Source organism: Oncorhynchus tshawytscha, unplaced genomic scaffold (genome assembly GCF_018296145.1).
Source record: "Oncorhynchus tshawytscha isolate Ot180627B unplaced genomic scaffold, Otsh_v2.0 Un_contig_6150_pilon_pilon, whole genome shotgun sequence".
Taxonomy (NCBI): domain Eukaryota; kingdom Metazoa; phylum Chordata; class Actinopteri; order Salmoniformes; family Salmonidae; genus Oncorhynchus; species Oncorhynchus tshawytscha.
Genome location: NW_024608637.1, coordinates 9,015 through 71,624, shown reverse-complemented (window position 1 = coordinate 71,624; position 62,610 = coordinate 9,015). Strand labels below are relative to the sequence as shown.

The following is a 62,610-nucleotide window of genomic DNA, read 5'->3' as shown; positions in this document are numbered from 1 at the left end:
GAGACTCCTCCTTCAGATGTCAAGACAGAAAGGGTTGATTTGCAAAAACTCCTCTGTTCATTTCAATGGAAACTGTTGTAACAAATAAAATGTGACTCACCTACTGTAGTTTCTAACACATATGGACCCAGAACTTAATCACACAAGATTATAGTTCTGGGTTAATGTGAGATTAGACTGCTCTAAATAGTGACTGCATCCACACTTTGGTTCTGGTAGAAAAACATTTTAGGATAAAAACATGACTTTACTCAGCATAGAGTCTGTCAGAAGATACACATCACACTATTACAACAGTGGGACTGTTCTGGAATTACGGTTTCTGAGTTCACATTCAGTAATATCCCACAAGGCTTAGCGCCTCTAACACAACAACTCAAAGAAGTAAACTTGCATTTCCCTTGACCAGCAAGTCAACATATCTAGTATGATGTCTCAAAGGCCTCACATTCAATCGTGGCCAAAAGATCTGCTGCCTCAGTTTGTATGATGGCAATTTGCATATACTCCAGAATGTTATGAAGAGTGATCAGATGAATTGCAATTAATGGCAAAGTACCTCTTTGCCATGCAAATGAACTGAATCCCCAAAAACATTTACACTGCATTTCAGCCCTGCCACAAAAGGACCAGCTGACATCATGTCAGTGATTCTCTCATTAACACAGGTGTGAGTGTTGACGAGGACAAGGCTGGAGATCACTTTGTCATGCTGATTGAGTTAGAATAACAGACTGGAAACTTCAAAGGAGGGTGGTGCTTGGAATCATTGTTCTTCCTCTGTCAACCATGGTTACCTGCAAGGAAACACGTGCCGTCATCAGTGCATCTGCACGCACAGTGGGGCAAAGACTTTTGGAGGAAGGTCTGGTGTCAAGAAGGGCAGCAAAGAAGCCACTTCTCTCCAGGATAAACATCATTGACAGACTGATATTCTGCAAAAGCTACAGGGATTGGACTGCTGAGGACTGGGTTAAGGTCATTTTCTCTGATGAATCCCGTTTCCGATTGTTTGGGGCATCCGGAAAAAAGCTTGTCTGGAGAAGACAAGGTGAGTGCTACCATCAGTCCTGTGTCATGTCAACAGTAAAGCATCCTGAGACCATTCATGTGCGGGGTTGCTTCTCAGCCAAGGGAGTGGGCTCACTCACAATTTTGCCTAAGAACACATTCATGAATAAAGAATGGTACCAACACATCCTCCGAGAGCAACTTCTACCAACCATCCAGGAAAAGTTTGGTGATGAACAATGCCTTTTCCAGCATGATGGAGCACCTTGCCATAAGGCAAAAGTGAGAACTAAGTGACTTGGGGAATAAAACATCAATATTTTGGGTCCATGGCCAGGAAACTCCCCAGACATTAATCCCATTGAGAACTTGTGGTCAATCCTCAAGAGGCGGATGGACAAACAAAACCCCACAAATTCTGACAAACTCCAAGCATTGATTATGCAAGAATGGGCTGCCATCAGTCAGGATGTGGCCCAGAAGTTAATTGACAGCATGCCAGGGCGGATTGCAGAGGTCTTGAAAAAGAAGGGTCAACACTGCAAATATTGTCTCTTTGCTTCAACTTCATGTAATTGTCAATAAAAGCCTTTGACACTTGTGAAATGCTTGTAATTATACTTCAGTATTCCATAGTAACATCTGACAAAAATATCTAAAGACACTGAAGCAGCAAACTTTGTGGAAATTAATATTTGTGTCATTCTCAAAACCTTTGGCCACGACTCTACATTACAAATCCAATCAAATTGTATTGGTCATATACACATGTTTAGCAGATGTTATTGCGAGTGTAGAGAAATGCTTGTGCTTCTAGTTCTGACAGTGCAGTAATATCTAACAGGTAATATATATTATATCAATTCCACAACAAATACCTACTACACACACATCTAGTAAAGGAATGGAATAAGAATATATAAATATGGATGAGCAGTGTCACAGCAGCTAAGATGCAATATATAGTATAGAATAGATAGTGTAGAATACAGTATATATATATATATATATATATATGGAGGAGCAGTGTCACAGCAGCTAAGATGCAATATATAGTATAGAATAGATAGTGTAGAATACAGTATATATATATATATATATATATATATATATATGGAGGAGCAGTGTCACAGCAGCAAAGATGCAATATATAGTATAGAATAGATAGTGTAGAATACAGTATATATATATATATATATATATATATATGGAGGAGCAGTGTCACAGCAGCAAAGATGCAATATATAGTCTAGAATAGATAGTGTAGAATACAGTATATATATATATATATATATATATGGAGGAGAGTGTTGAGCTGAGTCAGGACAGACTGATTTAAATAGTTATTAGAGACCAGTTGGTAGACTGGAGACTGTTGAGCTGAATCAAGACAGACTGCTTTAAATAGGTTTTCAGAGACTCCTCCTTCAGGTGTCAAAACAGACAGGGTTGATTTGCATAAACTCCTCTGTACGTTTCCATGGAAAATGCTTTAACTAATGAAATGTGACTCCCCTCCTGTAGGTCTATTCCATGGGACTGTATGGTGATCAGACCCCTGGGCCTTTTCACAAGAACCACCACAGACATTTTCATTGACTTCATCTGAATTAAACATTTGCCCTAAATCTGCCATTGAGAAGGTCATGTCTTGACTTTTCCTAGATAAGTGTTTTAAAGAAATGAGGAGACTTGGGTATTTGTTTTTGGATCGAAGCTGTAGAGATCATTCAGGAATTGATCTTCTCTCTAATTCATCATTAAATGACCGGTTATGATGGTGCATTCATCAGCTGTACAGTTGCAAGCTGTTATTTTTGCGTTTTGGACCAAAGTGAACTTTCAACACATTGACTTTGTTTGAACATGATTTCATAAACAAAAGGATGACAAGTCATGTTGAATGTTTTTAACCTCCTGCCCTTCCTTCTACTGACGGTTGTCTGGCCAACTGATTATCAAATTCCCCAGGTGAACCTTGACTTGTCAGTTTAATGCAGAATGAATGTACACTCTCTGTTCTCCTCGATGCTGAACCCGGATGTAGTGACTGTCTACACTGAGAGTTTTTCTTCCTCTCTCATGATCTATCAATGCCTCAGGATGTCACTGAGTAAACATTATCTAACTGGATGAGGAACTCTTCTGTCATGATTTCTGGGAGAAGGTGTGTCTGAAGTAAACAGAGCACCCGGCCTGCAAGCAGTCAACTTCTTTTTCATTTTGTTTATTACATTGACCAGATCAACATGTACTTGTTAAATGAGTCCTGTCTGGCATAATCATCTGACGCCATCTTAGTTGCCTAGTGGGTAGAGTGTCCACCCTGATAGGGGATTGGGGTTTGATCCCTGGTTGAGTCATACCAAAGACTGTAAAAAATGGGACCAGATGTGTCTCTGCTTGGCACTCAGCATTAAGGAGATGATGGAGTACAAGGCCTTCTAACAGACTATCTTCCTGTCCAGTACTGGTACATCACGCTGCTCCTTGCTACAGAAACAAGAGGCTCTTGTCCTTTGGGTCGTTCTGGTTTCAGACAAGACTTACTTAACTAGTCAGTTGACAATTAAAATGACATTTCACTCATGTTGTTTCCAAAGCAACAGGTGAAGGTTGATCTTGTGAATTGGATGAATGAATTGGATGAATGAACTGAAATTAAATTGTAATAAATTAAGTTAAATGGTGAATTGAGGATTGTCTTTCGGAAGAAAGAAAAACAGACACAAAATACAAAAATACAATTCAGGTTGAAAATGTTGTGAAATGTTATCTACTCTTTCCATGGAATAGCAGCACCGAGGTTACGGTTGCTGAGTTCACATTCATTAATATGTTAATGTTATCTGCTCTTTCCATGGAATAGCAGCACCGAGGTTACGGTTGCTGAGTTCACATTCATTAATATGTTAATGTTATCTACTCTTTCCATGGAATAGCAGCACCGAGGTTACGGTTGCTGAGTTCACATTCATTAATATGTTAATGTTATCTACTCTTTCCATGGAATAGCAGCTACGAGGTTACGGTTGCTGAGTTCACATTCATTAATATGTTAATGTTATCTACTCTTTCCATGGAATAGCAGCACCGAGGTTACGGTTGCTGAGTTCACATTCATTAATATGTTAATGTTATCTACTCTTTCCATGGAATAGCAGCACCGAGGTTACGGTTGCTGAGTTCACATTCATTAATATGTTAATGTTATCTACTCTTTCCATGGAATAGCAGCACCGAGGTTACGGTTGCTGAGTTCACATTCATTAATATGTTAATGTTATCTACTCTTTCCATGGAATAGCAGCACCGAGGTTACGGTTGCTGAGTTCACATTCATTAATATGTTAATGTTATCTACTCTTTCCATGGAATAGCAGCTACGAGGTTACGGTTGCTGAGTTCACATTCATTAATATGTTAATGTTATCTACTCTTTCCATGGAATAGCAGCACCGAGGTTACGGTTGCTGAGTTCACATTCATTAATATGTTAATGTTATCTACTCTTTCCATGGAATAGCAGCACCGAGGTTACGGTTGCTGAGTTCACATTCATTAATATTCCACAAGGCCTCTGACACAAAAACTCAAAGAAGTCCAAATGTTTAGTATAATGTCTCATAAAGGCCTTACCTACATTACAGATATGTTTATATCTGAATGAAATGGAGGAAGATATGGAGGAAGATGTGTCCAACTGAATCATATGGAGGAAGATGTGTCCAACTGAATGAAATGGAGGAAGATGTGTGTTACTGAATGAAATGGACGAAGATGTGTCCAACTGAATGAAATGGAGGAAGATGTGTCCTACTGAATGAAAGGGAGCAAGATGTGTGTTACTGAATGAAATGGACGAAGATGTGTCCAACTGAATGAAATGGAGGAAGATGTGTCCTACTGAATGAAATGGAGGAAGATGTGTCCTACTGAATGATATGGAGGAAGATGTGTCCAACTGAATGAAATGGAGGAAGATGTGTCCTACTGAATGAAATGGAGGAAGATGTGTCCTACTGAATGAAATGGAGGAAGATGTGTCCAACTGAATGAAATGGAGGAAGATGTGTCCTACTGAATGAAATGGAGGAAGATGTGTCCTACTGAATGAAATGGAGGAAGATGTGTCCTACTGAATGAAATGGAGGAAGATGTGTCCAACTGAATGATATGGAGGAAGATGTGTCCAACTGAATGAAATGGAGGAAGATGTGTCCAACTGAATGAAATGGAGGAAGATGTGTCCAACTGAATGAAATGGAGGAAGATGTGTCCAACTGAATGAAATGGAGGAAGATGTGTCCAACTGAATGAAATGGAGGAAGATGTGTCCAACTGAATGAAATGGAGGAAGATGTGTCCAACTGAATGAAATGGAGGAAGATGTGTCCAACTGAATGAAATGGAGGAAGATGTGTCCAACTGAATGAAATGGAGGAAGATGTGTCCAACTGAATGAAATGGAGGAAGATGTGTCCAACTGAATGAAATGGAGGAAGATGTGTCCAACTGAATGAAATGGAGGAAGATGTGTCCTACTGAATGAAATGGAGGAAGATGTGTCCTACTGAATGAAATGGAGGAAGATGTGTCCTACTGAATGAAATGGAGGAAGATGTGTCCTACTGAATGAAATGGAGGAAGATGTGTCCTACTGAATGAAATGGAGGAAGATGTGTCCTACTGAATGAAATGGAGGAAGATGTGTCCTACTGAATGAAATGGAGGAAGATGTGTCCAACTGAATGAAATGGAGGAAGATGTGTCCAACTGAATGAAATGGAGGAAGATGTGTCCTACTGAATGAAACGGAGGAAGATGTGTCCTACTGAATGAAATGGAGGAAGGTGTGTCCAACTGAATGAAATGGAGGAAGATGTGTCCAACTGAATGAAATGGAGGAAGATGTGTCCTACTGAATGAAACAGAGAAGATGTGTCCAACTGAATGAAACGGAGGAAGATGTGTCCAACTTGATGTATTGTGCTCTGACCAATGGTGAGTTTATTTCCAGTAACTGAAGTAGGTCACAGTGAGAGCGGACACAAGGCTGTGTATGTAGAGTTAGAAAATGTGTTTCCTAACAACACTGTGGTCAGAGCAGCACTGGGCTGTTTAACACCTCAGACTCAGCAGCTGTAGATTCTTCAGATGAGGCCTTTTCTCAGTGAGAGTAGAGGAGACTGGGGAACAGACTAACACTGGGCTGGTTAACACCTCAGACTCAGCAGCTGTAGATTCTTCAGTTGAGGCCTTTTCTCAGTAAGAGTAGAGGAGACTGGGGAACAGACTAACACTGGGCTGGTTAACACCTCAGACTCAGCAGCTGTAGATTCTTCAGTTGAGGCCTTTTCTCAGTGAGAGTAGAGGAGACTGGGGAACAGACTAACACTTTTAGACTTTAGTTTATTAATAAAATGACTGCTTTGCTTTAGTAAAACATTTAACTTCTTCACCTACATACAAATGTTAAACAGCTGAAGCAGGTCACACAGTTCTACTTCCTGTAAAAATGCCTTTGTAGTTGTGATTTAAAGGTAAACAAGGAAGTAAACAGTTTTACTTCCTCTAAAGGTGTGGAAGTTTATTTGCTAATCGTTTAGATCAAATCGTGCCTTGAATGTTGGCTTGTATGATGTATGATAAACTATGAATCAGTTTCATATTTCATTAAACTACACAAATCCTTTGTTTCAGGAAAACATTATGTTTGTTTAATCGTGCGTGTGGGGGGAGTTCCCCTTTCTGTCCAATGAGGTCATTTCTGGACAATATTTCAGCAAGTAAAATGATGGTTCTACTTTAGAATGTGGAACACACAGCCAATAGGGAGGTTTGATTGTTACACATGATAAATAGTCACACCTGTTCCACATACAGAGGAGTTTATCCAACCCTCCTTGTCCAGTCTTGACCACTAATTATTATACAGACAGGACTCATCTTCATAGAGAGGAGTTTATCCAACCCTCCTTGTCCAGTCTTGACCACTAATTATACCAGACAGGACTCATCTTCATAGAGAGGAGTTTATCCAACCCTCCTTGTCCAGTCTTGACCACTAATTATACCAGACAGGACTCATCTTCATAGAGAGGAGTTTATCCAACACTCCTTGTCCAGTCTTGACCACTAATTATACCGGACAGGACTCATCTTCATAGAGAGGAGTTTATTCAACCCTCCTTGTCCAGTCTTGACCACTAATTATACCGGACAGGACTCATCTTCATAGAGAGGAGTTTATCCAACCCTCCTTGTCCAGTCTTGACCACTAATTATACCAGACAGGACTCATCTTCATAGAGAGGAGTTTATCCAACCCTCCTTGTCCAGTCTTGACCACTAATTATACCAGACAGGACTCATCTTCATAGAGAGGAGTTTATCCAACCCTGCTTGTCCAGTCTTGACCACTAATTATACCAGACAGGACTCATCTTCATATAGAGGAGTTTATCCAACCCTCCTTGTCCAGTCTTGACCTCTAATTATACCAGACAGGACTCATCTTCATATAGAGGAGTTGATCCAACCCTCCTTGTCCAGTCTTGACCACTAATTATACCAGACAGGACTAACTCTAGGCCAGTTCCTCTGTTGACCTCAGACACACCTTCTTCCACATGTCATCACAGAAAGGTTCATCATTCAGTTAAATAATGTTTACCCAGTGGCATCCTGAGACATTGATACATCATGAGAGAAGAAAATATTAAATTGCCATTTCTAAGCTGCTCATCTATTATGTAAAAACTCACCCCATCACATTCAGAGGCAGAACTTGGAGACAGGAAGGACATCACCCTCTTCTGGTCTTCAACCCACAACCCACTGGGGCAAGTTCAGAAGACTAGGGTGGATACAAGAGGGCCTGGGGTAGATCACAGGGACAGGGGCCAAACATGAGGCAGGAGGTACCTGTTTGTCCAAGGGTTCATACCTAATACATATAGAGAATACATAAGTGACAGCTACAGTAGTAAGCATTCTCAGCACCATGAGAGCAGACCTACAGCATGACAGGTAAGTGACAGCTACAGTACTAAGCATTCTCAACACCATGAGAGCAGACCTACAGCATGACAGGTAAGTGACAGCTACAGTAGTAAGTATTCTCAGCACCATGAGAGCAGACCTACAGCATGACAGGTAAGTGACAGCTACAGTACTAAGCATTCTCAACACCATGAGAGCAGACCTACAGCATGACAGGTAAGTGACAGCTACAGTACTAAGCATTCTCAGCACCATGAGAGCAGACCTACAGCATGACAGGTAAGTGACAGCTACAGTAGTAAGCATTCTCAACACCATGACAGCAGACCTACAGCATGACAGGTAAGTGACAGGTACAGTACTAAGCATTCTCAGCACCATGAGAGCAGACCTACAGCATGACAGGTAAGTGACAGCTACAGTATTAAGCATTCTCAACACCATGAGAGCAGACCTACAGCATGACAGGTAAGTGACAGCTACAGTACTAAGTATTCTCAGCACCATGAGAGCAGACCTACAGCATGACAGGTAAGTGACAGCTACAGTAGTAAGCACTCGCAACACCATGACAGCAGACCTACAGCATGACAGGTAAGTGACAGCTACAGTACTAAGCATTCTCAACACCATGAGAGCAGATCTACAGCATGACAGGTAAGTGACAGCTACAGTAGTAAGCATTCTCAGCACCATGAGAGCAGACCTACAGCATGACAGGTAAGTGACAGATACAGTACTAAGCATTCTCAACACCATGAGAGCAGATCTACAGCATGACAGGTAAGTGACAGATACAGTACTAAGCATTCTCAGCACCATGAGAGCAGACCTACAGCATGACAGGTAAGTGACAGATACTAGATTTAGTTGTGTAACTAAAGGACAAAGAATGCATAGGCCTTTATGACAGATACAGGAAGGGAGTGTCATAATGGAAGGGGTTTCATCTGTAAAAAGTCCACACTGCATTTATGGAAAGTTGTGTATCATTCAATACATGGACAAATAGTATGATTAACACAATGCACATCTTCCATTAGTGTAAAGTATTCATGCTTGCAGAATGTCGAGGGAACAGAATAGCCGACCTAACATTGCAGAACCATATTCATGTGTAGATTGAAATGCAAGGCAGATATCGCGATTATCACACCATTAAACTAGATCACATAATACATGTATTAGCTAATCCATGACTGATACATGTTGAATAAAACTGTGTTAAACACTGGAACCGAAAATAAACTACTGTCCAGTAGCATGTTAAAGTTACTGAACTGTAGCCTGCATCACCTTCACACGATTTCACAACTTCACAGACGTCTTACAACATACAACAACGCACGAATATAAGAGATAGTATGCATTAAAATAGACACGATTGTAAAAATAGAATTGAAAATGCAGACAAGTGGCCGCTGATTGTCCCGGTAGTTACCGATACCAAACCAATACTACGGGCATCACAGGTAGATGACTGCAGAGATACCGAACCAATACTACGGGCATCACAGGTAGATGACTGCAGAGATAGAACTGTATAATGTTTTCAATTCACTTTTCCATTCTTCTTATAACTCCACAGATATATCAATAAGATATACAATCCATTTCATTCAACCTTATAAAAGATACTTCCTCTGTAAACTCTCCGTTTGATGTAAACAACGATCCGATGAAGGGAAAGTGTCTTCTTCTTCTGTGGGTTTTATGGCGGACTACACACAAAAAGGTGCTTTGCTGCCACCAACTGGACGTTTGATACACAAAAAAAAAATCAATAAAAATATATACAGTGGGGCAAAAAAGTATTTAGAAAGAAAATCACATTGTAGGATTTTTTAATGAATTTATTTGCTAATTAAATAACTACTTTTTGCCCCACTGTAACTCCAAACATAAATGTGATACTAAAGTGATACTAAAGTGATACTAAATTAATCCATCCACCCTAATAAAATAGTACATCATCAAAACAAACAAAACTCACACTTCTTCCTTCTTTTAGTTCTCTACATGTCCCTTCTCGGGTTCTAGGACCTGAGAGGGTGGTACGGTTCTAGGACCTGAGAGGGTGGTACGGTTCTAGGACCTGAGAGGGTGGTATGGTTCTAGGACCTGAGAGGGTGGTACGGTTCTAGGACCTGAGAGGGTGGTACGGTTCTAGGACCTGAGAGGGTGGTACAGCTCTAGGACCTGAGAGGGTGGTACGGTTCTAGGATCTGAGAGGGTGGTACAGCTCTAGGACCTGAGAGGGTGGTACGGCTCTAGGACCTGAGAGGGTGGTACGGTTCTAGGATCTGAGAGGGTGGTACGGTTCTAGGATCTGAGAGGGTGGTACAGCTCTAGGACCTGAGAGGGTGGTACGGCTCTAGGACCTGAGAGGGTGGTACGGTTCTAGGATCTGAGAGGGTGGTACAGCTCTAGGACCTGAGAGGGTGGTACGGTTCTAGGATCTGAGAGGGTGGTACAGCTCTAGGACCTGAGAGGGTGGTACGGTTCTAGGATCTGAGAGGGTGGTACAGCTCTAGGACCTGAGAGGGTGGTACGGTTCTAGGACCTGAGAGGGTGGTACGGTTCTAGGACCTGAGAGGGTGGTACGGTTCTAGGATCTGAGAGGGTGGTACAGCTCTAGGACCTGAGAGGGTGGTACGGTTCTAGGACCTGAGAGGGTGGTACAGCTCTAGGACCTGAGAGGGTGGTACGGTTCTAGGATCTGAGAGGGTGGTACAGCTCTAGGACCTGAGAGGGTGGTACGGTTCTAGGATCTGAGAGGGTGGTACAGCTCTAGGACCTGAGAGGGTGGTACGGTTCTAGGACCTGAGAGGGTGGTACGGTTCTAGGACCTGAGAGGATGGTACGGTTCTAGGATCTGAGAGGGTGGTACAGCTCTAGGACCTGAGAGGATGGTACGGTTCTAGGATCTGAGAGGGTGGTACAGCTCTAGGACCTGAGAGGATGGTACGGTTCTAGGATCTGAGAGGATGGTACGGTTCTAGGATCTGAGAGGGTGGTACAGCTCTAGGACCTGAGAGGATGGTACGGTTCTAGGATCTGAGAGGGTGGTACAGCTCTAGGACCTGAGAGGATGGTACGGTTCTAGGATCTGAGAGGATGGTACGGTTCTAGGATCTGAGAGGATGGTACGGTTCTAGGATCTGAGAGGGTGGTACGGTTCTAGGATCTGAGAGGGTGGTACAGCTCTAGGACCTGAGAGGATGGTACGGTTCTAGGATCTGAGAGGGTGGTACAGCTCTAGGACCTGAGAGGATGGTACGGTTCTAGGATCTGAGAGGATGGTACGGTTCTAGGATCTGAGAGGGTGGTACAGCTCTAGGACCTGAGAGGATGGTACGGTTCTAGGATCTGAGAGGGTGGTACAGCTCTAGGACCTGAGAGGATGGTACGGTTCTAGGATCTGAGAGGATGGTACGGTTCTAGGATCTGAGAGGGTGGTACAGCTCTAGGACCTGAGAGGATGGTACGGTTCTAGGATCTGAGAGGGTGGTACAGCTCTAGGACCTGAGAGGATGGTACGGTTCTAGGATCTGAGAGGGTGGTACAGCTCTAGGACCTGAGAGGATGGTACGGTTCTAGGATCTGAGAGGGTGGTACAGCTCTAGGACCTGAGAGGATGGTACGGTTCTAGGATCTGAGAGGGTGGTACGGTTCTAGGACCTGAGAGGATGGTACGGTTCTAGGATCTGAGAGGGTGGTACGGCTCTAGGACCTGAGAGGATGGTACGGTTCTAGGATCTGAGAGGGTGGTACAGCTCTAGGACCTGAGAGGATGGTACGGTTCTAGGATCTGAGAGGGTGGTACAGCTCTAGGACCTGAGAGGGTGGTACGGCTCTAGGACCTGAGAGGATGGTACGGCTCTAGGACCTGAGAGGATGGTACGGCTCTAGGACCTGAGAGGATGGTACGGCTCTAGGACCTGAGAGGATGGTACGGCTCTAGGACCTGAGAGGGTGGTACAGCTCTAGGACCTGAGAGGATGGTACAGCTCTAGGACCTGAGAGGATGGTACAGCTCTAGGACCTGAGAGGATGGTACGGCTCTAGGACCTGAGAGGATGGTACGGCTCTAGGACCTGAGAGGATGGTACGGCTCTAGGACCTGAGAGGGTGGTACAGCTCTAGGACCTGAGAGGGTGATACGGCTCTAGGACCTGAGAGGGTGGTACAGCTCTAGGACCTGAGAGGATGGTACGGCTCTAGGACCTGAGAGGATGGTACGGCTCTAGGACCTGAGAGGATGGTACGGCTCTAGGACCTGAGAGGATGGTACGGCTCTAGGACCTGAGAGGATGGTACGGCTCTAGGACCTGAGAGGGTGGTACAGCTCTAGGACCTGAGAGGATGGTACGGCTCTAGGACCTGAGAGGATGGTACGGCTCTAGGACCTGAGAGGATGGTACAGCTCTAGGACCTGAGAGGGTGATACGGCTCTAGGACCTGAGAGGGTGGTTTTGTCCAATCATATTCTCCCTCTGGCCCCAACTCAAATTTTCCAAAAACAAATGGCGGCCATGACACTTCCCCTGAAAGCTCGAAAGATGGTGGAAGCAGATGATGAAGTGGATTCTGAATACAACGGCTGTAGAATCAATGAGAATTGGAGTATAGTCCAAAAGAATGGAAAATGGCCGATCTGACCACGACTCCATTTTGTTGCTCCCAGCCTATAGACAGAAACTAAAACAGGAAACGCCCATGCTCAGGTCTGTTCACGCTGGTCCGACCAATCGGATTCCACGCTTCAAGATTGATTCGATCACGTGGACTGGGATATGTTCCGGATAGCCTCAGACAACAACATTGATGTACACGCTGAAAGTGCATCAGTGATGTTGTACCCACGGTGACTATTAAAACCTTCCCCAACCAGAAACCAGAAACCGTGGATTGATGGCAGCATTCGCGCAAAACTGAAAGCGAGAACCATTTAATCATGGCAAGGCGACCGGAAACGCGACCGGAAACAAGCTATTCCCTCTGCAAGGCAATCAAACAAGCTAAGCATCAGTATAGAGACAAAGTAGAGTCGCAATTCAACGGCTCAGACACGAGAGGTATGTTGTCAGGGTCTACAGTCAATGTCCTGCTCCCAGACAGACTAAACAACTTCTTTGCCCGCTTTGAGGACAATACAGTGCCACTGACACGGCCGCTACCAAAACCTGCAGACTCTCCTTCACTGCAGAGTAAAACATTTAAATGTATTAACCGTCGCAAGGCTACCACCCTCACAGACAGCGTGGTGAAGAAGATGCACAATCGAGAGCATCCTGGCGGGCTGTATCACCGCCTGATACAGCAACTGCTCCGCCCACAACCGTAAGGCTCTCCAGAGGGTAGTGAGGTCTGCACAACGCATCACCGGGGTCAAACTACCTGCCCTCCAGGACACCTACAGCACCCGATGTCACAGGAAGGCCAAAAAGATAATGTAGGACAACAACCACCCGATCCACTGCCTGTTCACCCCGCTACCATCCAAAAGGCGAGGTCAGGACAGGTGCATCAATGCTAGGACCGAGACTGAAAAACAGCTTCTATCTCAAGGCCATCAGACTGTTAAACAGCCATCACTAACATTGAGTGGCTGCTGCTATCATACAGACTCAATTTCTAGCCACTTTAATAATTAATAGTTGGATGTAATAAATGTATCACTAGTCACTTAAACAATGCCACTTTATATAATGTTTACATACCCTACATTACTCATCTCATATGTATATACTGTACTCTATACCATCTACTGCATCTTGCCATCTTTATGTAATACATGTATCACTAGCCACTTTAAACTATGCCACTTTGTTTACATACTCTTGCCTATGCCGTTCGGCCATCGCTCATCCATATATTTATATGTACATATTCTTATTCATTCCTTTACACTTGTGTATATAAGGTAGTTGTTGGGGAATTGTTATATTACTTGTTAGATATTACTGCACTGTCGGAACTAGAAGCATAAGCATTTCGCTACACTCACATTAACATCTGCTAACCATGTGTATGTGACAAATAAAATTAGATTTGATTTATAGCGTATAGCCTAGACCTACTCTAAGAAACGTATCAGATATAGACTATAGCCTAGACCTCCTCAAGAAATGTATCTGATATAGACTATAGCCTAGACCTCCTCTAAGAAACGTATCAGATATAGACTATAGCCTAGACCTCCTCTAAGAAACGTATCAGATATAGACTATAGCCTAGACCTCCTCTAAGAAACGTATCAGATATAGACTATAGCCTAGACCTACTCTAAGAAACGTATCTGATATAGAATACAGCCTAGACCTACTCAAGAAACGTATCTGATATAGACTATAGCCTAGACCTACTCTAAGAAACGTATCTGATATAGACTATAGCCTAGACCTCCTCTAAGAAACATATCTGATATAGACTATAGCCTAGACCTACTCTAAGAAACATATCTCATATAGACTATAGCCTAGACCTACTCTAAGAAACATATCTCATATAGACTATAGCCTAGACCTACTCTAAGAAACATATCTCATATAGACTATAGCCTAGACCTCCTCTAAGAAACATATCTGATATAGACTATACCCTAGACCTCCTCTAAGAAACATATCTGATATAGACTATAGCCTAGACCTCCTCTAAGAAACGTATCTGATATAGACTATAGCCTAGACCTCCTCTAAGAAACGTATCTGATATAGACTATAGCCTAGACCTACTCTAAGAAACGTATCTGATATAGCCTATAGCCTAGACCTCCTCTAAGAAACATATCTGATATAGCCTATAGCCTAGACCTCCTCTAAGAAACGTATCTGATATAGCCTATAGCCTAGGCCTTCTCAAATAGGCCCTGGTCTAAAGTTGTGCCTACATAGGTGAATAGGGTTCAAATAGTCCCTGGTCTAATGTAGTGCACAACATACGGAATAGGGTTCAAATAGGCCCTGATATAAAGTAGTGCACTACATAGGGAATAGGGTTCAAATAGGCCCTGACCTAAAGTAGTGAAGTAAACATGGAGAACCCTGAACTCACCATGTTACCAATCTGTCACCAATCACTCTGCTGATCCATCAGAAACCAATAAATATCTCCAGGTCTGTTGAACAAAGTGATTTTCATTGAAACTGGGGTCATACTGACACACACACACACACACACACACACACACACACACACACACACACACACACACACACACACACACACACACACACACACTGTCTGCAGTGATTGTCATTATAATGTAATTTATTGATGCATTTATTTTCTATTGTACAGAGTTGTCTACTGTTGTCTGTCGCCCCCCAGTGGTTCTTTGTTGTAAGAACGAACGATATCCTTCCCAAATGGGACCCTATTGTAGTGCACTATAAAGGGAATAGGGGGCCATTAGAGACATATCTAACTGGAATATGTTGTTGCACTACGTCCTAATGATTAGCTCTGGTCCAGTGTGTGACGTGCATCTTGATGGTGCTGAACCGTGTTGATGGATATAACACCCTGGACCAGAGCTACCTAACAATACACAGCTGGATAATAAGTCCTGTTATCTGATATTCTGAATAATGTTGTATTTTATACGTTGTTAAACTGAGTTAAAAGGAGAAACCCGCACACTGCTCTTGCTGGTATCACTGCTCTTGCTGGTATCACTGCTCTAGCTGGTATCACTGCTCTTGCTGGTATCACTGCTCTAGCTGGTATCACTGCTCTAGCTGGTATCACTGCTCTAGCTGGTATCACTGCTCTTGCTGGTATCACTGCTCTAGCTGGTATCACAGCTATCACTGCTCTAGCTAGTATCACTGCTCTTGCTGGTATCACTGCTCTTGCTGGTATCACTGCTCTTGCTAGTATCACTGCTCTTGCTGGTATCACTGCTCTAGCTGGTATCACTGCTCTTGCTAGTATCACTGCTCTAGCTGGTATCACTGCTCTTGCTGGTATCACTGCTCTAGCTGGTATCACTGCTCTAGCTAGTATCACAGTATCACTGCTCTTGCTGGTATCACTGCTCTTGCTGGTATCACTGCTCTTGCTGGTATCACTGCTCTAGCTGGTATCACTGCTCTTGCTGGTATCACTGCTCTAGCTGGTATCACTGCTCTTGCTGGTATCACTGCTCTTGCTGGTATCACTGCTCTTGCTGGTATCACTGCTCTAGCTAGTATCACTGCTCTAGCTGGTATCACTGCTCTAGCTGGTATCACTGCTCTTGCTGGTATCACTGCTCTTGCTGGTATCACTGCTCTTGCTGGTATCACTGCTCTAGCTGGTATCACTGCTCTTGCTGGTATCACTGCTCTTGCTGGTATCACTGCTCTTGCTGCTCTTGTATCACTGCTCTTGCTGGTATCACTGCTCTTGCTGGTATCACTGCTCTTGCTGGTATCACTGCTCTAGCTGGTATCACTGCTCTTGCTAGTATCACTGCTCTTGCTGGTATCACTGCTCTTGCTGGTATCACTGCTCTTGCTGGTATCACTGCTCTAGCTGGTATCACTGCTCTTGCTGGTATCACTGCTCTTGCTGGTATCACTGCTCTAGCTGGTATCACTGCTCTTGCTGGTATCACTGCTCTTGCTGGTATCACTGCTCTTGCTGGTATCACTGCTCTAGCTGGAATCACTGCTCTTGCTGGTATCACTGCTCTTGCTGGTATCACTGATCTTGCTGGTATCACTGCTCTTGCTAGTATCACTGCTCTAGCTAGTATCACTGCTCTTGCTAGTATCACTGCTCTTGCTGGTATCACTGCTCTTGCTGGTATCACTGCTCTTGCTGGTATCACTGCTCTTTATTCAGCTTTCCGTATCGGCCTCAAGACCTTCGTCAGAGCTTTGTGAGTGTTAGTCGTTTCCACCCTTATGGAGACATTGCATCGAATGGGGTTGGAATCGATGGGAAATTAACACGTGTTACCAAATATAACAATGTGCATTTATAAGTATTATAATAAAGTGTGTAAATAAAACGTATTAAACACGTCCAGGGCCGGACATTCTGTTTGGGTCCATTTTTGTCTCAGCTAAACGTCGGAGGAACAGAACATAATAGCAGCCCAATTAAAAGTCCTCTGCTACAAATTAAACACCATTTTTAACACATTTAGTTAGTAGGGTATATAATCAGTTCAATGTCAATAAAATAGCCTAATATTTTTAATCTGATTACATTGATAAAATCACCAGTGGCCTGGTTGTTCTGCCACCCAAGACGAGACAAAAATAATTACATCTTAGACATCCTTATGAAACTAAACATGGCACATTCAAAAGTGACCTTTCCACCCAGACAGAGGCTCTACTGATGGAGAAAACTGTAGGCTTCAAGTGCTGGCTTCTCTTTCCTTGTAAAACCCAACAACAGAAGTGCTTCCCTAAACGCTGCCTGGGTTTAAACACATATATTCTATTTTCAGAAAGAGAAAAGCTCAATTGTAAGGGACAGAATAGCAGTCAAAAAAAACTCTCTCCTCAAAAACTGTAGGCTGCAGTTTATCTTCAGATTGTCGTAGAGAGGAATAGATATATCTCAATTTGCATCGCGTCTTTCTCGGGCATTTTAGAGGTTGTTTCTACCATGACGTCACAGAGTTAAACATTGTTATAGAACACTTGATATCATCTGGATACGTTTTATGTATTTATTTACAAATATAAAGAAAACAATAGATGTCATGTTGCCCTTTTCTTTAACAAAGGATACATGATACCCTCAGTCAAGTGGAGCCCTGGTTTTAGTCAAACACAACAAGCCCTTCTCAGACACGGAGGTATTTAATCAGAACCAAACACACCAAGCCCTTCTCAGACACGGAGGTATTTAATCAGAACCAAACACACCAAGCCCTTCTCAGACACGGAGGTATTTAATCAGAACCAAAACACACCAAGCCCTTCTCAGACACGGAGGTATTTAATCAGAACCAAACACACCAAGTCCTTCTCAGACACGGAGGTATTTAATCAGAACCAAACACACCAAGTCCTTCTCAGACACGGAGGTATTTAATCAGAACCAAACACACCAAGTCCTTCTCAGACACGGAGGTATTTAATCAGAACCAAACACACCAAGTCCTTCTCAGACACGGAGGTATTTAATCAGAACCAAACACACCAAGTCCTTCTCAGACACGGAGGTATTTAATCAGAACCAAACACACCAAGCCCTTCTCAGACACGGAGGTATTTAATCAGAACCAAACACACCAAGTCCTTCTCAGACACAGAGGTATTTAATCAGAACCAAACACACCAAGCCCTTCTCAGACACAGAGGTATTTAATCAGAACCAAACACACCAAGCCCTTCTCAGACACAGAGGTATTTAATCAGAACCAAACACACCAAGCCCTTCTCAGACACAGAGGTATTTAATCAGAACCAAGCACACCAAAACCTCAGACACAGAGGTATTTAATCAGAACCAAACACACCAAGCCCTTCTCAGACACAGAGGTATTTAATCAGAACCAAACACACCAAGCCCTTCTCAGACACAGAGGTATTTAATCAGAACCAAACACACCAAGCCCTTCTCAGACACAGAGGTATTTAATCAGAACCAAACACACCAAGCCCTTCTCAGACACAGAGGTATTTAATCAGAACCAAACACACCAAGCCCTTCTCAGACACGGAGGTATTTAATCAGAACCAAACACACCAAGCCCTTCTCAGACACGGAGGTATTTAATCAGAACCAAACACACCAAGCCCTTCTCAGACACAGAGGTATTTAATCAGAACCAAACACACCAAGCCCTTTCCAGACCTGGAGGTATTTAATCAGAACCAAACACACCAAGTCCTTCTCAGACACAGAGGTATTTAATCAGAACCAAACACACCAAGTCCTTCTCAGACACGGAGGTATTTAATCAGAACCAAACACACCAAGTCCTTCCCAGACACGGAGGTATTTAATCAGAACCAAACACACCAAGCCCTTCCCAGACACAGAGGTATTTAATCAGAACCAAACACACCAAGCCCTTCTCAGACACAGAGGTATTTAATCAGAACCAAACACACCAAGTCCTTCTCAGACACAGAGGTATTTAATCAGAACCAAACACACCAAGCCCTTCTCAGACACAGAGGTATTTAATCAGAACCAAACACACCAAGTCCTTCTCAGACACAGAGGTATTTAATCAGAACCAAACACACCAAAACCTTCTCAGACACAGAGGTATTTAATCAGAACCAAACACACCAAGCCCTTCTCAGACACGGAGGTATTTAATCAGTACATGTGACAGTATTGTAGTATTTGTCTATACCGATATCTATGGAGGATAATTGTGTCAAACAGGAAGTCTCACCACTTATTTATTGGAGGATGAAGAAATAATCTCCAATTATCTGTGTTTGTGACCGTTAACATGTGGTGGACGCGTGTCCATATAGGAGGTTCCTTACCAGGCAGAAGGGAGTTGAACTTTAACCTCTGCATCGGAGAGTTACAATGTTGCTGTCACTATGTAACCTACTACCTACAGTAGGACAACGAGTAGTTACAATGTTGCTGTCACTATGTAACCTACTACCTACAGTAGGACAACGAGTAGTTACAATGTTGCTGTCACTATGTAACCTACTACCTACAGTAGGACAACGAGTAGTTACAATGTTGCTGTCACTATGTAACCTACTACCTACAGTAGGACAACGAGTAGTTACAATGTTGCTGTCACTATGTAACCTACTACCTACAGTAGGACAACGAGTAGTTACAATGTTGCTGTCACTATGTAACCTACTACCTACAGTAGGACAACGAGTAGTTACAATGTTGCTGTCACTATGTAACCTACTACCTACAGTAGGACAACGAGTAGTTACAATGTTGCTGTCACTATGTAACCTACTACCTACAGTAGGACAACGAGTAGTAGTACAATGTTGCTGTCACTATGTAACATACCTACAGTAGGACAACGAGTAGTTACAATGTTGCTGTCACTATGTAACATACCTACAGTAGGACAACGAGTAGTTACAATGTTGCTGTCACTATGTAACCTACTACCTACAGTAGGACAACGAGTAGTTACAATGTTGCTGTCACTATGTAACATACCTACAGTAGGACAACGAGTAGTTACAATGTTGCTGTCACTATGTAACCTACTACCTACAGTAGGACAACGAGTAGTTACAATGTTGCTGTCACTATGTAACTACTACCTACAGTAGGACAACGAGTAGTTACAATGTTGCTGTCACTATGTAACCTACTACCTACAGTAGGACAACGAGTAGTTACAATGTTGCTGTCACTATGTAACATACCTACAGTAGGACAACGAGTAGTTACAATGTTGCTGTCACTATGTAACCTACTACCTACAGTAGGACAACGAGTAGTTACAATGTTGCTGTCACTATGTAACCTACTACCTACAGTAGGACAACGAGTAGTTACAATGTTGCTGTCACTATGTATTCTACCACCTACAGTAGGACAACGAGTTTCTGATTAATAATATCCCACCTGTTATCACACATGGCACGACCCCATAACTGTTACAATTACAATAGAAATAACACTTTTATATAACATATTTAATATATATTTTAATATTCCTGTAGAACTGTAAAACAGAGTAAGATTATTTGAGCTTTGGAAACAAGCGCTTTCATAAATGCATGGTGGGCCTCGTTATAAATGGGTGGGCCTTGTTCTAAATGCATGGTGGGCCTCGTTATAAATGGGTGGGCCTTGTTCTAAATGCATGGTGGGCCTCGTTCTAAATGCATGGTGGGCCTCGTTATAAATGGGTGGGCCTCATTATAAATGCATGGTGGGCCTCGTTATAAATGCAAGGTGGGCCTCGTTATAAATGCATGGTGGGCCTCGTTATAAATGCATGGTGGGCCTCGTTATAAATGCACGGTGGGCCTGGTTATAAATGCTTGGTGGGCCTCGTTATAAATGCATGGTGGGCCTCGTTATAAATGCATGGTGGGCCTCGTTATAAATGGGTGGGCCTCATCATAAATGCATGGTGGGCCTCGTTATAAATGCAAGGTGGGCCTCGTTATAAATGCATGGTGGGCCTCGTTATAAATGCATGGTGGGCCTCGTTATAAATGCATGGTGGGCCTCGTTATAAATGCATGGTAGGCCTCGTTATAAATGCATGGTGGGCCTCGTTATAAATGCATGACGGCCTCGTTATAAATGCATGGTGGGCCTCGTTATAAATGGGTGGGCCTCGTTATAAATGGGTGGGCCTCGTTTCGCTGGAGCAGTGTAAAATAAATCAAAATCAAATCAAATCAAATCGAATAAGCTCTATGTCAATGACCCAGCCTTAACGAATTTCGTTTATTTACATATTGAATGTGATTGTCCAACATGTATTTATTTTGTAGAGTGACCTCTTTCCTCTGCTGTGGTGCTGCATTGCAGTCAGCGATGTTTTCTCTCGGTAGCTGTCCATGGTCCTGAAATCAAATCATGTGAGTCTGCTTGGACACCAGCCTGATCTCCAGCCTCTGGTAACTATCTAGTGACTTCTCATGAGAGGCTGATGAGGTGACACTGATTCTTCCAGTCCCTGGTTCCATCCCTGACCAGCGCAGATTTGGACTCGTGTGAAAAAGTTTGCCGCAAAAAAACAGAAGGCTGCATCGTTTTGCTTGGAATCGACAAGCCTTGGTCTCCACTCTCTCCCCATTCCCCATCTTCCTATTGTAGTTAGCCACCGAAAACGTTCGTCGCCCCTCATCTCTTGGTAAATTCCCCTCCTTATCCTGATGTGGCCCAGCCTGCACTAACATATCCCGTAAAGATCCATTCCTATATTTTGTCCACTCACCGGGATCTTCTATGTTTTTTGTCTGGGAGTCGGATTTAGCAGCAGCACCACCACTGTCACCTGGGACTGGGACCGGGAGCGAGGAATCTGAGTCTGGGTCCTACCAAGGATCGTGTGAGTGAACTTCGGGAGAAGGGGGAATGGGGTGGGGGAGGGAGGGAACTGTAGCAACACTATGAGCTGGTGGCTGGGCGCCGCGGGCTGTGTAGTGACCGAACAGGGGCGACGGAGGGCGGCAGACAATTGTCAAAATATCGTCTCAAATTCAGGTGCTGCCATAGGCGACGGTCTAATGGGAGGACTGGCCCTGATCCCGTCTGTAAACCCACAATGAGGACATCAAGTAAGTTTTCATAAATCATTGGGTTCCGTTCAAGAAGAAACGTCAGAGTCGTCTGAAGTGGAGGCATTAATTCATGTTGACATTTACAACATAACATGCTTGGACATTTCATCATTAAGACCTTTAGGGAATAATGTCTGGAGGTGAAAATCCCAAAACATTCTCATTAGATCCGTGTTATATCACCTCCCCTGTCTGATATCTTGACTTTCTCTCTGTCACACAACCTAAAGGTAGAAATGTCATGTTTTAGGTCTTTACAATGTACTGCGACTGGATAATCCCGGTCTTTACTCCTGATTTAACTTTTATAATTCTCTGAGAGGTTTTACCTACATAACACAGCCCACATGGACATTTAATAATGTAGATAACATGGGTGGTGTCTACCTACATAACACAGCCCACATGGACATTTAATAATGTAGATAACATGGGTGGTGTCTACCTACATAACACAGCCCACATGGACATTTAATTATGTAGATAACATGGGTGGTGTCTACCTACATAACACAGCCCACATGGACATTTAATTATGTAGATAACATGGGTGGCGGAGCAGAGTGGCAGAAACAGACCTCTCCTATATACAATCAGTGGTGGGTTGTTAAATTGACCCGACCCCTCCTATATAGTATGTGGTGGGTTGTTAAATTGACCCGACCTCTCCTATATACAATCAGTGGTGGGTTGTTAAATTGACCCGACCTCTCCTATATAGTATGTGGTGGGTTGTTAAATTTACCCGACCTCTCCTATATACAATCAGTGGTGGGTTGTTAAATTGACCCGACCTCTCCTATATAGTATGTGGTGGGTTGTTAAAATCAGCTGGCAGAACTGGGTCTGATAAAACATGACAACGGTTCTAAGGAGTTTTCTGTCTGTCTGTCATTCTGTCTGTGTATCTGTCTGTCTGTCATTCTGTCTGTGTATCTGTCTGTCTGTCTGTCTGTGTATCTGTCTGTCATTCTGTCTGTGTATCTGTCTGTCTGTCATTCTGTCTGTGTATCTGTCTGTCTGTCATTCTGTCTGTGTATCTGTCTGTCTGTGTATCTGTCGGTCTGTCATTCTGTCTGTGTATCTGTCTGTCTGTCATTCTGTCTGTCTGTCATTCTGTCGGTCTGTCATTCTGTCTGTGTATCTGTAGGTCTGTCATTCTGTCTGTGTATCTGTCTGTCTGTGTATCTGTCTGTCTGTGTATCTGTCTGTTTGTCATTCTGTCTGTCTGTCATTCTGTCTGTGTATCTGTCTGTCTGTGTATCAGTCTGTCTGTCATTCTGTCTGTGTATCTGTCTGTCTGTCATTCTGTCTGTGTATCTGTCTGCCTGTATCTGTCTGTCTGTCATTCTGTCGGTCTGTCATTCTGTCTGTCTGTCATTCTGTCTGTGTATCTGTCTGTCATTCTGGCTGTGTATCTGTCTGTCTGTCATTCTGTCTGTGTATCTGTCTGTCTGTCATTCTGTCTGTGTAGCTGTCTGTCTGTCATTCTGTCTGTGTATCTGTCTGTATGTCATTCTGTCTGTGTAGCTGTCTGTCTGTCATTCTGTCTGTGTGACTCTGTCTAGATTTAGGTTCCCAAGGAAGGTAGTCCTGACAGCCCTCAAACCCATCTGGATCTTGACACTCTGAACACGCGTTCTGCATCATATCTCTTACACCAGATAAGATATGTGTTGTATTTTGTAAAAGGGTATTTTCTTTTTTTTTTGCTGCAAAAACTGAAAAACCTGCTTGGAAGGAAATACTGCTGTGAAACCTACAGGAGCCGTATCTTAATTTGATCATCCTGTTGTTGTAGGACTTTTCCTACACAGAATGAAATGCTAATTTGTAATGTATTCCAGGTTCAAAAGGCTTCTGAAGTTTGTATTTTCTTCTTTATAATGTCAGACTTTTTTTTTGACCAAACTATTTTTAACCCCCTACAAAAAATGTCCATTAATTAAAAACAACATAACAATTTCCTGTTGCTGCAGGATCATTTCTGTTGTGTGAAACTTTCTAAAATGAATATATGACATATCTCTCTCTCTCTGCCTCCATCTCTCTATATCTGTCTCCATCTCTCTCTCTCTTTTCTCTCTCTCTCTTTGCCTCTAACTCTGCATCACTCTCTCTCTACCTCCTTTGCTCTCTGCCTCGCTCTCTCTCTGCCTCCCTCTCTCTCTCTCTCTCTCTCTATTTATCTCTTCCTCTCTCTCTATCTCTGCCTCTCTCTTTATCTCCGCCTCTCTCTATCTCTGCCTCTCTCTTTATCTCTGCCTCTCTCTCTCTCTGCCTCTCTCTCTCTCTATTTATCTCTTCCTCTCTCTCTATCTCTGCCTCTCTTTATCTCTGCCTCTCTCTCTCTCTGCCTATCTCTCTCTCTATTTATCTCTGCCTCTCTTTATCTCAGCCACTCTCTCTCTGCCTCCCTCTCTCTCTCTCTATCTACCTCTGCCTCCCTCACTCTCTGCCTCCCTCTCTGTCTCTCTATCTCTGCCTCCCTCTCTCTCTCTATCTACCTCTGCCTCCCTCACTCTCTGCCTCCCTCTCTGTCTCTCTATCTCTGACTCCCTCTCTCTCTCTCTCTCTCTCATCCAAGGTCTTTTTTTCTATACACTACTAAAGTGACACGTCATTTTCCAGGAAGTAGCCTTGTAGTTTTTTGTAGTCTTTCTGAATAGTCTTCAAGGGGTAAAAAACGCATTGCAATGGTCTTCAAGCCAAATAATCCATAAAAGGAATCTAGGCAGAGGTAAATTCATCCAAAACAAAATAAGTATTTTATATATATATATATATATATATATATATATATAATATATTTATCAATCAATCAATCAATCAAAACCTGTCCTGTCCACAGAGGTCATGGATTGGAGGTTTGAAAACTGAAACAAGGCTGACCCCTGCTGGTGAGATGATTTGAGAACACTGCTTGAAAATCCTTTTTTAAATTATTTAACCTTTATTTAACTTGGCAAGTCAGTAAAGAACAAATTCTAATTTCCAATGACGGCCTAACCCGGCCACACCTGGACGATGCTGGACCAATAGTGCGCCGCCCTATGGGTGATGTATGTTTAGAGACATAGTAGCTTCTTGACCAGCTCCAGGTATGTTTAGAGACATGGTAGCTTCTTGACCAGCTCCAGGTATGTTTAGAGACATGGTAGCTTCTTGACCAGCTCCAGGTATGTTTAGAGACATGGTAGCTTCTTGACCAGCTCCAGGTATGTTTAGAGACATGGTAGCTTCTTGACCAGCTCCAGGTATGTTTAGAGACATGGTAGCTAGCTGGTATGCTGGACTGGTTGGACACATAGTCATGGCAAAGTTTGAATGAATAACTGACAACTAAAATAGTGCTTTCAATCGTTTATATTTTTAGCTCAAATAACGTGGTTTAATGTTGAATTGGAACATTTTGGAGTCACTTGGTTACATTTAAACACCATGAGAATAAAACACCAGACTCTCACAGGCTTCATTCATTATAGATGTTTATTCCTTCAGATGGGAAGAAGATGGAGACATACAGTGATAGAATTACATTCAGAACATATAATAGTATCTCCATGGTAACAGTGATAGAATTACATTCAGAACATATAATAGTATCTCTATGGTAACAGTGATAGAATTACATTCAGAACATATAATAGTATCTCTATGGTAACAGTGATAGAATTACATTCAGAACATATAATAGTATCTCTGTGGTAACAGTGATAGAATTACATTCAGAACATATAATAGTATCTCCATGGTAACAGTGATAGAATTACATTCAGAACATATAATAGTATCTCTATGGTAACAGTGATAGAATTACATTCAGAACATATAATAGTATCTCTATGGTAACAGTGATATAATTACATTCAGAACATATAATAGTATCTCCATGGTAACAGTGATAGAATTACATTCAGAACATATAATAGTGTCTCCATGGTAAATGTGTTTTAGAGTTGTCTGTGTTACCACTGGACCAAACTCTGGGACTGTGTCACCTACAAAGAGACACATTTACAATCCTCATCACATGTCATCAACCCTTTCCCGCTAATATCCCCACTTCCTATCTCCCTCTCTCTGCTCTTCTCTCTCTCTTTCTGAGAAGAACCCCTTGGACACTGATCTGGGAACACCTGGACATCACCACCTGGGTAGTGCTGCTTCAACATGTTATACAGCTCTGACAAGGTATGGGGGTTCAATACTTGTTTGTTTGTTTCCTCTTGGTTCTCACCCCAGTGTGCTTTGGCCATCCACTCTTTCTTCTTGCTGTTGTAACAGCAGTAGGCTGTCCACAGGAGATCTGGGATGTTCACTCGGTTGTTCAGTTTGTTGTTGACACTGGGAACTGCTCCAGTCAACACATAGGCCTTGGGTTGACCATTATTATCAAGGCATTGCTTCCGGAGTATCTTTCTAACCGTACACTCCATCTTTCCCCAGCTACCTTCATTAAATGTCTTTACTTGAGGAACAGCATTTGTCAGGGTAAAGGTGGAGTCCTGATTTACAGGTTGGTGAGCAAAAGATTTAGGAAACAAGTGACCTTTGTTCACCTTCTTGTCTTTACCGTATTCATCATAATCCTGATTGACAGCCTGGTGTGTATAAATGACCCCTTGTTTCTCCAGACCCATAACTGGTTCAATTCCTCCGTCCAGCTGTAGGAACAATATTCATCATTATTCACTGAACTGACCTGTATATTAGACCTGTATATCAGACCTGTATAATAGACCTGTGTATTAGACCTGTATATTAGACCTGTATATTAGACCTGTATATTAGACCTGTATATTAGACCTGTATATTAGACCTGTATATTAGACCTGTAGATTAGACCTGTAGATTAGACCTGACCTGTATATTAGACCTGTATATTAGACCTGTATATTCGACCTGTATATAAGACCTGTATATCAGACCTGTATATTAGACCTTTATATTAGACCTGACCTGTATATGAGACCTGTATAGTAGACCTGTATATTAGACCTGTATATTAGACCTGTATATTAGACCTGTATATCAGACCTGTATATTAGACCTGTATATTCGACCTGTATATTAGACCTGTATATTAGACCTGTATATCAGACCTGTATATTAGACCTGTATATTAGACCTGTATATAAGACCTGTATATCAGACCTGTATATTAGACCTTTATATTAGACCTGACCTGTATATGAGACCTGTATAGTAGACCTGTATATTAGACCTGTGTATTAGACCTGTATATTAGACCTGTATATTAGACCTGTATATTAGACCTGTATATCAGACCTGTATATTAGACCTGTATATTCGACCTGTATATAAGACCTGTATATCAGACCTGTATATTAGACCTTTATATTAGACCTGACCTGTATATGAGACCTGTATAGTAGACCTGTATATTAGACCTGACCTGTATATTAGACCTGACCTGTATATTAGACCTGTATATCAGACCTGTATAATAGACCTGTATATTAGACCTGTATATTAGACCTGTATATTAGACCTGTATATTAGACCTGACCTGTATATTAGACCTGTATATTAGACCTGTATATTAGACCTGTATATTAGACCTGACCTGTATATTAGACCTGTATATTAGACCTGTATATTAGACCTGTATATTAGACCTGATCTGTATAGTAGACCTGTATAGTAGACCTGTATATTAGACCTGTATAGTAGACCTGTATATCAGACCTGACCTGTATATTAGACCTGACCTGTATATTAGACCTGTATATTAGACCTGTATATTAGACCTGTGTATCAGACCTGTATATTAGACCTGACCTGTATATTAGACCTGTATATTAGACCTGTATATCAGACCTGTATATCAGACCTGTATATTAGACCTGTATATCAGACCTGTATAGTAGACCTGTATATCAGACCTGTATAGTAGACCTGAATAGTAGACCTGTATATTAGACCTGTATAGTAGACCTGTATATTAGACCTGTATATTAGACCTGTATAGTAGATCTGTATAGTAGACCTGTATATCAGACCTGTATATCAGACCTGTATATTAGACCTGTATAGTAGACCTGTATATTTGACCTGACCTGTATATCAGACCTGTATAGTAGACCTGTATAGTAGACCTGTATATTAGACCTGTATATTAGACCTGTATAGTAGACCTGTATATTAGACCTGTATAGTTGACCTGTATAGTTGACCTGTATAGTTGACCTGTATATTAGACCTGTATAGTAGACCTGTATAGTAGACCTGTATATTAGACCTGTATATTAGACCTGTATAGTACCTGTATAGTAGACCTGTATAGTAGACCTGTATAGTTGACCTGTATAGTAGACCTGTATAGTAGACCTGTATAGTAGACCTGTATAGTAGACCTGTATAGTAGACCTGTATAGTAGACCTGTATATTACTGTGCATCCTGAAAGTATTCAAACCCTTTGACTTTTTCCACATTTGTTACGTTACAGACTAATTCTAAAATTGATTAAATTATACTTTTCCCTCATCAATCTACACACAATCTACACACACACCATAATGACAAAGCAAAACCAGGGTCTGAATACTCATGTAAATAAAGGTATTTCTGTTTATTATTTTAGAAACTATCCTGAAACAGACATGTAATCTTGCTAGACAGACAGTAGTAATTGTCTATTGAAAGTTATTGTTCAACCTTGGCATGAAATGTCGATTTGAAAAGATGTTTAAATTACCTGAGGTTCAATCATCCATGTATCTGGTCTTGTCCCTCTCGGTCCGACCCCAGTGAAGGTGTAGGCTGAGAACACAGGGATCCTGTTGGTCGTGTCGTAGAGAGTTGCAAACCTGTAGGTTTTCTTGTACTTCTGGCAAATCGGCTTGTAGCGGTTCTGGTTCTGGACTGTCCCACCAACCAAAATACCTGGGAGATTTGGAGTTGTCCCCTCCAGGAAGAACGTCTCACAGTCTGTAACATCACTGAACCTCTCTACTACATGAGAGAGAGCAGGAGGAAGGAGAGAGAGGAGGAGGAGGAGAGTAGAGAGATGACTCAATACCCCCATCATCACCTGAAGACTGTACACCACAGAGACAAAGATGAAGTTACAGAGACCAGTTGGTAGACTGGAGAGTGTTGAGCTGAGTCAGGACAGACTGATTTAAATAGTTATTAGAGACCAGTTGGTAGACTGGAGACTGTTGAGCTGAATCAAGACAGACTGCTTTAAATAGGTTTTCAGAGACTCCTCCTTCAGGTGTCAAAACAGACAGGGTTGATTTGCATAAACTCCTCTGTACGTTTCCATGGAAAATGCTTTAACTAATGAAATGTGACTCCCCTCCTGTAGGTCTATTCCATGGGACTGTATGGTGATCAGACCCCTGGGCCTTTTCACAAGAACCACCACAGACATTTTCATTGACTTCATCTGAATTAAACATTTGCCCTAAATCTGCCATTGAGAAGGTCATGTCTTGACTTTTCCTAGATAAGTGTTTTAAAGAAATGAGGAGACTTGGGTATTTGTTTTTGGATCGAAGCTGTAGAGATCATTCAGGAATTGATCTTCTCTCTAATTCATCATTAAATGACCGGTTATGATGGTGCATTCATCAGCTGTACAGTTGCAAGCTGTTATTTTTGCGTTTTGGACCAAAGTGAACTTTTAACACATTGACTTTGTTTGAACATGATTTCATAAACAAAAGGATGACAAGTCATGTTGAATGTTTTTAACCTCCTGCCCTTCCTTCTACTGACGGTTGTCTGGCCAACTGATTATCAAATTCCCCAGGTGAACCTTGACTTGTCAGTTTAATGCAGAATGAATGTACACTCTCTGTTCTCCTCGATGCTGAACCCGGATGTAGTGACTGTCTACACTGAGAGTTTTTCTTCCTCTCTCATGATCTATCAATGCCTCAGGATGTCACTGATTAAACATTATCTAACTGAATGAGGAACTCTTCTGTCATGATTTCTGGGAGAAGGTGTGTCTGAAGTAAACAGAGCACCCGGCCTGCAAGCAGTCAACTTCCTTTTCATTTTGTTTATTACATTGACCAGATCAACATGTACTTGTTAAATGAGTCCTGTCTGGCATAATCATCTGACGCCATCTTAGTTGCCTAGTGGGTAGAGTGTCCACCCTGATAGGGGATTGGGGTTTGATCCCTGGTTGAGTCATACCAAAGACTGTAAAAAATGGGACCAGATGTGTCTCTGCTTGGCACTCAGCATTAAGGAGATGATGGAGTACAAGGCCTTCTAACAGACTATCTTCCTGTCCAGTACTGGTACATCACGCTGCTTCTTGCTACAGAAACAAGAGGCTCTTGTCCTTTGGGTCGTTCTGGTTTCAGACAAGACTTACTCAAGTAGTCAGTTGACAATTAAAATTACATTTCACTCATTTTGTTTCCAAAAGAAACAGGTAAATGTTGATCTTGTGAATTTGATGAATGAACTGAAATAAAATTGTAATAAAATAAGTTAAATGGTGAATTGAGGATTGTCTTTCGGGAGAAAGAAAAAACAGACACAAAATACAAAAACACAATTCAGGAGCCGTGTTGAAAATGTGTGAAATGTCATCTACTATTTCCATGGAATAGCAGCACCGAGGTTACGGTTGCTGAGTTCACATTCATTAATATTCCACAAGGCCTCTGACACAAAAACTCAAAGAACTCCAAATGTTTAGTATGATGTCTCATAAAGGCCTTACCTACATTACAGATATGTTTACATCTGAATGAAACTTAGGCAGATGTGTCCAACTGAATGAAATGGAGGAAGATGTGTCCTACTGAATGAAATGGAGGAAGATGTGTCCAACTGAATGAAATGGAGGAAGATGTGTCCTACTGAATGAAATGGATGTGTCCTACTGGAAGATGTGTCCTACTGAATGAAATGGAGGAAGATGTGTCCAACTGAATGAAATGGAGGAAGATGTGTCCAACTGAATGAAATGGAGGAAGATGTGTCCAACTGAATGAAATGGAGGAAGATGTGTCCAACTGAATGAAATGGAGGAAGATGTGTCCAACTGAATGAAATGGAGGAAGATGTGTCTGAATGAAATGGAGGAAGATGTGTCCAATGAATGAAATGGAGGAAGATGTGTCCAACTGAATGAAATGGAGGAAGATGTGTCCAACTGAATGAAATGGAGGAAGATGTGTCCAACTGAATGAAATGGAGGAAGATGTGTCCTACTGAATGAAACGGAGGAAGATGTGTCCTACTGAATGAAATGGAGGAAGGTGTGTCCAACTGAATGAAATGGAGGAAGATGTGTCCAACTGAATGAAATGGAGGAAGATGTGTCCTACTGAATGAAATGGAGGAAGATGTGTCCTACTGAATGAAATGGAGGAAGATGTGTCCTACTGAATGAAATGGAGGAAGATGTGTCCTACTGATTGAAATGGAGGAAGATGTGTCCTACTGAATGAAATGGAGGAAGATGTGTCCTACTGAATGAAACGGAGGAAGATGTGTCCAACTGAATGAAACGGAGGAAGATGTGTCCAACTTGATGTATTGTGCTCTGACCACTGCTGAGTTTGTTTCCAGTAACTGAAGTAGGTCACAGTGAGAGTTGACACAAGGCTGTGTATGTAGAGTTATAAAATGTGTTTCCTAACAACACTGTGGTCAGAGCAGCACTGGGCTGTTTAACACCTCAGACTCAGCAGCTGTAGATTCTTCAGTTGAGGCCTTTTCTCAGTAAGAGTAGAGGAGACTGGGGAACAGACTAACACTGGGCTGTTTAACACCTCAGACTCAGCAGCTGTAGATTCTTCAGTTGAGGCCTTTTCTCAGTGAGAGTAGAGGAGACTGAGGTCATTTCTGGACAATATTTCAGCAAGTAAAATGATGGTTCTACTTTAGAATGTGGAACACACAGCCAATAGGGATGTTTGATTGTTACACATGATAAATAGTTACACCTGTTCCACATACAGAGGAGTTTATCCAACCCTCCTTGTCCAGTCTTGACCACTAATTATACCAGACAGGACTCATCTTCATAGAGAGGAGTTTATCCAACCCTCCTTGTCCAGTCTTGACCACTAATTATACCGGACAGGACTCATCTTCATAGAGAGGAGTTTATCCAACCCTCCTTGTCCAGTCTTGACCACTAATTATACCGGACAGGACTCATCTTCATAGAGAGGAGTTTATCCAACCCTCCTTGTCCAGTCTTGACCACTAATTATACCGGACAGGACTCATCTTCATAGAGAGGAGTTTATCCAACCCTCCTTGTCCAGTCTTGACCACTAATTATACCAGACAGGACTCATCTTCATAGAGAGGAGTTTATCCAACCCTCCTTGTCCAGTCTTGACCACTAATTATACCAGACAGGACTCATCTTCATAGAGAGGAGTTTATCCAACCCTGCTTGTCCAGTCTTGACCTCTAATTATACCAGACAGGACTCATCTTCATATAGAGGAGTTGATCCAACCCTCCTTGTCCAGTCTTGACCACTAACTATACCAGACAGGACTAACTCTAGGCCAGTTCCTCTGTTGACCTCAGACACACCTTCTTCCACATGTCATCACAGAAAGGTTCATCATTCAGTTAAATAATGTTTACCCAGTGGCATCCTGAGACATTGATACATCATGAGAGAAGAAAATATTAAATTGCCATTTCTAAGCTGCTCATCTATTATGTAAAAACTCACCCCATCACATTCAGAGGCAGAACTTGGAGACAGGAAGGACATCACCCTCTTCTGGTCTTCAACCCACTGGGGCAAGTTCAGAAGACTAGGGTGGATACAAGAGGGCCTGGGGTAGATCACCAGGGACAGGGGCCAAACATGAGGCAGGAGGTACCTGTTTGTCCAAGGGTTCATACCTAATACATACAGAGAATAAATAAGTGACAGCTACAGTACTAAGCATTCTCAGCACCATGAGAGCAGACCTACAGCATGACAGGTAAGTGACAGCTACAGTACTAAGCATTCTCAGCACCATGAGAGCAGACCTACAGCATGAAAGGTAAGTGACAGCTACAGTACTAAGCATTCTCAGCACCATGAGAGCAGACCTACAGCATGAAAGGTAAGTGACAGCTACAGTACTAAGCATTCTCAGCACCATGAGAGCAGACCTACAGCATGACAGGTAAGTGACAGCTACAGTACTAAGCATTCTCAGCACCATGAGAGCAGACCTACAGCATGACAGGTAAGTGACAGATACTAGATTTAGTTGTGTAACTAAAGGACAAAGAATGCATAGGCCTTTATGACAGATACAGGAAGGGAGTGTCATAATGGAAGGGGTTTCATCTGTAAAAAGTCCACACTGCATTTATGGAAAGTTGTGTATCATTCAATACATGGACAAATAGTATGATTAACACAATGCACATCTTCCATTAGTGTAAAGTATTCATGCTTGCAGAATGTCGAGGGAACAGAATAGCCGACCTAACATTGCAGAACCATATTCATGTGTAGATTGAAATGCAAGGCAGATATCGCGATTATCACACCATTAAACTAGATCACATAATACATGTATTAGCTAATCCATGACTGATACATGTTGAATAAAACTGTGTTAAACACTGGAACCGAAAATAAACTACTGTCCAGTAGCATGTTAAAGTTACTGAACTGTAGCCTGCATCACCTTCACACGATTTCACCACTTCACAGACGTCTTACAACATACAACAACGCACAAATATAAGAGATAGTATATATTAAAATAGATACGATTGTAAAAATAGTATTGAAAATGCAGACAAGTGGCCGCTGATTGTCCCGGTAGTTACCGATACCAAACCAATACTACGGGCATCACAGGTAGATGACTGCAGAGATACCGAACCAATACTACGGGCATCACAGGTAGATGACTGCAGAGATACCGAACCAATACTACGGGCATCACAGGTAGATGACTGCAGAGATACCGAACCAATACTACGGGCATCACAGGTAGATGACTGCAGAGATACCGAACCAATACTACGGGCATCACAGGTAGATGACTGCAGAGATACCGAACCAATACTACGGGCATCACAGGTAGATGACTGCAGAGATACCGAACCAATACTACGGGCATCACAGGTAGATGACTGCAGAGATACCGAACCAATACTACGGGCATCACAGGTAGATGACTGCAGAGATACCGAACCAATACTACGGGCATCACAGGTAGATGACTGCAGAGATACCGAACCAATACTACGGGCATCACAGGTAGATGACTGCAGAGATACCGAACCAATACTACGGGCATCACAGGTAGATGACTGCAGAGATACCGAACCAATACTACGGGCATCACAGGTAGATGACTGCAGAGATACCGAACCAATACTACGGGCATCACAGGTAGATGACTGCAGAGATACCGAACCAATACTACGGGCATCATAGGTAGATGACTGCAGAGATACCGAACCAATACTACGGGCATCATAGGTAGATGACTGCAGAGATACCGAACCAATACTACGGGCATCATAGGTAGATGACTGCAGAGATACCGAACCAATACTACGGGCATCACAGGTAGATGACTGCAGAGATACCGAACCAATACTACGGGCATCACAGGTAGATGACTGCAGAGATACCCAATACTACGGGCATCACAGGTAGATGACTGCAGAGATACTGAACCAATACTACGGGCATCACAGGTAGATGACTGCAGAGATACCGAACCAATACTACGGGCATCACAGGTAGATGACTGCAGAGATACCGAACCAATACTACGGGCATCACAGGTAGATGACTGCAGAGATACCGAACCAATACTACGGGCATCACAGGTAGATGACTGCAGAGATACCGAACCAATACTACGGGCATCACAGGTAGATGACTGCAGAGATACCGAACCAATACTACGGGCATCACAGGTAGATGACTGCAGAGATACCGAACCAATACTACGGGCATCACAGGTAGATGACTGCAGAGATACCAACCAATACTACGGGCATCACAGGTAGATGACTGCAGAGATACCGAACCAATACTACGGGCATCACAGGTAGATGACTGCAGAGATACCGAACCAATACTACGGGCATCACAGGTAGATGACTGCAGAGATACCGAACCAATACTACGGGCATCACAGGTAGATGACTGCAGAGATACCGAACCAATACTACGGGCATCACAGGTAGATGACTGCAGAGATACCGAACCAATACTACGGGCATCACAGGTAGATGACTGCAGAGATACCGAACCAATACTACGGGCATCACAGGTAGATGACTGCAGAGATACCGAACCAATACTACGGGCATCACAGGTAGATGACTGCAGAGATACCGAACCAATACTACGGGCATCACAGGTAGATGACTGCAGAGATACCGAACCAATACTACGGGCATCATAGGTAGATGACTGCAGAGATAACCAATACTACGGGCATCACAGGTAGATGACTGCAGAGATACCGAACCAATACTACGGGCATCACAGGTAGATGACTGCAGAGATACCGAACCAATACTACGGGCATCACAGGTAGATGACTGCAGAGATACCGAACCAATACTACGGGCATCACAGGTAGATGACTGCAGAGATACCGAACCAATACTACGGGCATCACAGGTAGATGACTGCAGAGATACCGAACCAATACTACGGGCATCACAGGTAGGGACTGCAGAGATACCGAACCAATACTACGGGCATCACAGGTAGATGACTGCAGAGATACCGAACCAATACTACGGGCATCACAGGTAGATGACTGCAGAGATACCTCTGAACCAATACTACGGGCATCACAGGTAGATGACTGCAGAGATACCGAACCAATACTACGGGCATCACAGGTAGATGACTGCAGAGATACCGAACCAATACTACGGGCATCACAGGTAGATGACTGCAGAGATACCGAACCAATACTACGGGCATCACAGGTAGATGACTGCAGAGATACCGAACCAATACTACGGGCATCACAGGTAGATGACTGCAGAGATACCAACCAATACTACGGGCATCACAGGTAGATGACTGCAGAGATAAAACAATACTACGGGCATCACAGGTAGATGACTGCAGAGATACCTGAACCAATACTACGGGCATCACAGGTAGATGACTGCAGAGATACTAACCAATACTACGGGCATCACAGGTAGATGACTGCAGAGATACCGAACCAATACTACGGGCATCACAGGTAGATGACTGCAGAGATACCGAACCAATACTACGGGCATCACAGGTAGATGACTGCAGAGATACCGAACCAATACTACGGGCATCACAGGTAGATGACTGCAGAGATACCGAACCAATACTACGGGCATCATAGGTAGATGACTGCAGAGATACCTGAGACAAAACTGCAGATACTACTTCACAGGTAGATGACTGCAGAGATACCTAACCAATACTACGGGCATCACAGGTAGATGACTGCAGAGATACCGAACCAATACTACGGGCATCACAGGTAGATGACTGCAGAGATACCGAACCAATACTACGGGTAGATGACTGCAGAGATACCGAACCAATACTACGGGCATCACAGGTAGATGACTGCAGAGATAGAACTGTATAATGTTTTCAATTCACTTTTCCATTCTTCTTATAACTCCACAGATATAGGAATAAGATTACAATCCATTTCATTCAACCTTATAAAAGATACTTCCTCTGTAAACTCTCCGTTTGATGTAAACAACGATCCGATGAAGGGAAAGTGTCTTCTTCTTCTGTGGGTTTTATGGCGGACTACACACAAAAAGGTGCTTTGCTGCCACCAACTGGACGTTTGATACACAAAAAAATCAATAAAAATATATACAGTGGGGCAAAAAAGTATTTAGAAAGAAAATCACATTGTAGGATTTTTAATGAATTTATTTGCTAATTAAATAACTACTTTTTTGCCCCACTGTAACTCCAAACATAAATGTGATACTAAAGTGATACTAAAGTGATACTAAATTAATCCATCCACCCTAATAAAATAGTACATTATCAAAACAAACAAAACTCACACTTCTTCCTTCTTTTAGTTCTCTACATGTCCCTTCTCGGGTTCTAGGACCTGAGAGGGTGGTACGGTTCTAGGACCTGAGAGGGTGGTACGGTTCTAGGACCTGAGAGGGTGGTACGGTTCTAGGACCTGAGAGGGTGGTACGGTTCTAGGACCTGAGAGGGTGGTACGGTTCTAGGACCTGAGAGGGTGGTACGGTTCTAGGACCTGAGAGGGTGGTACGGTTCTAGGACCTGAGAGGGTGGTACGGTTCTAGGACCTGAGAGGGTGGTACGGTTCTAGGACCTGAGAGGGTGGTACGGTTCTAGGACCTGAGAGGGTGGTACGGTTCTAGGACCTGAGAGAGGGGTGGTACGGTTCTAGGACCTGAGAGGGTGGTACGGTTCTAGGACCTGAGAGGGTGGTACGGTTCTAGGACCTGAGAGGGTGGTACAGCTCTAGGACCTGAGAGGGTGGTACAGCTCTAGGATCTGAGAGGGTGGTACAGCTCTAGGACCTGAGAGGGTGGTACGGCTCTAGGACCTGAGAGGGTGGTACGGTTCTAGGATCTGAGAGGGTGGTACAGCTCTAGGACCTGAGAGGGTGGTACGGTTCTAGGATCTGAGAGGGTGGTACAGCTCTGAGGGTGGTACAGCTCTAGGACCTGAGAGGATGGTACGGCTCTAGGACCTGAGAGGATGGTACGGCTCTAGGACCTGAGAGGGTGGTACAGCTCTAGGACCTGAGAGGGTGGTACGGTTCTAGGACCTGAGAGGGTGGTACAGCTCTAGGACCTGAGAGGATGGTACGGCTCTAGGACCTGAGAGGATGGTACGGCTCTAGGACCTGAGAGGATGGTACAGCTCTAGGACCTGAGAGGATGGTACGGTTCTAGGACCTGAGAGGGTGGTGGCTCTAGGACCTGAGAGGGTGGTACAGCTCTAGGACCTGAGAGGGTGGTACGGTTCTAGGACCTGAGAGGGTGGTACAGCTCTAGGACCTGAGAGGGTGGTACGGTTCTAGGACCTGAGAGGGTGGTACGGTTCTAGGACCTGAGAGGGTGGTACAGCTCTAGGACCTGAGAGGGTGGTACGGTTCTAGGACCTGAGAGGGTGGTACGGTTCTAGGACCTGAGAGGGGGTACGGTTCTAGGACCTGAGATCTGGGTGGTACAGCTCTAGGACCTGAGAGGATGGTACGGTTCTAGGATCTGAGAGGGTGGTACAGCTCTAGGACCTGAGAGGATGGTACGGTTCTAGGATCTGAGAGGATGGTACGGTTCTAGGATCTGAGAGGGTGGTACAGCTCTAGGACCTGAGAGGATGGTACGGTTCTAGGATCTGAGAGGGTGGTACAGCTCTAGGACCTGAGAGGATGGTACGGTTCTAGGATCTGAGAGGATGGTACGGTTCTAGGATCTGAGAGGATGGTACGGTTCTAGGATCTGAGAGGGTGGTACGGTTCTAGGATCTGAGAGGGTGGTACAGCTCTAGGACCTGAGAGGATGGTACGGTTCTAGGATCTGAGAGGGTGGTACAGCTCTAGGACCTGAGAGGATGGTACGGTTCTAGGATCTGAGAGGATGGTACGGTTCTAGGATCTGAGAGGGTGGTACAGCTCTAGGACCTGAGAGGATGGTACGGTTCTAGGATCTGAGAGGGTGGTACAGCTCTAGGACCTGAGAGGATGGTACGGTTCTAGGATCTGAGAGGATGGTACGGTTCTAGGATCTGAGAGGGTGGTACAGCTCTAGGACCTGAGAGGATGGTACGGTTCTAGGATCTGAGAGGGTGGTACAGCTCTAGGACCTGAGAGGATGGTACGGTTCTAGGATCTGAGAGGGTGGTACAGCTCTAGGACCTGAGAGGATGGTACGGTTCTAGGATCTGAGAGGGTGGTACAGCTCTAGGACCTGAGAGGATGGTACGGTTCTAGGATCTGAGAGGGTGGTACGGTTCTAGGACCTGAGAGGATGGTACGGTTCTAGGATCTGAGAGGGTGGTACAGCTCTAGGACCTGAGAGGATGGTACGGTTCTAGGATCTGAGAGGGTGGTACAGCTCTAGGACCTGAGAGGATGGTACGGTTCTAGGATCTGAGAGGGTGGTACAGCTCTAGGACCTGAGAGGGTGGTACGGCTCTAGGACCTGAGAGGATGGTACGGCTCTAGGACCTGAGAGGATGGTACGGCTCTAGGACCTGAGAGGATGGTACGGCTCTAGGACCTGAGAGGATGGTACGGCTCTAGGACCTGAGAGGGTGGTACAGCTCTAGGACCTGAGAGGATGGTACGGCTCTAGGACCTGAGAGGATGGTACAGCTCTAGGACCTGAGAGGGTGATACGGCTCTAGGACCTGAGAGGGTGGTTTTGTCCAATCATATTCTCCCTCTGGCCCCAACTCAAATTTTCCAAAAACAAATGGCGGCCATGACACTTCCCCTGAAAGCTCGAAAGATGGTGGAAGCAGATGATGAAGTGGATTCTGAATACAACGGCTGTAGAATCAATGAGAATTGGAGTATAGTCCAAAAGAATGGAAAATGGCCGATCTGACCACGACTCCATTTTGTTGCTCCCAGCCTATAGACAGAAACTAAAACAGGAAACGCCCATGCTCAGGTCTGTTCACGCTGGTCCGACCAATCGGATTCCACGCTTCAAGATTGATTCGATCACGTGGACTGGGATATGTTCCGGATAGCCTCAGACAACAACATTGATGTACACGCTGAAAGTGCATCAGTGATGTTGTACCCACGGTGACTATTAAAACCTTCCCCAACCAGAAACCAGAAACCGTGGATTGATGGCAGCATTCGCGCAAAACTGAAAGCGAGAACCATTTAATCATGGCAAGGCGACCGGAAACGCGACCGGAAACAAGCTATTCCCTCTGCAAGGCAATCAAACAAGCTAAGCATCAGTATAGAGACAAAGTAGAGTCGCAATTCAACGGCTCAGACACGAGAGGTATGTTGTCAGGGTCTACAGTCAATGTCCTGCTCCCAGACAGACTAAACAACTTCTTTGCCCGCTTTGAGGACAATACAGTGCCACTGACACGGCCGCTACCAAAAACCTGCAGACTCTCCTTCACTGCAGAGTAAAACATTTAAATGTATTAACCGTCGCAAGGCTACCACCCTCACAGACAGCGTGGTGAAGAAGATGCACAATCGAGAGCATCCTGGCGGGCTGTATCACCGCCTGATACAGCAACTGCTCCGCCCACAACCGTAAGGCTCTCCAGAGGGTAGTGAGGTCTGCACAACGCATCACCGGGGTCAAACTACCTGCCCTCCAGGACACCTACAGCACCCGATGTCACAGGAAGGCCAAAAAGATAATGTAGGACAACAACCACCCGATCCACTGCCTGTTCACCCCGCTACCATCCAAAAGGCGAGGTCAGGACAGGTGCATCAATGCTAGGACCGAGACTGAAAAACAGCTTCTATCTCAAGGCCATCAGACTGTTAAACAGCCATCACTAACATTGAGTGGCTGCTGCTATCATACAGACTCAATTTCTAGCCACTTTAATAATTAATAGTTGGATGTAATAAATGTATCACTAGTCACTTAAACAATGCCACTTTATATAATGTTTACATACCCTACATTACTCATCTCATATGTATATACTGTACTCTATACCATCTACTGCATCTTGCCATCTTTATGTAATACATGTATCACTAGCCACTTTAAACTATGCCACTTTGTTTACATACTCTTGCCTATGCCGTTCGGCCATCGCTCATCCATATATTTATATGTACATATTCTTATTCATTCCTTTACACTTGTGTATATAAGGTAGTTGTTGGGAAATTGTTATATTACTTGTTAGATATTACTGCACTGTCGGAACTAGAAGCATAAGCATTTCGCTACACTCACATTAACATCTGCTAACCATGTGTATGTGACAAATAAAATTAGATTTGATTTATAGCGTATAGCCTAGACCTACTCTAAGAAACGTATCAGATATAGACTATAGCCTAGACCTCCTCTAAGAAATGTATCTGATATAGACTATAGCCTAGACCTCCTCTAAGAAACGTATCTGATATAGACTATAGCCTAGACCTCCTCTAAGAAACGTATCAGATATAGACTATAGCCTAGACCTCCTCTAAGAAACGTATCAGATATAGACTATAGCCTAGACCTACTCTAAGAAACGTATCTGATATAGACTATAGCCTAGACCTACTCAAGAAACGTATCTGATATAGACTATAGCCTAGACCTACTCTAAGAAACATATCTGATATAGACTATAGCCTAGACCTCCTCTAAGAAACATATCTGATATAGACTATAGCCTAGACCTCCTCTAAGAAACATATCTGATATAGACTATAGCCTAGACCTACTCTAAGAAACATATCTGATAAAGACTATAGCCTAGACCTACTCTAAGAAACATATCTGATATAGACTATAGCCTAGACCTCCTCTAAGAAACATATCTGATATAGACTATACCCTAGACCTCCTCTAAGAAACATATCTGATATAGACTATAGCCTAGACCTCCTCTAAGAAACGTATCTGATATAGACTATAGCCTAGACCTCCTCTAAGAAACGTATCTGATATAGACTATAGCCTAGACCTACTCTAAGAAACGTATCTGATATAGCCTATAGCCTAGACCTAGACCTCCTCTAAGAAACATATCTGATATAGCCTATAGCCTAGACCTCCTCTAAGAAACGTATCTGATATAGCCTATAGCCTAGGCCTTCTCAAATAGGCCCTGGTCTAAAGTTGTGCACTACATAGGGAATAGGGTTCAAATAGTCCCTGGTCTAATGTAGCACAACATACGGAATAGGGTTCAAATAGGCCCTGATATAAAGTAGTGCACTACATAGGGAATAGGGTTCAAATAGGCCCTGACCTAAAGTAGTGAAGTAAACATGGAGAACCCTGAACTCACCATGTTACCAATCTGTCACCAATCACTCTGCTGATCCATCAGAAACCAATAAATATCTCCAGGTCTGTTGAACAAAGTGATTTTCATTGAAACTGGGGTCATACTGACACACACACACACACACACACACACACACACACACACACACACACACACACACACACACACACACACACACACACACACACACACACACACACACACACACACACACACACACACACTGTCTGCAGTGATTGTCATTATAATGTAATGTATTAATGCATTTATTTTCTATTGTACAGAGTTGTCTACTGTTGTCTGTCGCCCCCCAGTGGTTCTTTGTTGTAAGAACGAACGATATCCTTCCCAAATGGGACCCTATTGTAGTGCACTATAAAGGGAATAGGGGGCCATTAGAGACATATCTAACTGGAATATGTTGTTGCACTACGTCCTAATGATTAGCTCTGGTCCAGTGTGTGACGTGCATCTTGATGGTGCTGAACCGTGTTGATGGATATAACACCCTGGACCAGAGCTACCTAACAATACACAGCTGGATAATAAGTCCTGTTATCTGATATTCTGAATAATGTTGTATTTTATACGTTGTTAAACTGAGTTAAAAGGAGAAACCCGCACACTGCTCTAGCTGGTATCACTGCTCTTGCTAGTATCATTGCTCTTGCTGGTATCACTGCTCTTGCTGGTATCACTGCTCTTGCTGGTATCACTGCTCTTGCTGGTATCACTGCTCTAGCTGGTATCACTGCTCTTGCTGGTATCACTACTCTTGCTGGTATCACTGCTCTAGCTGGTATCACTGCTCTTGCTGGTATCACTGCTCTTGCTGGTATCACTGCTCTTGCTAGTATCACTGCTCTTGCTGGTATCACTGCTCTTGCTGGTATCACTGCTCTCACTGCTAGCTGGTATCACTGCTCTTGCTGGTATCACTGCTCTTGCTGGTATCACTGCTCTAGCTGGTATCACTGCTCTAGCTAGTATCACTGCTCTTGCTGGTATCACTGCTCTTGCTGGTATCACTGCTCTTGCTGGTATCACTGCTCTTGCTGGTATCACTGCTCTTGCTGGTATCACTGCTCTTGCTGGTATCACTGCTCTTGCTGGTATCACTGCTCTTGCTGGTATCACTGCTCTTGCTGGTATCACTGCTCTTGCTGGTATCACTGCTCTTGCTGGTATCACTGCTCTAGCACTGCTCTAGCTGGTATCACTGCTCTAGCTGGTATCACTGCTCTTGCTGGTATCACTGCTCTTGCTGGTATCACTGCTGCTATCTGCTCTAGCTGGTATCACTGCTCTAGCTGGTATCACTGCTCTTGCTGGTATCACTGCTCTTGCTGGTATCACTGCTCTTGCTGGTATCACTGCTCTTGCTGGTATCACTGCTCTTGCTGGTATCACTGCTCTTGCTGGTATCACTGCTCTTGCTGGTATCACTGCTCTTGCTGTATCACTGCTCTTGCTGGTATCACTGCTCTTGCTGGTATCACTGCTCTTGCTGGTATCACTGCTCTTGCTGGTATCACTGCTCTTGCTGGTATCACTGCTCTTGCTGGTATCACTGCTCTTGCTGGTATCACTGCTCTTGCTGGTATCACTGCTCTTGCTGGTATCACTGCTCTGCTGGTATCACTGCTCTTGCTGGTATCACTGCTCTTGCTGGTATCACTGCTCTTGCTGGTATCACAGTATCACTGCTGTTGCTGGTATCACTGCTCTAGCTAGTATCACTGCTCTAGCTGGTATCACTGCTCTTGCTGGTATCACTGATCTTGCTGGTATCACTGCTCTTGCTGGTATCACTGCTCTTTATTCAGCTTTCCGTATCGGCCTCAAGACCTTCGTCAGAGCTTTGTGAGTGTTAGTCGTTTCCACCCTTATGTAGACATGGCATCGAATGGGGTTGGAGTCGAGGGGAAATAAACACGTGATACCAAATATAACAATGTGCATTTATAAGTATTCTAATAAAGTGTGTACATAAAACGTATGAAACACGTCCAGGGCCGGACGTTCTGTTTGGGTCCATTTTTGTCTCAGCTAAACGTCGGAGGAACAGAACATAATAGCAGCCCAATTAAAAGTCCTCTGCTACAAATTAAACACCATTTTTAACACATTTAGTTAGTAGGGTATATAATCAGTTCAATGTCAATAAAATAGCCTAATATTTTTAATCTGATTACATTGATAAAATCACCAGTGGCCTGGTTGTTCTGCCACCCAAGACGAGACAAAAATAATTACATCTTAGACATCCTTATGAAACTAAACATGGCACATTCAAAAGTGACCTTTCCACCCAGACAGAGGCTCTACTGATGGAGAAAACTGTAGGCTTCAAGTGCTGGCTTCTCTTTCCTTGTAAAACCCAACAACAGAAGTGCTTCCCTAAACGCTGCCTGGGTTTAAACACATATATTCTATTTTCAGAAAGAGAAAAGCTCAATTGTAAGGGACAGAATAGCAGTCAAAAAAACTCTCTCCTCAAAAACTGTAGGCTGCAGTTTATCTTCAGATTGTCGTAGAGAGGAATAGATATATCTCAATTTGCATCGCGTCTTTCTCGGGCATTTTAGAGGTTGTTTCTACCATGACGTCACAGAGTTAAACATTGTTATAGAACACTTGATATCATCTGGATACGTTTTATGTATTTATTTACAAATATAAAGAAAACAATAGATGTCATGTTGCCCTTTTCTTTAACAAAGGATACGTGATACCCTCAGTCAAGTGGAGCCCTGGTTTTAATCAAACACACCAAGCCCTTCTCAGACACGGAGGTATTTAATCAGAACCAAACACACCAAGTCCTTCTCAGACACGGAGGTATTTAATCAGAACCAAACACACCAAGTCCTTCTCAGACACGGAGGTATTTAATCAGAACCAAACACACCAAGCCCTTCTCAGACACGGAGGTATTTAATCAGAACCAAACACACCAAGTCCTTCTCAGACACGGAGGTATTTAATCAGAACCAAACACACCAAGTCCTTCTCAGACACGGAGGTATTTAATCAGAACCAAACACACCAAGTCCTTCTCAGACACGGAGGTATTTAATCAGAACCAAACACACCAAGTCCTTCTCAGACACGGAGGTATTTAATCAGAACCAAACACACCAAGTCCTTCTCAGACACGGAGGTATTTAATCAGAACCAAACACACCAAGTCCTTCTCAGACACGGAGGTATTTAATCAGAACCAAACACACCAAGCCCTTCTCAGACACGGAGGTATTTAATCAGAACCAAACACACCAAGTCCTTCTCAGACACAGAGGTATTTAATCAGAACCAAACACACCAAGCCCTTCTCAGACACAGAGGTATTTAATCAGAACCAAACACACCAAGCCCTTCTCAGACACAGAGGTATTTAATCAGAACCAAACACACCAAGCCCTTCTCAGACACAGAGGTATTTAATCAGAACCAAACACACCAAGCCCTTCTCAGACACAGAGGTATTTAATCAGAACCAAACACACCAAGCCCTTCTCAGACACAGAGGTATTTAATCAGAACCAAACACACCAAGCCCTTCTCAGACACAGAGGTATTTAATCAGAACCAAACACACCAAGCCCTTCTCAGACACAGAGGTATTTAATCAGAACCAAACACACCAAGCCCTTCTCAGACACAGAGGTATTTAATCAGAACCAAACACACCAAGCCCTTCTCAGACACGGAGGTATTTAATCAGAACCAAACACACCAAGCCCTTCTCAGACACAGAGGTATTTAATCAGAACCAAACACACCAAGCCCTTTCCAGACCTGGAGGTATTTAATCAGAACCAAACACACCAAGTCCTTCTCAGACACAGAGGTATTTAATCAGAACCAAACACACCAAGTCCTTCTCAGACACGGAGGTATTTAATCAGAACCAAACACACCAAGTCCTTCCCAGACACGGAGGTATTTAATCAGAACCAAACACACCAAGCCCTTCCCAGACACAGAGGTATTTAATCAGAACCAAACACACCAAGCCCTTCTCAGACACAGAGGTATTTAATCAGAACCAAACACACCAAGTCCTTCTCAGACACAGAGGTATTTAATCAGAACCAAACACACCAAGCCCTTCTCAGACACAGAGGTATTTAATCAGAACCAAACACACCAAGTCCTTCTCAGACACAGAGGTATTTAATCAGAACCAAACACACCAAAACCTTCTCAGACACAGAGGTATTTAATCAGAACCAAACACACCAAGCCCTTCTCAGACACGGAGGTATTTAATCAGTACATGTGACAGTATTGTAGTATTTGTCTATACCGATATCTATGGAGGATAATTGTGTCAAACAGGAAGTCTCACCACTTATTTATTGGAGGATGAAGAAATAATCTCCAATTATCTGTGTTTGTGACCGTTAACATGTGGTGGACGCGTGTCCATATAGGAGGTTCCTTACCAGGCAGAAGGGAGTTGAACTTTAACCTCTGCATCGGAGAGTTACAATGTTGCTGTCACTATGTAACCTACTACCTACAGTAGGACAACGAGTAGTTACAATGTTGCTGTCACTATGTAACCTACTACCTACAGTAGGACAACGAGTAGTTACAATGTTGCTGTCACTATGTAACCTACTACCTACAGTAGGACAACGAGTAGTTACAATGTTGCTGTCACTATGTAACCTACTACCTACAGTAGGACAACGAGTAGTTACAATGTTGCTGTCACTATGTAACCTACTACCTACAGTAGGACAACGAGTAGTTACAATGTTGCTGTCACTATGTAACCTACTACCTACAGTAGGACAACGAGTAGTTACAATGTTGCTGTCACTATGTAACCTACTACCTACAGTAGGACAACGAGTAGTTACAATGTTGCTGTCACTATGTAACCTACTACCTACAGTAGGACAACGAGTAGTTACAATGTTGCTGTCACTATGTAACATACCTACAGTAGGACAACGAGTAGTTACAATGTTGCTGTCACTATGTAACATACCTACAGTAGGACAACGAGTAGTTACAATGTTGCTGTCACTATGTAACCTACTACCTACAGTAGGACAACGAGTAGTTACAATGTTGCTGTCACTATGTAACATACCTACAGTAGGACAACGAGTAGTTACAATGTTGCTGTCACTATGTAACCTACTACCTACAGTAGGACAACGAGTAGTTACAATGTTGCTGTCACTATGTAACTACTACCTACAGTAGGACAACGAGTAGTTACAATGTTGCTGTCACTATGTAACCTACTACCTACAGTAGGACAACGAGTAGTTACAATGTTGCTGTCACTATGTAACATACCTACAGTAGGACAACGAGTAGTTACAATGTTGCTGTCACTATGTAACCTACTACCTACAGTAGGACAACGAGTAGTTACAATGTTGCTGTCACTATGTAACCTACTACCTACAGTAGGACAACGAGTAGTTACAATGTTGCTGTCACTATGTATTCTACCACCTACAGTAGGACAACGAGTTTCTGATTAATAATATCCCACCTGTTATCACACATGGCACGACCCCATAACTGTTACAATTACAATAGAAATAACACTTTTATATAACATATTTAATATATATTTTAATATTCCTGTCTAACTGTAAAACAGAGTAAGATTATTTGAGCTTTGGAAACAAGCGCTTTCATAAATGCATGGTGGGCCTCGTTATAAATGGGTGGGCCTTGTTCTAAATGCATGGTGGGCCTCGTTATAAATGGGTGGGCCTTGTTCTAAATGCATGGTGGGCCTCGTTCTAAATGCATGGTGGGCCTCGGGTGGGCCTATAAATGGGTGGGCCTCATTATAAATGCATGGTGGGCCTCGTTATAAATGCAAGGTGGGCCTCGTTATAAATGCATGGTGGGCCTCGTTATAAATGCATGGTGGGCCTCGTTATAAATGCAAATGCATGGTGGGCCTGGTTATAAATGCTTGGTGGGCCTCGTTATAAATGCATGGTGGGCCTCGTTATAAATGCATGGTGGGCCTCGTTATAAATGGGTGGGCCTCATCATAAATGCATGGTGGGCCTCGTTATAAATGCATGGTGGGCCTCGTTATAAATGCATGGTGGGCCTCGTTATAAATGCATGGTGGGCCTCGTTATAAATGCATGGTGGGCCTCGTTATAAATGCATGGTATGGCCTCGTTATAAATGCATGGTGGGCCTCGTTATAAATGCATGACGGCCTCGTTATAAATGCATGGTGGGCCTCGTTATAAATGGGTGGGCCTCGTTATAAATGGGTGGGCCTCGTTTCGCTGGAGCAGTGTAAAATAAATCAAAATCAAATCAAATCAAATCGAATAAGCTCTATGTCAATGACCCAGCCTTAACGAATTTCGTTTATTTACATATTGAATGTGATTGTCCAACATGTATTTATTTTGTAGAGTGACCTCTTTCCTCTGCTGTGGTGCTGCATTGCAGTCAGCGATGTTTTCTCTCGGTAGCTGTCCATGGTCCTGAAATCAAATCATGTGAGTCTGCTTGGACACCAGCCTGATCTCCAGCCTCTGGTAACTATCTAGTGACTTCTCATGAGAGGTTGATGAGGTGACACTGATTCTTCCAGTCCCTGGTTCCATCCCTGACCAGCGCAGATTTGGACTCGTGTGAAAAAGTTTGCCGCAAAAAAACAGAAGGCTGCATCGTTTTGCTTGGAATCGACAAGCCTTGGTCTCCACTCTCTCCCCATTCCCCATCTTCCTATTGTAGTTAGCCACCGAAAACGTTCGTCGCCCCTCATCTCTTGGTAAATTCCCCTCCTTATCCTGATGTGGCCCAGCCTGCACTAACATATCCCGTAAAGATCCATTCCTATATTTTGTCCACTCACCGGGATCTTCTATGTTTTTTTGTCTGGGAGTCGGATTTAGCAGCAGCACCACCACTGTCACCTGGGACCGGGAGCGAGGAATCTGAGTCTGGGTCCTACCAAGGATCGTGTGAGTGAACTTCGGGAGAAGGGGGAATGGGGTGGGGGAGGGAGGGAACTGTAGCAACACTATGAGCTGGTGGCTGGGCGCCGCGGGCTGTGTAGTGACCGAACAGGGGCGACGGAGGGCGGCAGACAATTGTCAAAATATCGTCTCAAATTCAGGTGCTGCCATAGGCGACGGTCTAATGGGAGGACTGGCCCTGATCCCGTCTGTAAACCCACAATGAGGACATCAAGTAAGTTTTCATAAATCATTGGGTTCCGTTCAAGAAGAAACGTCAGAGTCGTCTGAAGTGGAGGCATTAATTCATGTTGACATTTACAACATAACATGCTTGGACATTTCATCATTAAGACCTTTAGGGAATAATGTCTGGAGGGTGAAAATCCCAAAACATTCTCATTAGATCCGTGTTATATCACCTCCCCTGTCTGATATCTTGACTTTCTCTCTGTCACACAACCTAAAGGTAGAAATGTCATGTTTTAGGTCTTTACAATGTACTGCGACTGGATAATCCCGGTCTTTACTCCTGATTTAACTTTTATAATTCTCTGAGAGGTTTTACCTACATAACACAGCCCACATGGACATTTAATAATGTAGATAACATGGGTGGTGTCTACCTACATAACACAGCCCACATGGACATTTAATAATGTAGATAACATGGGTGGTGTCTACCTACATAACACAGCCCACATGGACATTTAATTATGTAGATAACATGGGTGGTGTCTACCTACATAACACAGCCCACATGGACATTTAATTATGTAGATAACATGGGTGGTGGAGCAGAGTGGCAGAAACAGACCTCTCCTATATACAATCAGTGGTGGGTTGTTAAATTGACCCGACCTCTCCTATATACAATCAGTGGTGGGTTGTTAAATTGACCCGACCCCTCCTATATAGTATGTGGTGGGTTGTTAAATTGACCCGACCTCTCCTATATACAATCAGTGGTGGGTTGTTAAATTGACCCGACCTCTCCTATATAGTATGTGGTGGGTTGTTAAATTGACCCGACCTCTCCTATATACAATCAGTGGTGGGTTGTTAAATTGACCCGACCTCTCCTATATAGTATGTGGTGGGTTGTTAAAATCAGCTGGCAGAACTGGGTCTGATAAAACATGACAACGGTTCTAAGGAGTTTTCTGTCTGTCTGTCATTCTGTCTGTGTATCTGTCTGTCTGTCATTCTGTCTGTGTATCTGTCTGTCTGTCTGTCTGTGTATCTGTCTGTCATTCTGTCTGTGTATCTGTCTGTCTGTCATTCTGTCTGTGTATCTGTCTGTCTGTCATTCTGTCTGTGTATCTGTCTGTCTGTGTATCTGTCGGTCTGTCATTCTGTCTGTGTATCTGTCTGTCTGTCATTCTGTCTGTCTGTCATTCTGTCGGTCTGTCATTCTGTCTGTGTATCTGTAGGTCTGTCATTCTGTCTGTGTATCTGTCTGTCTGTGTATCTGTCTGTTTGTCATTCTGTCTGTCTGTCATTCTGTCTGTGTATCTGTCTGTCTGTGTATCAGTCTGTCTGTCATTCTGTCTGTGTATCTGTCTGTCTGTCATTCTGTCTGTGTATCTGTCTGCCTGTATCTGTCTGTCTGTCATTCTGTCGGTCTGTCATTCTGTCTGTCTGTCATTCTGTCTGTGTATCTGTCTGTCATTCTGGCTGTGTATCTGTCTGTCTGTCATTCTGTCTGTGTATCTGTCTGTCTGTCATTCTGTCTGTGTATCTGTCTGTCAGTCATTCTGTCTGTGTATCTGTCTGTATGTCATTCTGTCTGTGTAGCTGTCTGTCTGTCATTCTGTCTGTGTGACTCTGTCTAGATTTAGGTTCCCAAGGAAGGTAGTCCTGATAGCCCTCAAACCCATCTGGATCTTGACACTCTGAACACGCGTTCTGCATCATATCTCTTACACCAGATAAGATATGTTTTGTATTTTGTAAAAGGGTATTTTCTTTTTTTTTTTTGCTGCAAAAACTGAAAAACCTGCTTGGAAGGAAATACTGCTGTGAAACCTACAGGAGCCGTATCTTAATTTGATCATCCTGTTGTTGTAGGACTTTTCCTACACAGAATGAAATGCTAATTTGTAATGTATTCCAGGTTCAAAAGGCTTCTGAAGTTTGTATTTTCTTCTTTATAATGTCAGACTTTTTTTTGACCAAACTATTTTTTAACCCCCCCTACAAAAAATGTCCATTAATTAAAAACAACATAACAATTTCCTGTTGCTGCAGGATCATTTCTGTTGTGTGAAACTTTCTAAAATGAATATATGACATATCTCTCTCTGCCTCCATCTCTCTATATCTGTCTCCATGTCTCTCTCTCTTTGCTTCTCTCTCTCTCTTTGCCTCTAACTCTGCATCACTCTCTCTCTACCTCCTTTGCTCTCTGCCTCGCTCTCTCTCTGCCTCCCTCTCTCTCTCTCTATTTATCTCTTCCTCTCTCTCTATCTCTGCCTCTCTCTTTATCTCCGCCTCTCTCTATCTCTGCCTCTCTCTTTATCTCCGCCTCTCTCTATCTCTGCCTCTCTCTTTATCTCTGCCTCTCTCTCTATCTCTGCCTCTCTTTATCTCTGCCTCTCTCTCTCTCTGCCTATCTCTCTCTCTATTTATCTCTGCCTCTCTTTATCTCAGCCACTCTCTCTCTGCCTCCCTCTCTCTCTCTCTATCTACCTCTGCCTCCCTCACTCTCTGCCTCCCTCTCTGTCTCTCTATCTCTGCCTCCCTCTCTCTCTCTATCTACCTCTGCCTCCCTCACTCTCTGCCTCCCTCTCTGTCTCTCTATCTCTGACTCCCTCTCTCTCTCTCTCTCTCTCTCATCCAAGGTCTTTTTTCTATACACTACTAAAGTGACACGTCATTTTCCAGGAAGTAGCCTTGTAGTTTTTTGTAGTCTTTCTGAATAGTCTTCAAGGGGTAAAAACGCATCGCAATGGTCTTCAAGCCAAATAATCCATAAAAGGAATCTAGGCAGAGGTAAATTCATCCAAAACAAAATAAGTATTTTATATATATATATATATATATATATATATATAAAATATATATTTATCAATCAATCAATCAATCAAAACCTGTCCTGTCCACAGAGGTCATGGATTGGAGGTTTGAAAACTGAAACAAGGCTGACCCCTGCTGGTGAGATGATTTGAGAACACTGCTTGAAAATCCTTTTTTAAATTATTTAACCTTTATTTAACTTGGCAAGTCAGTAAAGAACAAATTCTAATTTCCAATGACGGCCTAACCCGGCCACACCTGGACGATGCTGGACCAATAGTGCGCCGCCCTATGGGTGATGTATGTTTAGAGACATAGTAGCTTCTTGACCAGCTCCAGGTATGTTTAGAGACATGGTAGCTTCTTGACCAGCTCCAGGTATGTTTAGAGACATGGTAGCTTCTTGACCAGCTCCAGGTATGTTTAGAGACATGGTAGCTTCTTGACCAGCTCCAGGTATGTTTAGAGACATGGTAGCTTCTTGACCAGCTCCAGGTATGTTTAGAGACATGGTAGCTTCTTGACCAGCTCCAGGTATGTTTAGAGACATGGTAGCTTCTTGACCAGCTGGTATGTTTAGAGACATGGTAGCTGCTGGTATGCTGGACTGGTTGGACACATAGTCATGGCAAAGTTTGAATGAATAACTGACAACTAAAATAGTGCTTTCAATCGTTTATATTTTTAGCTCAAAAACGTGGTTTAATGTTGAATTGGAACATTTTGGAGTCACTTGGTTACATTTAAACACCATGAGAATAAAACACCAGACTCTCACAGGCTTCATTCATTATAGATGTTTATTCCTTCAGATGGGAAGAAGATGGAGACATACAGTGATAGAATTACATTCAGAACATATAATAATATCTCCATGGTAACAGTGATAGAATTACATTCAGAACATATAATAGTATCTCTATGGTAACAGTGATAGAATTACATTCAGAACATATAATAGTATCTCCATGGTAACAGTGATAGAATTACATTCAGAACATATAATAGTATCTCTATGGTAACAGTGATAGAATTACATTCAGAACATATAATAGTATCTCCATGGTAACAGTGATAGAATTACATTCAGAACATATAATAGTATCTCCATGGTAACAGTGATAGAATTACATTCAGAACATATAATAGTATCTCCATGGTAACAGTAATTACATTCAGAACATATAATAGTATCTCCATGGTAACAGTGATACATTCAGAACATATAATAGTATCTCCATGGTAACAGTGATAGAATTACATTCAGAACATATAATAGTATCTCTATGGTAACAGTGATAGAATTACATTCAGAACATATAATAGTATATGGTAACAGTGATAGAATTACATTCAGAACATATAATAGGGTAACAGTGATAGAATTACATTCAGAACATATAATAGTATCTCCATGGTAACAGTGATAGAATTACATTCAGAACATATAATAGTGTCTCCATGGTAAATATGTTTTAGAGTTGTCTGTGTTACCACTGGACCAAACTCTGGGACTGTGTCACCTACAAAGAGACACATTTACAATCCTCATCACATGTCATCAACCCTTTCCCGCTAATATCCCCACTTCCTATCTCCCTCTCTCTGCTCTTCTCTCTCTCTTTCTGAGAAGAACCTCTTGGACACTGATCTGGGAACACCTGGACATCACCACCTGGGTAGTGCTGCTTCAACATGTTATACAGCTCTGACAAGGTATGGGGTTCAATACTTGTTTGTTTGTTTCCTCTTGGTTCTCACCCCAGTGTGCTTTGGCCATCCACTCTTTCTTCTTGCTGTTGTAACAGCAGTAGGCTGTCCACAGGAGATCTGGGATGTTCACTCGGTTGTTCAGTTTGTTGTTGACACTGGGAACTGCTCCAGTCAACACATAGGCCTTGGGTTGACCATTATTATCAAGGCATTGCTTCAGGAGTATCTTTCTAACCGTACACTCCATCTTTCCCCAGCTACCTTCATTAAATGTCTTTAGTTGAGGAACAGCGTTTGTCAGGGTAAAGGTGGAGTCCTGATTTACAGGTTGGTGAGCAAAAGATTTAGGAAACAAGTGACCTTTGTTCACCTTCTTGTCTTTACCGTATTCATCATAATCCTGATTGACAGCCTGGTGTGTATAAATGACCCCTTGTTTCTCCAGACCCATAACTGGTTCAATTCCTCCGTCCAGCTGTAGGAACAATATTCATCATTATTCACTGAACTGACCTGTATATTAGACCTGTATATCAGACCTGTATAATAGACCTGTGTATTAGACCTGTATATTAGACCTGTATATTAGACCTGTATATTAGACCTGTATATCAGACCTGTATAATAGACCTGTATATTAGACCTGTATATTAGACCTGTATATTAGACCTGTATATTAGACCTGTATATTAGACCTGTATATTAGACCTGTATATCAGACCTGTATATTAGACCTGTATATTCGACCTGTATATAAGACCTGTATATCAGACCTGTATATCAGACCTGTATATTCGACCTGATATTAGACCTGTATATTAGACCTGTATATTGCTTATTACCTGTATATTAGACCTGTTTGTATTAGACCTGACCTGTATATGAGACCTGTATAGTAGACCTGTATATTAGACCTGACCTGTATATTAGACCTGACCTGTATATTAGACCTGTATATCAGACCTGTATAATAGACCTGTATATTAGACCTGTATATTAGACCTGTATATTAGACCTGACCTGTATATTAGACCTGACCTGTATATTAGACCTGTATATTAGACCTGTATATTAGACCTGACCTGTATATTAGACCTGTATATTAGACCTGACCTGTATATTAGACCTGTATATTAGACCTGTATATTAGACCTGTATATTAGACCTGTATATTAGACCTGTATATTAGACCTGTATATTAGACCTGTATATTAGACCTGTGTATATTAGACCTGTATATTAGACCTGTATATTAGACCTGTGTATATTAGACCTGTATATTAGACCTGACCTGTATATTAGACCTGTATATTAGACCTGTATATTAGACCTGTATATTAGACCTGACCTGTATATTAGACCTGTATATTAGACCTGTATATTAGACCTGTATATTAGACCTGACCTGTATATTAGACCTGTATATTAGACCTGACCTGTATATTAGACCTGTATATTAGACCTGTATATTAGACCTGTATATTAGACCTGTATATTAGACCTGACCTGTATATTAGACCTGTATATTAGACCTGTATATTAGACCTGACCTGTATATTAGACCTGTATATTAGACCTGTATATTAGACCTGTATATTAGACCTGTATATTAGACCTGTATAGTAGACCTGTATAGTAGACCTGTATAGTAGACCTGTATAGTAGACCTGTATATTAGACCTGTATAGTAGACCTGTATATCAGACCTGACCTGTATATTAGACCTGACCTGTATATTAGACCTGTATATTAGACCTGATCTGTATATAGACCTGTATATTAGACCTGTATATTAGACCTGTATATCAGACCTGTATATCAGACCTGTATATTAGACCTGTATATCAGACCTGTATAGTAGACCTGTATATCAGACCTGTATAGTAGACCTGAATAGTAGACCTGTATATTAGACCTGTATAGTAGACCTGTATATTAGACCTGTATATTAGACCTGTATAGTAGACCTGTATAGTAGACCTGTATATCAGACCTGTATATCAGACCTGACCTGTATAGTAGACCTGTATAGTAGACCTGTATATTTGACCTGTGTATATCAGACCTGTATAGTAGACCTGTATAGTAGACCTGTATATTAGACCTGTATATTAGACCTGTATAGTAGACCTGTATAGTAGACCTGTATAGTAGACCTGTATAGTAGACCTGTATAGTAGACCTGTATAGTAGACCTGTATATTAGACCTGTATATTAGACCTGTATATAGACCTGTATATTAGACCTGTATAGTAGACCTGTATAGTAGACCTGTATAGAGACCTGACCTGTATATTAGACCTGTATAGTAGACCTGTATAGTAGACCTGTATATTAGACCTGTATATTAGACCTGTATAGTAGACCTGTATAGTAGACCTGTATAGTAGACCTGTATAGTAGACCTGTATATTAGACCTGTATAGTAGACCTGTATATTAGACCTGTATAGTAGACCTGTATAGTAGACCTGTATAGACCTGTATAGTTGACCTGTATAGTAGACCTGTATAGTAGACCTGTATATTACTGTGCATCCTGAAGTATTCAAACCCTTTGACTTTTTCCACATTTGTTACGTTACAGACTAATTCTAAAATTGATTAAATTATACTTTTCCCTCATCAATCTACACACAATCTACACACACCCCATAATGACAAAGCAAAACCAGGGTCTGAATACTGTATATGTAAATAAGGTATTTCTGTTTATTATTTTAGAAACTATCCCTTTAAGGAATGAAACAGACATGTAATCTTGCTAGACAGACAGTAGGAATTGTCTATTGAAAGTTATTGTTCAACCTTGGCATGAAATGTCGATTTGAAAAGATGTTTAAATTACCTGAGGTTCAATCATCCATGTATCTGGTCTTGTCCCGCTCGGTCCGACCCCAGTGAAGGTGTAGGCTGAGAACACAGGGATCATGTTGGTCGTGTCGTAGAGAGTTGCAAACATGTAGGTTTTCTTGTACTTCTGGCAGATCGGCTTGTAGCGGTTCTGGTCCTGGACTTTCCCACCAACCAAAATACCTGGGAGATTTGGAGTTGTCCCCTCCAGGAAGAACGTCTCACAGTCTGTAACATCACTGAACCTCTCTACTACATGAGAGAGAGCAGGAGGAAGGAGAGAGAGGAGGAGGAGGAGAGTAGAGAGATGATTCAATACCCCCATCATCACCTGAAGACTGTACACCACAGAGACAAAGATGAAGTTACAGAGACCAGTTGGTAGACTGGAGAGTGTTGAGCTGAGTCAGGACAGACTGATTTAAATAGTTATTACAGAGACCAGTTGGTAGACTGGAGAGTGTTGAGCTGAGTCAGGACAGACTGATTTAAATAGTTATTACAGAGACCAGTTGGTAGACTGGAGACTGTTGAGCTGAGTCAGGACAGACTGATTTAAATAGTTATTACAGAGACCAGTTGGTAGACTGGAGACTGTTGAGCTGAGTCAGGACAGACTGATTTAAATAGTTATTACAGAGACCAGTTGGTAGACTGGAGACTGTTGAGCTGAGTCAGGACAGACTGATTTAAATAGTTATTACAGAGACCAGTTGGTAGACTGGAGACTGTTGAGCTGAGTCAGAACAGACTGCTTTAAATAGGTTTTCAGAGACAACCTCCTTCAGGTGTCAAAACAGACAGGGTTGATTTGCATAAACTCCTCTGTACGTTTCCATGGAAAATGCTTTTACTAATCAAATGTGACTCACCTCCTATAGGTCTATTCCATGGGACTGACTCACCTCCTATAGGCCTATTCCATGGGAATGACTCACCTCCTATAGGCCTATTCCATGGGAATGACTCACCTCCTATAGGCCTATTCCATGGGAATGACTCACCTCCTATAGGTCTATTCCATGGGACTGACTCACCTCCTATAGGTCTATTCCATGGGAATGACTCACCTCCTATAGGTCTATTCCATGGGACTGACTCACCTCCTATAGGTCTATTACATAGGAATGACTCACCTCCTATAGGTCTATTCCATGGGACTGACTCACCTCCTAAATGCCTATTCCATGGGACTGACTCACCTCCTATAGGCCTATTCCATGGGACTGACTCACCTCCTATAGGTCTATTCCATGGGACTGACTCACCTCCTAAATGCCTATTCCATGGGACTGACTCACCTCCTATAGGCCTATTCCATGGGACTGACTCACCTCCTAAATGCCTATTCCATGGGACTGACTCACCTCCTATAGGCCTATTCCATGGGACTGACTCACCTCCTAAATGCCTATTCCATGGGACTGACTCACCTCCTATAGGCCTATTCCATGGGACTGACTCACCTCCTATAGGCCTATTCCATGGGACTGACTCACCTCCTATAGGTCTATTCCATGGGACTGACTCACCTCCTAAATGCCTATTCCATGGGACTGACTCACCTCCTATAGGCCTATTCCATGGGACTGACTCACCTCCTATAGGCCTATTCCATGGGACTGACTCACCTCCTATAGGCCTATTCCATGGGACTGACTCACCTCCTATAGGCCTATTCCATGGGACTGACTCACCTCCTATAGGTCTATTCCATGGGACTGACTCACCTCCTAAATGCCTATTCCATGGGACTGACTCACCTCCTATAGGCCTATTCCATGGGACTGACTCACCTCCTATAGGTCTATTCCATGGGACTGACTCACCTCCTATAGGCCTATTCCATGGGACTGACTCACCTCCTATAGGCCTATTCCATGGGACTGACTCACCTCCTATAGGCCTATTCCATGGGACTGACTCACCTCCTATAGGTCTATTCCATGGGACTGACTCACCTCCTATAGGCCTATTCCATGGGACTGACTCACCTCCTATAGGCCTATTCCATGGGAATGACTCACCTCCTATAGGCCTATTCCATGGGAATTATACATTTTCATGTAAATCTACCATTGAGAATGTCATGTCAAATCAAATCAAATCAAATGTATTTATATAGCCCTTCGTACATCAGCTGATATCTCGAGGTGCTGTACAGAAACCCAGCCTAAAACCCCAAACAGCAAGTAATGCAGGTGTAGAAGCACGGTGACTAGGAAAAACCCCTAGAAAGGCCAAAACCTAGGAAGAAACCTAGAGAGGAACCAGGCAATGTGGGGTGGCCAGTCCTCTTCTGGCTGTGCCGGGTGGAGATTATAACAGAACATGGCCAAGATGTTCAAATGTTCATAAATGACCAGCATGGTCCAATAATAATAATCACAGGCAGAACAGTTGAAACTGGAGTAGCAGCACGGCCAGGTGGACTGGGGACAGCAAGGAGTCATCATGTGAGGTAGTCCTGAGGCATGGTCCTAGGGCTCAGGTCCTCCGAGAGAGAGAAAGAAAGAGAGAATTAGAGAGATAAAACTTAAATTCACACAGGACACCGAATAGGACAGGAGAAGTACTCCAGATATAACAAACTGACCCTAGCCCCCGACACACATAAACTACTGCAGCATAAATACTGGAGGCTGAGACAGGAGGGGTCAGATGACACCCCGGACAGGGCCAAACAGGAAGGATATAACCCCACCCACTTTGCCAAAGCACAGCCCCCATACCACTAGAGGGATATCTTCAACCACCAACTTACCATCCTGAGACAAGGCCGAGTATAGCCCACAAAGATCTCCGCCACGGCACAACCCAAGGGGGCGCCAACCCAGACAGGAAGATCATATCAGTGACTCACCCACTCAAGTGACGGATCCCTCCTAGGGACGGTATGAAAGAGCCCTAGTAAGCTTGGCTTTTCCTAGATAAGTGTTTTAAAGAAATGGGGAGACTTAGGTATTTGTTTTTGGATCGAAGCTGTAGAGATCAGTCAGGAATTGATCTTCTCTCTAATTCATCATTAAATGACCGGTTATGATGGTGCATTCATCAGCTGTACAGTTGCAAGCTGTTATTTTTGCGTTTTGGACCAAAGTTAACTTTTAACACATTGACTTTGTTTGAACATGATTTCATAAACAAAAGGAGGAAAAGTCATGTTGAATGTTTTTAACCTCCTGCCCTTCCTTCTCCTGACGGTTGTCTGGCCAACTGATTATCAAATTCCCCAGGTGAACCTTGACTTGTCAGTTTAATGCAGAATGAATGTACCCTCTCTGTTCTCCTCAATGCTGAACCCGGATGTAGTGACTGTGTACACTGAGAGTTTTTCTTCCTCTCTCATGATCTATCAATGCCTCAGGATGTCACTCAGTAAATATTATCTTACTGGATGAGGAACTCTTCTCTCATGATCTATCAATGTCTCAGGATGTCACTGAATAAACATTATCTAACTGAATGAGGAACTCTTCTCTCATGATCTATCAATGTCTCAGGATGTCACTGAGTAAATATTATCTACCTGAATGAGGAACTATTCTCTCATGATCTATCAATGCCTCAGGATGTCACTGAGTAAATATTATCTAACTGAATGAGGAACTATTCTCTCATGATCTATCAATGCCTCAGGATGTCACTGAGTAAACATTATCTAACTGAATGAGGAACTATTCTCTCATGATCTATCAATGCCTCAGGATGTCACTGAATAAACATTATCTAACTGAATGAGGAAATATTCTCTCATGATCTATCAATGCCTCAGGATGTCACTGAATAAACATTATCTAACTGAATGAGGAACTATTCTCTCATGATCTATCAATGCCTCAGGATGTCACTGAGTAAACATTATCTAACTGAATGAGGAACTCTTCTGTCATGATTTCTGGGAGAAGGTGTGTCTGAAGTAAACAGAGCACCCGGCCTGCAAGCAGTCAACTTCCTTTTCATTTTGTTTATTACATTGACCAGATCAACATGTACTTGTCTGTTTAAATGAGTCCTGTCTGACATAATTATTGGACTTGCAACAGTCAACTTAGTTGCCTAGTGGGTTGAGTATCCACCCTGATAGGGGATTGGGGTTTGATCCCTGGTTGAGTCATACCAAAGACTGTAAAAAATGGGACCAGATGTGTCTCTGCTTGGCACTCAGCATTAAGGAGATGATGGAGTACAAGGCCTTCTAACAGACTATCTTCCTGTCCAGTACTGGTACATCACGCTGCTTCTTGCTACAGAAACAAGAGGCTCTTGTCCTTTGGGTCGTTCTGGTTTCAGACAAGACTTACTTTAGTAGTCAGTTGACAATTAAAATTACATTTCACTCATTTTGTTTCCAAAAAAATAGGGAAACGTTGATCTTGTGAATTGGATGAATGAACTGAAATAAAATTGTAATAAAATAAGTTAAATGGTGAATTGAGGATTGTCTTTCGGGAGAAAGAAAAAACAGACACAAAATACAAAAACACAATTCAGGAGCCGTGTTGAAAATGTTGTGAAATGTTATCTACTCTTTCCATGGAATAGCAGCACCGAGGTTACGGTTGCTGAGTTCACATTCATTAATATGTTAATGTTATCTGCTCTTTCCATGGAATAGCAGCACCGAGGTTACGGTTGCTGAGTTCACATTCATTAATATGTTAATGTTATCTACTCTTTCCATGGAATAGCAGCACCGAGGTTACGGTTGCTGAGTTCACATTCATTAATATTCCACAAGGCCTCTGACACAAAAACTCAAAGAACTCCAAATGTTTAGTATGATGTCTCAAAAGGGCCTCACCTACATTATCTGCAGATATGTTTACATCTGAATGAAATGGAGGAAGATGTGTCCAACTGAATGAAATGGAGGAAGATGTGTCCAACTGAATGAAATGGAGGAAGATGTGTCCAACTGAATGAAACAGAGGAAGATGTGTCCAACTGAATGACATGGAGGAAGATGTGTCCAACTGAATGAAATGGAGGAAGATGTGTCCAACTGAATGAAATGGAGGAAGATGTGTCCTACTGAATGAAATGGAGGAAGATGTGTCCTACTGAATGAAATGGAGGAAGATGTGTCCAACTGAATGAAATAGAGGAATATGTGTCCAACTGAATGAAATGGAGGAAGATGTGTCCAACTGAATGAAATGGAGGAAGATGTGTCCAACTGAATGAAATGGAGGAAGATGTGTCCAACTGAATGAAATGGAGGAAGATGTGTCCTACTGAATGAAAGGGAGCAAGATGTGTGTTACTGAATGAAATGGACGAAGATGTGTCCAACTGAATGAAACGGAGGAAGATGTGTCCAACTGAATGAAACGGAGGAAGATGTGTCCAACTGAATGAAATGGAGGAAGATGTGTCCAACTGAATGAAATGGAGGAAGATGTGTCCAACTGAATGAAATGGAGGAAGATGTGTCCAACTGAATGAAATGGAGGAAGATGTGTACAACTTGGTGCATTCTGTATCTATAGTCTGAAATAATGGTTTCATTTATTGGTGTTGTTTATGTTGATGTATTGTGGTCTGACCACTGCTGAGTTTAGTTCCAGTATCTGAAGTAGTTCACAGTAACAGTTGACACAAAGCTGTGTATGTAGAGTTAGAAAATGTGGTTCCTAACAACACTGTGGTCAGAGCAGCACTGGACTGGTTAACACCTCAGACTCAGCAGCTGTAGATTCTTCAGTGGAGTCAGGCGCAGAGAGCAGAGGATTCAGAAAAACACTTTTTTTCCGTACAAACACTGCGCACAAAGAGGGTGACGCACAACACTCCAAAAATGTATTACGCAGGTACATACGCTGTACAGCGGACAATCCAAAAGACAGGAACACTCC

At 42.8% G+C, this 62,610-nt stretch overlaps 2 protein-coding genes across 2 annotated transcripts; both read right to left on the bottom strand.

Annotated features, from left to right (window-relative positions):
• Positions 1-26,172: 26,172 nt before the first annotated feature.
• Positions 26,173-29,306, bottom strand: LOC121843689 (endonuclease domain-containing 1 protein-like). Its single transcript, XM_042313457.1, has 2 exons — positions 28,947-29,306; positions 26,173-26,890 (listed from the first exon to the last, which is right to left on the bottom strand). The coding sequence occupies exons 1-2, from the start codon at positions 29,277-29,279 to the stop codon at positions 26,225-26,227; spliced, it is 999 nt and encodes a 332-aa protein (XP_042169391.1). The 5' UTR covers positions 29,280-29,306; the 3' UTR covers positions 26,173-26,224.
• Positions 29,307-53,644: 24,338 nt separating this feature from the next.
• Positions 53,645-57,162, bottom strand: LOC121843688 (endonuclease domain-containing 1 protein-like). Its single transcript, XM_042313456.1, has 2 exons — positions 56,748-57,162; positions 53,645-54,374 (listed from the first exon to the last, which is right to left on the bottom strand). The coding sequence occupies exons 1-2, from the start codon at positions 57,078-57,080 to the stop codon at positions 53,877-53,879; spliced, it is 831 nt and encodes a 276-aa protein (XP_042169390.1). The 5' UTR covers positions 57,081-57,162; the 3' UTR covers positions 53,645-53,876.
• Positions 57,163-62,610: the final 5,448 nt, after the last annotated feature.

Excerpts from the sequence above, each read along its gene's own strand:
- LOC121843689 (XM_042313457.1), bottom strand. The coding sequence starts at position 29,279 with ATGATGGGGGTATTGAGTCATCTCTCTACTCTCCTCCTCCTCCTCTCT. Across the intron at positions 26,891-28,946 it reads CATGGATGATTGAACCTCAG|CTGGACGGAGGAATTGAACC; the intron begins GTAATTTAAACA and ends TTGTTCCTACAG.
- LOC121843688 (XM_042313456.1), bottom strand. The coding sequence starts at position 57,080 with ATGATGGGGGTATTGAATCATCTCTCTACTCTCCTCCTCCTCCTCTCT. Across the intron at positions 54,375-56,747 it reads CATGGATGATTGAACCTCAG|CTGGACGGAGGAATTGAACC; the intron begins GTAATTTAAACA and ends TTGTTCCTACAG.